General features: G+C 44.8%; 1 protein-coding gene across 2 annotated transcripts; it reads left to right on the top strand.

Annotated features, from left to right (window-relative positions):
* Nucleotides 1–811: 811 nt before the first annotated feature.
* LOC140740124 (uncharacterized) lies at nt 812–31,267 on the top strand. 2 transcript variants are annotated; one of them, XM_073069049.1, is made up of 2 exons: nt 812–1,038; nt 21,500–31,267. In XM_073069049.1, the coding sequence occupies exon 2, from the start codon at nt 21,568–21,570 to the stop codon at nt 23,428–23,430; it is 1,863 nt and encodes a 620-aa protein (XP_072925150.1). In that variant the 5' UTR covers nt 812–1,038; nt 21,500–21,567; the 3' UTR covers nt 23,431–31,267. The 2 variants fall into 2 exon arrangements, with proteins under 2 accessions (XP_072925150.1, XP_072925151.1); XM_073069050.1 differs by lacking the exon at nt 812–1,038 and adding an exon at nt 10,987–11,025.
* Nucleotides 31,268–60,948: the final 29,681 nt, after the last annotated feature.

Below are 60,948 nucleotides of genomic sequence, written 5' to 3'. Positions count from 1 at the left end.
ATTAAGCCATCCATCTTGCACCTACAGTGAACAGGCAGTGTCGTTGGTTTAGCTGCCGAGCAAGGGTAAATTGCTTGAAAAGGGCAACTCCGACCAATGAGTAGCTGATGTTTACCAAAGTCGTTTATGTCCAGATCAGTCTGGCTAAATTTTACATCAGAGAGAGTGAGAGAGGAGGATAATGCCCCCATGAGATGATTGGGGGGGGGGGGGCGTTACTTTCTTTCGCCCTAGCGAGCCAACGTGCCTATATCTCAGCTCTTTCATTTGAGGATTTCATACGAGGGCGGTTAATGCGTTCGCAGGAAATCCCTGTGGGAGGCAGCGTTGCGTTAACAAGAAGCCGTGTTACACAAGGGTGTTGTTTCTCTTTTTTCATTCAGCTTCATTCTCCAAGAAATGTGGGGCTAAAATATTCCTCCAGATTTATTCCAAAATGTGTGCGTGTGAGAGAGAGAGAGGTGATCTAATTAGCTCGGCATTTTCTATCTATACTTATATTTTCACTTCAGTTTTGAATTCATTGTCCGTGTGTTTATGTCTTACTAGTGTTCAGAACTCATTCCCCTCCCCCTTCTTCAGTCCCTAACTCCCTCTCTTTCCTCCTCCGGTCTTTTGGCTTCTTGCCCGGATTTTCTTTGTGTGTGTGTGTGTGTGTGTGTGTGTGTGTGTGTGTGTGTGTGTGTGTGTGTGTGTGTGTGTGTGTGTGTGTGTGTGTGTGTGTGTGTGTGAGAAAGAGAGAGGGAGAGAAGATAATCTTAAACGTGACTAGGCAGTTAAGAGGCTGTTATGTAACCATCGACCTACTAACACATATCCCCATAATCCCTGCCAATGAGGAAGGCTAAGGTACAATAACACTAGACAGAACATAGATGATAGCCACAAAGAGACACAAGCCGCTCCAGGATCTACACTGCCAAGAATCACAGGGAAACGAAAAGCTCCGCACAATATACTTAGAAATGTGTATATATAATACTTAGACACAAAAAGCCATTTACAACTTGGATGCTTTGAAGTAATTCTTATCTTAAGGTACAGTAACGAATCTCAGCGTTGTCTATAATCTCTCTCGCTCTATCTCTCTCTTCCCTCCCCACCTCTCTCATTCTTACTCTGTGTGTGTGTGTGTGTGTGTGTGTATGTGTGTTTTATATTGGCAGGCTTGGCAAATCTTCACCCGGTACTAGCAAATCTGTCTATTTCCGCGCGGAGCTGCCAGTGTGATGTGTATGTCTGTAACTCTACATGTTGATTTAATTAACTGCCCTTGCCCTTGAGTGAGTAACCGCGGTGTGTTGGTGTGGATGGGTGAAGGTGGGTGGCAGTGCTGGGTTTAGGGTATTTATAAGTCTAATAATTTACAAAATGCACACGGACAAATTTAAGGGAGCAGATATTCCCTAAAATATCATAATTAATTGTAATATAAATTCAATTTAGCAAATTTGCTTGAAAGATATTCAATTTTTGTAATCAAACACAATTAGAGTACTGGAAGAATAAGGGGTTTTATTGGTGCGCTTTGACGCGACAGGAAGATTGGGCTATCTTGTTCGTTCTATTATTAAACTTTGGTTGGCTATTAAGCAGATATAAATTTAACAAGCCGGCTGCGTGGGAGTAGCTTCTAAAAATGAATGCTGCCTCTTAGAGTGCTACTTTGATCCTATTAACCGTTCCCGAGTATTGATTTCTTACTGAATTGCATTGTATCATTTATCTCAATGTCAAGGAACCTGCCACTTCTGCGGAGATCCCTTGATCCTTGGTGGGGAGGTTGGAACTGGATGGCGGGGGTAGGGGATTTATATATGGATGATAATATGGCTGTTTGCAATGTATTTATTGGGAAGGGGTGTTTGGATAAGGATAAACCTATGATTGCCAAAATTAGTTATTCATTAACAGAGTCGAGTGGAGAGAGCGAAACTCATAAAATAAAAAAGAACAAAGATAGTACCTTTATTACTGGAAATCAGTTTCAACAAACCATTTGCTTCCTAGACTATCTTTTTTAGAACGCATTACAATTTCCTGTCGTCATTAGTGTTTGCAGTCGTTAACCTTCCTTATGTGGCTTTAGCGAGGAACATTAAATAAAAAAGTAACGATTAAACAGGCAGAAAACAAAAGCGTCGCGAGAGAAATTAATTGAACCAGTAATTAAATATAGCGGGGTAGGCAGGTAAAGCTGAATAAAGAGGCGATTCTAAACAATTAGAAATGGATTGATTTGAAGCACTGTCAAGAGCCAGGTTCAATGTGCACTACTCAGTGACCACTTTATTAGGTGTATCTGTACTGAGTGGGTATACGTTCGTGGTCTTCCGCTGCTGTAGCTCCTGTCCTCTTTAACGTTCCAGCCTGTTGTGCCTTCAGAGATGCTCTTCTGCACACCACTGTGGTTGTTTGGGGTACTGCGCCTTCCTGTCAGCCTGAACCAGTCTGGCCATTCTCCTCTGGCCTCTCTCATTAACGAGGCGTTTTCACCCTCAGACCTGCCGCTCACTGGATGGTTTTTTCCCACACCATTCCCTGTAAACTCTAGAGACTGCCGTGCATGAAAATCCCAGGAGATCAGCAGTTTCTGAGATACTCAAACCACCCCGTCTGACACCAACAAGCATTCCATGGCCACATTCTTCCCCCATCCTGATGTTTGGTCTGAACGACAACTGAACCTCTTGACCGTGTCTGCATGCTTTTATGCATTGAGTTGCTACCACGTGATTGGCCATTTAGATATTTGCATTAATGAGCAGGTGGTCAAGTGTACCTAATAAAGTGGTCTCTGAGTGTATAAAAGACTAATAAAACTTTGGAATAAGTTTCCATTATTTAAGAGGGTTAGAAGTTTTTTTAATATTGAAAAGAACAGAAGTGTTTGAACAGAGCCACTTTCATCCACAGGCATACAAAAGTGTTCCATTACTAATGATGCAAAGCTACTATATGTTATAAGCTCTTGTGTGACTGATTACCACTGGGCAGGAAGACACAATGTGTTTTGAGATTCAACTGAAAGCTCAGAAAGTTTGTTACCAATTCTGACAGCAAGTTCTGATCAACTCCAGCAGAACTGGAACTGGTTTATTATTGTCACAGGTACTGAGATACAGTGCAGAACTTGTACACCATGGATCATTTCAGCACTTTGAGAAGGGAATTGCAATGGCACAGTACAGGTACAGATGAAGTGCAGACAGGCAATAATGCAAGGACCGCGATGAGTTTCAGCAGCCTGTTATGCTGCTGCAATGACAGTCCTCCATCTCTAGTGGTGTTCAGGGCTTCCTTCATCATCAGTTTTCACTACTGTCATTCATTCTGGATCCAGATGGAGACTCAGGAATACTATCATACTCAGATGCAGCAGGATTCTTCATTGCTGTTTCCGTTCCATAGTAGTTCTGTTTTACCAGTCAGGATTGTAGCCCTGAGCTGAACTCCAGAAATTAGTGGAACGGTGGACCACTCTTAGTCTGGCCTCTGCCCTTTGACTGTCTTGGCATGGGTGACCCTACCAAGAGCCAAAGCATAAGGCCCTGACTCCAGTCAACATAGCTGGCTGGGTCATTGAGGCATGCAAGCCTCCAAGCCCTAGGGCAAGTTTGCAGTCCTCCTGAAGGATTACATTGTGAGGTCATGAGGTAACCTTCAACATGTAAGAGATTTGTTCAATAGTCCTTTAGAAGTTGTCCATGAGCTTGGTAGAGCATGTTTGGTAGGGTGCTCCCTGAGGGACAATTCGGCCAGAACAGCAGAAGACGGCGGAAAGAATCTGTGTTCGTCTAAGAGGCAGAATGGACATTATTTTAAAAGCTGCATCCAAAAGATGATACTGTCAACAATGTTCTCTCTGATGGTTAGAGGAATGGGGGGGGGGGGGGGGTGGGGAGGAGGGATCTCATTTAAACCTAGACAGAGTGGATGTAGACAGGATGCTTCTTATAGTGGTGGACTCTAGGTCCGGAGGGTACTGCCTCAGAAAAGAAGGACACCCCTTAAGAACAGGGATGAGGAGGAATTTCTTTAGCCAGGTGGTGGTGGATTTGTGGAATTCATTGCACAAGCCATTGTGGAGGTCAAGCCATTGGGTATAATTAAAGCGGAGGTTGATAGGTTTTTGATTAATAAGGATGTCAAAGGTTACGGGAGAAGGCAGGAGAATGAGGTTGGGAGGGATAATAAAACAGTCATGATGGAATGGCAGAGCAGACTCGATGGGCCAAATGGCCTAATTCTGCACCTTTTTTTATGGCCTTATGGCCTAATCAGTACTACTCTGGTGAACAAAGGGGGGGGTGATCAATTCTGCACAAGATATAAACATCATTTTAAAAGACACTTCGTGGATGGGAAAGGCTTGGAAGGATATGGACCAAGGACGGGCAAATGTGACTACCTTAGATGGTCATCTTGGTCGTTGCAGATTAGTTGGGCCAAGGGACCTATTTCTGTGCAGCTAATTGGACAAAAACTCAAGAGATTCTGCAGATTCTAGAAATCCAGAGTAAAACATACTAAATGTTGGAGGAACTCAGCAGGTCAAGCAGAATCTATGGAAGTGAATTAAGCATCAGTGTTTCAGATTGAGACCCTACATCAGGACTCATTCCAGGACCCTTCATCAGGACACTCAGCCCAAATCGTCGACTGTTGATTCCTTTCCATAGGTGCTGCCTGGCCAGTTGGGTGCCTCCAGCATTTTGTGTTTGTTACAGCTAATTGTACAATCCCCATTTGTTGGTAAGGCTGGCATCCAATGATGTAAGCCACACTTAGATCTAGAACTTCTGTTGACTCCTTGAATGGGGGCAAGGACCCAGCTAATCTCAATGGTGCCATTAGCTCTCATCTTGCAATGGATCAGGCCACAGAATCTTGCTCTAACTGGCCTTGGCATAGACTTAAAGACTCGACCATTTTTGGGAAATCCCAAGTTATGAGAAGAAGTATCCAAATCAGATTTCTGACGTTATACTAACCACGTTTAGCTCTTGTTTCGCAGACAGTGGTCTTGTTCCTCTTATTTTCAAGATGTGATCTATTTTGATCCTCTTACTCACTGAAAGTAATTACAACACCATATGTTCCCTGGATTCCCGAACCTCTAGAGCTATGCAAATTCCAATTTTACGTTCTGTGAATAGCACTGGCTAGAAATGCATCTACTATTGAGAGAAACTGCGTCAACTATTGAGAAAGAAATAGAATTAGTTTGGCCACCCTGTGGACTCCAGTCAGAGAGCTGCCAGGGAAGCTGGAACAGGCTAGGGTTCGGGGTCTGGTGGGGGGCGGGGACAAAGGGAATGGTGGTGGTGGAAGAAAAGCGCACCGGTAGATCTGCTGTCTCACAGCTTCAGAAACCCCAGTTCAATCTACACCTCTGCTGCCGTCTACACGGAGCTTCTGCATTCTCCCTGAGACCACACAGAGTTCCCCTGGCTGCTTCAGTTTGCCCCCACATTCTATTGCAGGTTAATCAGCCACTATAAGTGGACAGCAGCCTGGAGTTGAGTGGTAAGATCAGTGAGGAGTTGGTGGGAAGATCAGGAGAACAAAAGCAGGATTGGTATAAGTAGTTGACAACTGGTGCTGAGAGTGGGCTTAAGGACCAGTCTGAGTGATGTAAAACAAAAGGAATGGACTGTAGTGATAAACACAACAAATTCTGCAAATCCTGGTAATCTTGACTAACACACACAAAATGCTGGAGGGACTCAACAGGTCAGGCAGAAGCTTTAGAGAGAAATACAGTCCATGTTCTGGGCTGAGACATCTCATCAGGACTGGAAAGGAATGGGGAAGAAGCCAGAATAAGCTGGATGGTGATATGCGAAGAAGGGTGAGAGCAAAGGTGGCTTGGTGGGGGAGGAAATTAAGTAAGAAGCTGGGTGGTGATAGGTGGAAGAGGTAAAGGGCTGCAGAAGAAGGAATCTGATAGGAGAGGAAAGTAGACTGCAGGAGAAAGAGAAGAAGGAAGGGCACCAGAAGGAGGTTATGGTCAGGCGAGAAGTAAAGGAATAAGAGAGGAGCAAGAAAGGGATAAGAGGAGAGCTAGATGGGGGATGTGAAAGAGAGAGAAGGTGTACAATTTCTAACACAGTAACTTCTCCCAGCCCTTCCCTTTTTCCATTCCCCATTCTGGCACCCCCGTTACTCTTCCCTTCTCCTCAACTGCCCATTACCTCCCTCTTCCTTCAGGTTCTTCCTTGATCCTCTTCCATCAGGTGCGTTCCTTGTCAGTCCCTTACCTCTTCCACCTACCACCTTCCAGTTTCTCAATACATAAACCCTACCCCACCCACGCAGCCTCTTGAGCTGTCAGAAGGAGCTGCCCTTTCCTGGTGAGATTCACAGCTTGGCACTGGGGAAGATGATGAAATAGATCTGACAGTTGTGTAATCCATTAGAGGAACCTCAACTTCCTGAATTCCATAAAGCACCAATGGATGAAATGAAATTAATAAGGATCTATTATTTGCAGTGGGGGAGGTGGGTGGTGAACAATAAAGACAGTTACTCAGTTTACAATGTGCCCAGTGACACTCAGTATCAGCTCACAGTGTTCGATGTGGACAGTCACACAGAGCATTAGTTCACAGTGTACGATGAGGACATTACACTGTGTATCACTTTACAGTGTACAATGTGGACAGTCACACTGAGTATCAGTTCACAGTGTACGATGTGGACAGTCACACTGAGTATCAGTTCACAGTGTACGATGTGGACAGTCACACTGAGTATCAGTTCACAGTGTACGATGTGGACAGTCACACTGAGTATCAGCTCACAGTGTTCGATGTGGACAGTCACACTGAGTATCAGTTCACAGTGTACGATGTGAACAGTCACACTGAGTATCAGCTCACAGTGTTCGATGTGGACAGTCACACAGAGCATTAGTTCACAGTGTACGATGAGGACATTACACTGTGTATCACTTTACAGTGTACAATGTGGACAGTCACACTGAGTATCAGCTCACAGTGTTCGATGTGGACAGTCACACAGAGCATTAGTTCACAGTGTACGATGAGGACATTACACTGTGTATCACTTTACAGTGTACAATGTGGACAGTCACACTGAGTATCAGTTCACAGTGTACGATGTGGACAGTTACACTGAGTTCCAGTTCAGAGTGTACGATGTGGACAGTTAATGTGATTGTAAGTTCAGAGTGTACAATGTGGAATGTTACCCTGAGTATCGTTCACACTATTCGATGTGGACAGTTACACTAAGTTTAAGTTCACAGTGTACGATGTGGACAGTTACACTGAGTTCCAGTTCACAGTGTACGATGTGGACAGTTACACTAAGTTTAAGTTCACAGTGTACGATGTGGACAGTTACACTGAGTGTAAGTTCACAGTGTACGATGTGGACAGTTACACTAAGTTTAAGTTCACAGTGTACGATGTGGACAGTTACACTAAGTTTAAGTTCACAGTGTACGATGTGGACAGTTACACTAAGTTTAAGTTCACAGTGTACGATGTGGACAGTTACACTGAGTGTAAGTTCACAGTGTACGATGTGGACAGTTACACTGAGTGTAAGTTCACAGTGTACGATGTGAACAGTTACGGTGAGTGCCAGTTCACAGTGTACGATGTGGACAGGTATTCTGAGTATAAGTTAAGAGTGTACCATGTGAACTGTCACACTGAATATCAGTTCACAGTGTACGATGTGGACAGTCACACTGAATATCAGTTCACAGTGTACGATGTGGACAGTTACACTGAGTATCAGTTCACAGTGTACGATGTGGACAGTCACACTGAATATCAGTTCACAGTGTACGATGTGGACAGTCAGACTGAATATCAGTTCACAGTGTACGATGTGGACAGTCACACTGAATATCAGTTCACAGTGTACAATGTGGACAGTCACACTGAATATCAGTTCACAGTGTACGATGTGGACAGTCAGACTGAATATCAGTGCACTGTGTACGATGTGAACAGGTATTCTGAGTATAAGTTAAGAGTGTACCATGTGAACTGTCACACTGAATATCAGTTCACAGTGTACGATGTGGACAGTTGCTCTGATTATCAGTTTACAGTGTTCAATGTGGACAGTCAGACTGAATATCAGCTCACAGTGTTCGATGTGGACAGTCACACTGAGTATCAGTTCACAGTGTACGATGTGAACAGTCACACTGAGTATCAGCTCACAGTGTTCGATGTGGACAGTCACACAGAGCATTAGTTCACAGTGTACGATGAGGACATTACACTGTGTATCACTTTACAGTGTACAATGTGGACAGTCACACTGAGTATCAGCTCACAGTGTTCGATGTGGACAGTCACACAGAGCATTAGTTCACAGTGTACGATGAGGACATTACACTGTGTATCACTTTACAGTGTACAATGTGGACAGTCACACTGAGTATCAGTTCACAGTGTACGATGTGGACAGTTACACTGAGTTCCAGTTCAGAGTGTACGATGTGGACAGTTAATGTGATTGTAAGTTCAGAGTGTACAATGTGGAATGTTACCCTGAGTATCGTTCACACTATTCGATGTGGACAGTTACACTAAGTTTAAGTTCACAGTGTACGATGTGGACAGTTACACTGAGTTCCAGTTCACAGTGTACGATGTGGACAGTTACACTAAGTTTAAGTTCACAGTGTACGATGTGGACAGTTACACTAAGTTTAAGTTCACAGTGTACGATGTGGACAGTTACACTAAGTTTAAGTTCACAGTGTACGATGTGGACAGTTACACTAAGTTTAAGTTCACAGTGTACGATGTGGACAGTTACACTGAGTGTAAGTTCACAGTGTACGATGTGGACAGTTACACTGAGTGTAAGTTCACAGTGTACGATGTGAACAGTTACGGTGAGTGCCAGTTCACAGTGTACGATGTGGACAGGTATTCTGAGTATAAGTTAAGAGTGTACCATGTGAACTGTCACACTGAATATCAGTTCACAGTGTACGATGTGGACAGTCACACTGAATATCAGTTCACAGTGTACGATGTGGACAGTTACACTGAGTATCAGTTCACAGTGTACGATGTGGACAGTCACACTGAATATCAGTTCACAGTGTACGATGTGGACAGTCAGACTGAATATCAGTTCACAGTGTACGATGTGGACAGTCACACTGAATATCAGTTCACAGTGTACGATGTGGACAGTCACACTGAATATCAGTTCACAGTGTACGATGTGGACAGTCAGACTGAATATCAGTGCACTGTGTACGATGTGAACAGGTATTCTGAGTATAAGTTAAGAGTGTACCATGTGAACTGTCACACTGAATATCAGTTCACAGTGTACGATGTGGACAGTTGCTCTGAATATCAGTTCACAGTGTACGATGTGTACAGTTACACAGAGTGTAATTTCACAATAAACAATGTGGACAGTTACACTGAATATCAGTTCACAGTGTACGATGTGGACAGTCACACTGAATATCAGTTCACAGTGTACGATGTGGACAGTCAGACTGAATATCAGTGCACTGTGTACGATGTGAACAGGTATTCTGAGTATAAGTTAAGAGTGTACCATGTGAACTGTCACACTGAATATCAGTTCACAGTGTACGATGTGGACAGTTGCTCTGATTATCAGTTTACAGTGTTCAATGTGGACAGTCAGACTGAATATCAGTTCACAGTGTACGATGTGGACAGTCACACTGAATATCAGTTCACAGTGTACGATGTGTACAGTTACACAGAGTGTAATTTCACAATAAACAATGTGGACAGTTACACTGAATATCAGTTCACAGTGTACGATGTGGACAGTTACACAGAGTGTAATTTCACAATAAACAATGTGGACAGTTACACTGAATATCAGTTCACAGTGTACGATGTGGACAGTTACACAGAGTGTAATTTCACAATAAACAATGTGGACAGTTACACTGAATATCAGTTCACAGTGTACGATGTGGACAGTTACACAGAGTGTAATTTCACAATAAACAATGTGGACAGTTACACTGAATATCAGTTCACAGTGTACGATGTGGACAGTCACACTGAATATCAGTTCACAGTGTACGATGTGGACAGTTACACAGAGTATAATTTCACAATAATCAATGTGGACAGTCACACTGAATATCAGTTCACAGTGTAATTTCACAGTGTACGATCTTCTGCTGCGTAATGATGTTCACTGGCTGAGCACAGGCCGTGTGATGGAGAGGGTGTGTGACCTGCACAATGAGCTTGTGTCATTTTTATCCAGCCTGCACAGCCAAAAAGCCCAAGGACTTAAGAGGTTTTTAAGTGACAACAAGGTGATGCCACATGTTCTTCTTTTGTGTGACATCATGTCTCATCTAATTCAACTTAATCTGCAATTACAAGGCAACAGCCACACTGTTGAGGACGTGTACGAGGCGATTGAAGCTTTCCAGTCAAAGCTGAATCTTTTGGAGAGAGACATTCACGGATGAAAGTTGCACTTTCCACGTCTGCGGGAGCATTGCGAGAAGAACGAAAAGCGGGAGCATCCAGTGATGAAAGCTTTCGTGACGATCCTGGCAGAAAACTTCAGGGAACAATTTGAAAGCTCCCCTAAACTCTCAGGTGACATCCTCCTCTTCCTGAGACAGCCGTTCTCCGTTTTGGCTGACGGCCAGTGGACTGCAGAGGCCAAAAGGCTGGTGCCTTCCATAGATGAGGCAACTCTTCAGATGGAGGTCTTGGAAATGGGAACGTCTGATTTGCTCAAAGCAAGGACATTGGGGAGAGTGACTTTTGGATCAATGTGGCTCCCCAAGCTCAATTCAAAAACACGAGAGCTATTGCAATGCTCTTACTCACACTGTTCCCCTCCACGTACATATGTGAGTCATCATTTCCTTCAATGAACTCTATCAAGAACCAGAACAGAAACAGACTCTGCAATGCACATCTTAGCCAGTGCCTCAGGATTGCCACAACAGAATACGGAAGGATTGTCTCATCCCGTCGCTGTCACTTCTCTCACTGATTGGTGAGTGAATCAATTTATTTTTGTCCATTTGTCAATCTTATTGTGGTATAAGAATATTACAACAACAATAATACTGATAATTTCATTTATAGCTACACTTCATACTTCAAATGCTACATAGCTGAATTAAAAAGAACAAATAGATTAAATGAGAGAACAGAAACAGTGGAAAAGACAGTAATACTAAAACTCTGTGTGGAAGAGAAGTGGTGAAGGTGTGTGTGTGTGTGTGTGTGTGTGTGTGTGTGTGTGTGTGTGTGTGTGTGTGTGTGTGTGTGTGTGTGTGTGTGTGTGTGTGTGTGTGTGTGTGTGTGTGTGTGTGAGAGAGAGAGAGAGAGTGAGTGTGTGTGTGTGTGTGTGAGAGAGAGTGAGTGTGTGTGTGTGTGTGTGTAATACACAGATGAGTTCTCAATGTGACAGTTGTGATAGCTAGTCATAATTAAATAGTTGGTTTTAGACTTATTCTGTTTCAAGAGTGCAGCACTACTACTACTACTAATAATAATAATAATAATGGTAATAGCAGCAACAACAACATCTGCCCATAAAACAACTCACTGGGGCAATGAAAAAAAAAACCCTGGACGTTTTGGCCCTTGGCTTGGCATGCTTGACATAATTTGACCTTGTGGAAAACTAATTGGGGAACCCTGGTGTACGATATGGACAGTTACTCTGATTATAAGTAAACAGTGTATGATATGGATAGTCACACAGAGTATAAATTCATAGACAGTTACACTGAGTATAAGTTCACAGTGTACGATCTGGATATTTACAGTGAGCATAGGTTGACAGTGTATGATGTGGACAGTTACACTATGATTAAGTCCATAATGTACGATGTTTACAGTCACACAGAGTATCAGTTCAAAATGTACGATGTGCGGAGTTACATTAAGCATCAGTTTACAGTGTACAGTGTGGACATTTACTCTGAGCATAAGTTCATAGTGTACCATGTGGGCAGTTAACCTGAGATAAGTTTATAGTGTACGATCTGGATATTTACGGTGAGCATAAGTTCACAGTGTATGATGTGAACAGTTACACTGAGTCAAAGTTCACAGTATATGATATGGACATTTACTCTGAGTATAAGTTCACAGTGTATGATGTGGACAGTCACACTGAGTATCAGTTCACAACGTTAGCTGTGCACAGTTACACTAATTTTCAGTTCACAGTGTACGATGTGGACAGTTATCCAGAGTATCCGTTCACGTTGTACGATGTGGACAGTTATCCTGAGTATATGTGCACGTTGTACGATGTGAGCAGTTATCCTGAGTATATGTTCACGTTGTATGATGTGGTCTGTTACACAGAGTGTAAATTCACAGAATACAACATGGACAGTCACACTAGGTATCACTTCAGACTGTACAATGTGGATGGTTACACTAAGTTGACACTCTGCGATGTGAACAGTTAAGTATCAGTTCACATTGTAGGTTTAGACAGTTACACTGAGTATAATTTCACATTGTACGATGTGGATAGCTACACTGAGGCAACATCCACACTAGATCGGATAATTTTGAAAACACCGGTTTCGCATAAAAACGATAGGCTATGTGTTTTTAAAAATATTTCTATCCACATGGAAATGGAGATTTCGGTGAATCTCCTCCTCCTGCGCATGCGCAGGGCGCATCTACCGAAAATGAGCGACATGCTTGGTGTCGAATCTTGCCGTAAAAGACAGTACGCATTTGTCCAGTTACAGACTAGAAAAACTTAAACAACGGCTCTCGCGCAGGAAGATTTAAAAGTTAAAAAAAACAAATTGCCTAAAAAACAAGTACTGAAGCGTATGGAGGCAACCGACAGGGAGTTCACGGACTGTATGACCCGGCTGACGACAAACATTGAAAAACTGACGAACTCCGTTGTATTAATAAAGCACCTTGTTAAATGTATAAAACATGTCTGCATCAGTATTACCTTGTATTTCCATATAATGTTACATTAGGCTGTTACACATCTATTGTCAGAGAAGTACTTGCATAAATAGGTAAACCACCTTCATACAAGCAAGGACAGAAAACAGGGCAAAGTGAGTACAGTATACTTATTTATTCAGTAAGTTATGGGTCAAAGTATTTGGTGAGTACATTTCTAACTCTTCTGGCTTCAGTCTCGTTGCCGTCCGTTTTGAAATTGTTAGGTTGTGTTCAAGAAAACAATGAAATAGCGCGCTGCTGTCTGACAGCGTTTTCAGATTTCTCCGGTTACCTCATCCACACTGATCTGCCCAAGCAGCGTTTTCAAAAATACCCACCCTGGAAAGCGTTTCTGAAAAGCTCCGGTTTCGGGGGACGAAAATGCCGTTTTAATGTGGACGGAGGGTAAAAACGAAGAGAAAAAGCTTCGGTTATGGATTTATCCAACATAATGTGGACGTACTCTGAGTATAAGTTCACAGTGTTAGATGTGAACAGTTACACAGATTATCTGTTCACAGTATACGATGTGGACAGTTACACTGAGTATCAGTTCACAGTGTACGATGTGGATATGTACAGTGAGTGTAAGTTCACAATGTACGATGTGGCTATTTATAGTGAGCATAAGTTAACTGTGTACGATGTGGACAGTTACGCTGAGTATAAGTTCACAGTGTACAGTCTGGATATTTATAGTGAGCATAAGTTCACAGTGTACGATGTGGCTATTTATAGTGAGCATAAGTTCACTGTGTACGATGTGGCTATTTATAGTGAGCATAAGTTAACTGTGTACGATGTGGACAGTTATGCTGAGTATAAGTTCACAGTGTACGATGTGGACAGTTACTCTGAGTATCAGTTCACAGTGTACGATGTGGACAGTTACGCTGAGTATCAGTTCACAGTGTACGATGTGGACAGTTACTCTGAGTATCAGTTCACAGTGTACGATGTGGACAGTTACGCTGAGTATCAGTTCACAGTGTACGATGTGGACAGTTACGCTGAGTATAAGTTCACAGTGTACGATGTGGACAGTTACTCTGAGTATAAGTTCACAGTGTACGATGTGGACAGTCACACTGAGTATCAGTTCACAGTGTACGATGTGGCTATTTATAGTGAGCATAAGTTCACTGTGTAGAATGTGGACAGTTACTCTGAGTATAAGTTCACAGTGTACAGTCTGGATATTTACAGTGAGCATAGGTTCACTGTGTATGTTGTGGACAGTTACACTAAGTAAGAGTTCACATTCTGCATTGTGGACAGTTACCATGAGAATCAGTTCACAATGTACGATGTGGACAGTGAAACAGGGTATAAGTTCACATTGAACGATGTGGACAGTTACCCATGAGCAACACACACAAAATGCTGGTGGAATGCAGCAGGCCACGCAGCATCTATAGGAAGAAGCACTGTCAACATTTCGGGCCAAGACCCTTCATCAGGACTAACTGAAAGAAGAGATAGTAAGAGATTTGGAAGTGGGAGGGGGAAGGGGAAATGCGAAATGATAGGAGAAGACCGGAGGGGGTGGGATGAAGCTAAAAGCTGGAAAGGTGATTGGCAAAAGGGATACTGAGCTGGAGAAGGGAAAGGATCATGGGACGGGAGGCCTAGGGAGAAAGAAAGGGGGAGGGGAGCACCAGAGGGAGATGGAGAACAGGCAGAGTGATGGTGAGAGGCAAGAAAGAGAAAAAAAGAGAAAAAGGAATAAATAAATGAATGAATGAATGAATACATAAACAAACAAATAGATGAGATAGATAGATAGATAAATAAATAAACAAACAAACAAACAAATAAATAAATAAAGGATGGGGTAAGAAGGGGAGCAGGGGCATTAACGGAAGTTAGAGAAGTCAATGTTCATGCCATCAGGTTAGAGGCTACCCAGATGGAATATAAGGTGTTGTTCCTCCAACCTGAGTGTGGCTTCATTCTGACAATAGAGGAGGCCATGGATAGACATATCAGAATGGGAATGGGACGTGGAATTAAAATGTGTGACCACTGGGAGATCCTGCTTTCTCTGGGGGACAGAGCATAGGTGTTCAGCGAAACGGTCTCCCAGTCTGCGTCGGGTCTCACCAATATATAAAAGGCTGCACCGGGAGCACCAGAAGCAGTATATCACACCAGCGTAGGGAGCGATCCCTGCGGAAAGCAGAAAGGGGGGGAGGGGAAGATGTGTTTGGTAGCGGGATCTCGTTGGAGGTGGTGGAAGTTATGGAGAATTATATGTTGGACCCAGAGGCTGGTGGAGTGGTAGGTGAGGACAAGGGGAACCCTATCCCGTGTGGGGTGGCGGGCAGATGGGTTGAGGGCAGATGTGCCTGAAATGGGAGAGATGCGTTTGAGAGCAGAGTTGATGGTGGAGGAAGGGAAGCCCCTTTGTTTAAAAAAAGAAGACATCTCCTTCATCCTGGAATGAAAAGCCTCATCCTGAGAGCAGATGCGGCAGAGGTGGAGGAATTTCGAGAAGGGGTGGCATTTTTGCAAGAGACAGGATGAGAAGAGGAATAGTCCAGGTAGCTGTGAGAGTCTGTAGGCTTATAGTAGATATCAGTAGATAGGCCGTCTCCAGAGATGGAGACAGAAAGATCAAGAAAGGGGAAGGAGGTGTCGGAAATGAACCAGGTAAATTTGAGGGCAGGGTGAAAGTTGGAGGCAAAGTTAATGAAGTCAACGAGCTCAGCACGCGTGCAGGAGGCAGCGCCAATGCAGTTGTCGGTGTAGTAAAGTAAAAGAGGGGGACGGATACCTGTATAGGCTTGGAACATGGACTGTTCCACAAAGCCAACAAAAAGGCAGGCATAACTGGAACCCATACAGGTGCCCATGGCTACACCTTTGGTTTGGAGGAAGTGGGAGGAGCCAAAGGAGAAATTATTAAGATTAAGGACTAATTCCACTAGACGGAGGAGAATGGTGGTAGAGGGGAATTGGTTAGTTCTGGAATCCAAAAAGAAGCCATATTCACCATGAATGTCCATCCCCCACCAGGAAGGTCTCAAAGCTGTCCGTTTCTTTTTGGATTCCAGACGTAACCAGTCCTCACCTACACTCCACCAGCCTCCAGGTCCAACATATAATTCTCCGTAACTTCCACCACCTCCAATGGGATCCCACTACCAAGCACATCTTTCCCTCCCCCCCCCCCCCTTTCTGCTTTCCACAGGGATCACTCCCTACGTGACTCCCTTGTCCACTCGTCCCCCCCCCCATCCCTTCCCACCGATCTCCCTCCTGGCACTTATCTTTGTAAGCGGAACAAGTGCTACACCTGACCTTACACTTCCTCCCTCACCACCATTCAGGACCCCAGACAGTCCTTCCAGGTGACACTTCACCTGCAAGTCGGCTGGTGTGGTATACTGCGTCCGGTGCTCCCGGTGTGGCCTTTTATATATTGGTGAGACCCGACGCAGACTGGGAGACCGTTTCGCTGAACACCTATGCTCGGTCCGCCAGAGAAAGCAGAATCTCCCAGCAGCCACATATTTTAATCCCACGTCCCATTCCCATTCTGATATGTCTATCCATGGCCTCCTCTACTGTCAAGATAAAGCCACACTCAGGTTGGAGGAACAACACCTTATATACTGGCTGGGTAGCCTCCAACCTGATGGCATGAACATTGACTTCTCTAACTTCCGTTAATGCCCCTCCTCCCCTTCTTAGCCCACCTTCTATCTATCTATCTCACTATTTATTTATTTATTTATTTATTTATTTGTTTGTTTGTTTATTCCTTTTTTTCTCGTTTCACTCTCACTTTTTTCTCTCTCTGTCCCTTTCACAATAACTCCTTGCCTGCTCTTCACCTCCCTCTGGTACTCCCCTCCCCCTTTCTTTCTCCCTAGGTTTCCCATCCCATATTCCTTTCCCTTCTCCAGCTCTGTATCCCTTTCACCAATCACCTTTCCAGCTCTTAGCTTCATCCCAACCCCTCCGGTCTTCTCCTATCATTTCGCATTTCCCCTTCCCCCTCCCAATTTCAAATCTCTTACTATCTCTTCTTTCAGTTAGTCCTGACAAAGGGTCCCAGCCCGAAATGTCAACTGTATTTCTTCCTATAGATGCTGCCTGGCCTGCTGTGTTCCACCAGCATTTTGTGTGTGTTGCTTGAATTTCTAGCATCTGCAGATTTCCTCATGTTTGAGTTACACATGAGTATAAGTTCACAGTGTATGATGTGTACAGTTATGCTGACTATAAGTTCACAGTGTATGATGTGGACAGTCACACTGAGTATCAGTTCACAGTGTTCGATGTGGACAGTCACACTGAGTATCAGTTCACAGTGTATGATGTGTACAGTTATGCTGACTATAAGTTCACAGTGTATGATGTGGACAGTCACACTGAGTATCAGTTCACAGTGTTCGATGTGGACAGTCACACTGAGTATCAGTTCACAGTGTATGATGTGGAATTACACTGAGTATCAGTTCACAGTGTATGATGTGGACAGTCACACTGAGTATCAGTTCACAGTGTACAATGTGGACAGTCGCACTGAGTATCAGTTCACAGTGTATGATGTGGAATTACACTGAGTATCAGTTCACAGTGTACGATGTGGACAGTCGCACTGAGTATCAGTTCACAGTGTATGATGTGAACAGTCACACTGAGTATCAGTTCACAGTGTACGATGTGGAATTACACTGAGTATCAGTTCACAGTGTACGATGTGGACAGTCGCACTGAGTATCAGTTCACAGTGTACGATGTGGACAGTCGCACTGAGTATTAGTTCACAGTGTATGATGTGGAATTACACTGAGTATCAGTTCACAGTGTACGATGTGGACAGTCGCACTGAGTATCAGTTCACAGTGTACGATGTGAACAGTCGCACTGAGTATCAGTTCACAGTGTACGATGTGGACAGTCACACTGAGTATCAGTTCACAGTGTACGATGTGGACAGTCGCACTGAGTATTAGTTCACAGTGTATGATGTGGAATTACACTGAGTATCAGTTCACAGTGTACGATGTGGACAGTCGCACTGAGTATCAGTTCACAGTGTACGATGTGAACAGTCGCACTGAGTATCAGTTCACAGTGTACGATGTGGACAGTCACACTGAGTATCAGTTCACAGTGTACGATGTGGACAGTCACACTGAGTATCAGTTCACAGTGTACGATGTGGACAGTCGCACTGAGTATAAGTTCACAGTGTATGATGTGGAATTACACTGAGTATCAGTTCACAGTGTACGATGTGGACAGTCGCACTGAGTATCAGTTCACAGTGTACGATGTGGACAGTCACACTGAGTATCAGTTCACAGTGTACGATGTGGACAGTCGCACTGAGTATCAGTTCACAGTGTATGATGTGGAATTACACTGAGTATCAGTTCACAGTGTACGATGTGGACAGTCGCACTGAGTATCAGTTCACAGTGTACGATGTGAACAGTCGCACTGAGTATCAGTTCACAGTGTACGATGTGGACAGTCACACTGAGTATCAGTTCACAGTGTACGATGTGGACAGTCACACTGAGTATCAGTTCACAGTGTACGATGTGGACAGTCACACTGAGTATCAGTTCACAGTGTACGATGTGGAATTACACTGAGTATCAGTTCACAGTGTACGATGTGAACAGTCGCACTGAGTATCAGTTCACAGTGTACGATGTGGACAGTCGCACTGTGTATCAGTTCACAGTGTACAATGTGGACTTGCACTGAGTATCAGTTCACAGTGTACGATGTGGACAGTCGCACTGTGTATCAGTTCACAGTGTACGATGTGGAATTACGCTGAGTATCAGTTCACAGTGTACAATGTGGACTTGCACTGAGTATCAGTTCACAGTGTACGATGTGGACAGTCGCACTGTGTATCAGTTCACAGTGTACGATGTGGAATTACGCTGAGAATCAGTTCACAGTGTACAATGTGGACTTGCACTGAGTATCAGATCACAGTGTACGATGTGGACAGTCGCACTGTGTATCAGTTCACAGTGTACGATGTGGAATTACGCTGAGTATCAGTTCACAGTGTACAATGTGGACTTGCACTGAGTATCAGTTCACAGTGTACGATGTGGACAGTCGCACTGTGTATCAGTTCACAGTGTACGATGTGGAATTACGCTGAGAATCAGTTCACAGTGTACGATGTGGACAGTCGCACTGTGAATCAGTTCACAGTGAACAGTGGGGACAGTTGCACTCATAATGGTTAGCAGTGTCATTGATGTACAATGGAGAGAGTTACGCTGAGAATACATTAGCTCTGCATGATGCATAAAGTTAAACTCATAAAGAGTTAACGATACATGTACAATTGGGACAGTTACTCTTAGAATATTTTAACTTCATACTGATTTAAATTTCATTGCAAATCACCCAAATGGTGATGATATGAAATCATCTGTTTCTATGTTGCTGATGTGCAGTGAGGTTCGGACAAACAGACAGACACTAGGGTCTCCTCAGCGCTTACAGCCTCGTATTTGCTAGTTCATGCCTGGCCAGTCTGCACAGGAACGTGTCATTTTATGCTCTGAGTCAAGTACATAGAGCCTTTTGATTTTTTATCTTGCACCACTTCCTTGTGACAAGATATTCACCGGCAGAATCAGCTTGTGTAGTGTATCCGTGTCCTCTCCACCCCTTCAGTGACCCATGAACCCTTCCCAGAGCAATCGCTTCAGTGAGATAATTTGTCCATGGATGAGGTTGAGTGGTTTGTTCTCTCCCCTGGCCGTCTCACCTGTCAATATATCTCATTGTGTCGCTTCCTGTCTCAGAAAGTGTGAGGCTGAAATCTACCACCACAAAGAGGCCACTTTCTGGTTGGAGAAGCAACGCATCGTACACCATCTGGGTAGCCTTCATCCTGATGGCATGAACATCGATTTCTCCATCTAGGGTTCTACTTCAGGCTAATCTAGCATCTCATTGTTTACCTACATGAGGTGTTGCTCCTCCAACCTGGGAGTTAACTCATTGAGGCAGAAAAGGAGGCGATGGGAGTGGAGAAACACTGATATCCTTAAACACAGAACGCTCTGCATTCATGAGGTATAAATTGTGGGTCTGAAGGCCCAAGGAGTGTTATTTTCAGTTACAGATTCCAGTACACAGCCCCATCCAGTACTCCTCTACTGAAATACTTTGCCCACTGTTGTGACCCAACTTTCACTGGGCCCACTGTGTATACAGCTACTTTCCCGTGTTCATTAGCTGCTGTGGGATCGACATTCCCCACTTGGCAACCCGTACACAGGACACTTCTGGAATCTGTGCAATGGTCACCATCTGCCAATCCATTCTGGATATTTATACAGCTGTGGGAGGGACTCACTTTCTGTCAAGTGCAGCTCCAGTACTTTGAGTCAGCATCAGGGGGATGAATCAAGATTCAAGATTCGGCACAACATCATGAACCAAAGGGCCTGCACTGAACTGTACTGTTCCATGTTCTATGGCCGTGTATAGAACAAGTTTTTTGCATGTACATCAAAACATACAGGGAAATGCGTCCTTTGTGTTGACAACCAACACAATGAGGGTGTTCTGGGGCTAAACCATAAGTGCCATCACGCATTCTGCCACCAACACAACAAGCCCACAATGCTCAGCCGAACAAAACAGAACACAACAAGCAACAAAACAACAACAGCAAAAAAGAACAAGCCCTGTTCCTCCCTCCCACCCGCTCACGTTCATAGTCCTTTAAACTCAGGACAGACTTCCAGTCCCCAGGCTCCAGAGGAGTCGGAACTGCAGACACCGGGCTTCAACCTCCCCGATGGCTACATACAGATTCACCTGCTTGGATACGGCCAATGGGCCTCAACTTCCGTAACTCCGATCCCGATGAAGATTTCCATTTAGGTGTTAGCACACTGACCTTGCTGGAGTGCCACTCCTCCTTAATGCTGAGCCTTGTCAATCTTCTGGTGGTAGGTCAAACCCTACTGAAACCCAATGCACAGAGAAATGAGCGGTCACAGACGATAGAGCACTATGGCACTTCGGCCCACAATGCTGTGCCAATCTTATAGTCGGGGGATTGAGTTCATGAGCCGTGATGTAATGGTGCAGTTCTATAAAACCCTAGTTAGACCACACTTGGAGTACTACGTTGGGTTCTGGTCGCCTCATTACAGGAAGGTTGTGGAAGCTTTAGAGACGGTGCACAGGGGATTTACCAGGATGCTGCCTGGACTGGGGAACATGTCTTATGAAGATAGGTTGAGCGAGGCTGGTGCGAAGGAGGATGAAAGGTGGCTTGATGGAGGTGTACATGATGACACGAGGCATCGATTGAGTGGGTAACCAGAGATTTTTTTTTCAGGACAGTAATGGCTCATACAGGCTGGCATAATTGCAAAGTGATTGGGGGGATGGCAGAGGTGAGTTTTGACACAGAGAGTGGTAGGCGTGTGGAACATCCTGCGGGGGGGGGGGGAGGGTGGTGGTAGAAGTGGGTGCATTAGGGACATTTAAGAAACTGTGCTTTCTGTTCTCAGGACCATTGGAGGGGCATGGAATCATCTCCAAATGGGAGAAGACATTGGGCTCAAGCCAGATTCATAGCATGCCCAGGATGCCTCTGTCTTGCCTGAGTCAACCGCTGTCTCTGATGGAATCTGGCTACTACTCGGAGATGGAGAGTCTGGAGTCCGTGCCGGCCCACACCCCGGACACCCCTGGCACCTTCAGCCAAGAGCTGGTCCACAGAAGCAAGGCAGGCCGGGGCAGAGCCAGCGCCACCAGCCGCAGGAAGCGCGAGTTCATCTCCGACGAGAAGAAAGACGCCAGCTACTGGGAGAAGAGGCGCAAGAATAATGAGGCCGCCAAAAGGTCGCGGGAGAAGAGGAGGATCAGCGACATGGTGCTGGAGAACCGGGTGCTGGCACTGAACGAGGAGAACGTCCGCTTGAAGTCAGAGCTACTGTCTCTGCAGCTGAGGTTCGGCCTAATCACCACCGCCGCGTACGCGGAGAAGAGTCGTCAGCTGTCAGGCTCAGCAGGGAGCTCCTACTACACCGGCTACTCCACTGTGCTCCTCCAATCTGACTCCTCTGAGGCCGAGCACCCCAGCCAAGGGGAGGCGTTCACACCCCTCAGCAAGTACTCGCCCAGAGGCTCCCTCTCCGATACTTCCGATGGATCGTTGAGCACTGGGAACAGTCCGGGGCCCATGATTCAAGGGGACAACAGGCAAGATGAGAACTCAATGGACAAGGACTTGATGAGGGACATCAAGGAGGTCATGAATGCCCAGGTCCCCTTTGGAGAGTCGGCGTCTCTGCTAAGGAGCTACCACAATATGGAGTTTGTAAGTTACAAGGAGCAACTGAAGTACAGCTCTGCAGCCAGGGACATTATTCGGTACGGGAGTCAAGGCTGTGTGGAAACCGGAGACACTCATACTGCCCACCTGGATGACTTCCGCCTTCTGTCCGATGTGCCCCAGGCCCCCGGGAATGGCAGAACAGATTACCCGCAGGGAGGGGTCCACGCAGCACCCGCGCCTTCGATGCTGGTGGAAGGTCAGCGGCAGATGCCTCCGAACGGCGTGGCCCTGTGGTGCGCTCAGCGGCCGCTGTCCACGCGGGCCCGGGAGGAGCCGGACGATCTCCCGCTGGGGGGCTACACAGCTGAGCTGTGTCCAAGGTCTGGTCGCGAGCACCCAGTCATTGAGCGGCTGGTGCGTGCCAGTCCTCAGAGTTCCCTGAGCGTCAATGAAGCGGGTGATCGCACTGCAGTCCCCAATCTGGACGAGGTTCCACAATGTTCCCTCACCCGGAGCTTCCCCGCCGAGAAGCAGGAGACTTCAGAATGCTCCCTGCTGCTCTTTTCTGTCATTAAGACGCCCGAGGTTCTTGATCAAGGCCTGGTGGCACACTCTGGTGCCGCTGCGGACAAGGTATCAGATGGTGCCCTTTCCGAAGGTTCGGACAGTGACAGCCTAGACAGGGCAGACAGGTCCAGCCTCAGCGACACAGCTCACTCTGACTCCCCCCAGGTGCTCAGGAGAATGGCTCTTCCTCATAAGCTCCGCCTGAAAGCCAGAGCCATGGTTCAGGGTGGTGAACAAGATGGTGGGCAGGATCTCCCACGGCACCATAGTGATCAGGGGGCTCCACTGCTGAGGTGCAATGGCCTCCGTCACAATGGGTCCATCATGAGAGGTTACGCTCCAGTTCACAGGAAGGGAGATCTCTGGAGTGAATCCGGGCACCTAGTCATTAAGGCATCGCAGTGTGCAGCAGGAGTGCTAAGTCAGTTTGAGCAACCTACCCCCCAAGGGTCTCCTAATCTCCAGAGCAACCAAATCTCCACATCAAAGGGCCCTGACTATGGTGCTGTAGGTGTGGCCTGCTTTAGGAATGCCACACAGGAAGCTGAGTCGTCACCACTCCACCCGGGCTACAACTTAACCAGCCCCACTTAAGGACGAAACACGGAGGAACATGGCTATAGAGAAGTAAAATAAGGATGCTGGTTCACCTGAACGTCCAAGGCTACCAAATAGCAGCAATGTCTCCGTGTAGCAGATATCTTCTCACCTTCTTGCTGTGTACCAGGACAGAAAAACGTTAAAAATTGTCCATCCCTGGATGCAGGTCAGCATCAGAGTTGCTTGCTGGACCAGACTTGGTGTATTCATATACTTTACTGTTTCAGGGACTGATACACATCGATTGGACGATTGGTTATTTATTGTTTTTTATTTATTTAGCAATACAGCACAGAATAGGCCCTTCTGGCCCTTCATCCCACGCTGTCCAGCAACCCCAACAACCTCGATTAACCCTAACCCAATCACAGGGCAATTTACAATGATCAATTGGTATGTCTTTGGAGCGTGGGAAGAAACCAGAGCAACTAGGAAAGCTCACACATCCCATGGGGAAGGCATACAAACTCCTTACAGAGGATGCTGGGATTGAACCCCAAGCTGTAATAGCGTCACGCTAGCCGCTACGTAAGGATGGAATAAGAGCCATTACCTCTATTCATCAGGACTGAGGAGATAAATCTCATCAAGCAATAGACAGCCTGTGCTCCTGTGACTTTTAGCCAGATCTGTACAGGTCTAAACACAGAACCAGCAAGGCCGTGTGGCAGGGCCGCAGGTCCGTACCTTGCTGAGTGTAAACTGCCTGTACTCTAGTCATCATTCACTTCGAGGTGTCAGTGTGGTTTAGTCGGCTGAACTCATGCCCAGGCATTGAGAGACTGTAGAAAATCAGAAATTAATGAGGCGGATAGAAGGAATTTGTAAAATGAGCTTCATTGTGCTGTTTCTCATGATTGGTGTTCACACCTTAAAGTTCCTCGCAACCGTTTCAGACACAGTGGCATCTGTCCATGTGTACTCAACAGTTTCATTACGAGTCTCAATGGCTTGCTTCCCAATCACGGTCAAAGCCAGAACGAGAGCTGGTTCTCATTCTGCTTGTGGGCTACTGCCAGCAAACGCACAGTCTTTCTGCACTAACTCTTTCACCCTTCCTAAACACTTGTGTATTTCTGCCATAGACAGCTTATAATTTCCATCTCAATAGCCCAACTGATATACAGCAGAGGGTGTAGACAATAGGGACAATTCAGCCAGCCAGCATCCGTGGAGAGGGAGCTTGGACGGAAGTTTCAAGTCAGTGACGTATCCCGGGTTGGTCTGGTCCACAAGGCACAGATACTGAATCTGTGGTTACAGTCACAGATATTGGGTTGATAAGTCTGTAATATTGAAAGGCTGAGGAAAATATGTTTCCTATAGCGGGGGAGTCTAGGTTCGGTGGTCTCAGCCTCAGAATAGGATTTCCCTTTAGAACAGAAATAAGGATTCCTTTAGCCAGAGGGCGGTCAGTCTGAGGAATTCATTGCCACAGATGGCTTTGGAGTCCAAGTCATTGAGTATGTTTAAAGCGGAGGCTGATAGGTTCTTGATTAACAAAAGTGCAAAGGCTATAGGGAGAAGGCAGGAGAATGGGGTTGAGAGGGAGAATGAATCAGACAGGACTGAATGGTGGAGCAGACTCATGGGGAAAATGGCCTAATTCTACTCCTATGTCTTATGGTCTCATGGTTTTACAGTATATGAGTTGGAGGGTCCTCCCTATAATTTCTACGATAACATTAACAGAAAATGGTGGAAAAATAAATGGTGCTTGAACTGAAATGTCAACATTGCTACTCTTTCCGCAGGTGCTGCCTGACCTGTTGAGCGTTTCCAACGTTTTATTTCAGATTTACAGCAGCTGCACTGTTCTTGATTTTCAATGACTTTTTCTGAGTCCTAACATCTCTATCCCACTGAGGCTAGATTCCCCCACATGGGGTTGGTGTTGCCCTCACCACACAAACTTTACCGGGTATCTCCTTGGAGTGTGGGAGGGACCGGAGCACCCGGAGAAAACACGGAGAACCATCCAAACTCCTCACAGACAGTGGTGGAAATCGGAACCTGATTGCCGATCACTGACACTTCATTTCACGAAAATGCTTCATTTTATTTTTGCTGTTGCAAGAAGTAGTTTATCAATTGCTGGTCACATACACAGTAGACGCTATGCAAAGCCAAGATCCCAAAGTTGAAAAGGAAGAATTTGAAAGCACCATTTTGTCCATTTTACACGATTCATTGTCCAAGTCTACTTTAGAATCAGAATCAGGTTTAGTATCACTGGCATATGTCATGAAATTTTTTTGTTTCTGTTTTGCAGCAGCAGTACAATGCAATACATAATTTAAAATACCTGCAAATTACAATAAGAAATACACGCGCATTAAATTAAATAAGCAGTGCAAAAAGAGAGAGAAATATATAATGAGGTTGTGCGCATGGGTTCATTATCTGCTCAGAAATCTGCTAATGGTGGGGAAGAAACAGCACCTTAAACACTGGGTGCGTGACCTCAGTCTCCTGTACCACCTGCTTGATGGCACGAGGAGAAGTGGGTGAGTCCTAGCATCCTTGATGATAGATGACACCCTACTGAGGCATCGCCTTTGGAAGATGTCCCCGATGCCGGGGTGAGTTGTGCCCATGATAGAGCAGGCTGAGTTTGCAACTCACTGCAGATTTTTACAATCCTGTGCAGTAGCCCCTCTATTCCAGGTGGTGATGCAACCAGTTAGAATGCTCTCCACAGTACAAGTATAGAAATTTGGTGGAGTCTTTGGTCACAGAATAAACTTCTTCAAGCCCCCAATGAAATATAGTCACTGTCTTGTCTTTTTTTTCTAATTGCATCAATATGTTGGGCCCAGGATAGATCTTCAAAGATGTTGACAACCCAGAAACTTGAACCTGCTCACCCTTTCCCCTGTTGATCCCTCAATGAGACAAATTTGAAAGCATAATTTTGTCCATTTTGCAAAAGTTATTGTCCCAACCTACTTCAATTCACATAATTGGAATAGGTTCTCTAGTGACTTTGCTGTGCGGAAGCAAAAATTCATAAACGCGAGTGATTCTGCAGGTGCTGGAAATCAGGAGCAACACATGCAAAATGCTGGAGGAATTCAACAGGCCAGGCAGCATCTATGAAGAAGAATAGTTGACATTTCAGCCTGACACCCTTCTTCAGGACTATCAAAGGACCTCAGCCTGAACTGTTAGCAATAATCTCATTGTGTATCCAGTGACTGACACACTGTCTCCTGTATTGCAGACACACTGGTATCACAGTGGCACCAGTCTCCAGGCCTGGGTACACTGAGAAAGGCCGGTTACTCTCACTTTCAAAAGGACTTTACTTCCGTAAATTTATTTGTGTGTTACTGCACACTGAATTGTCCATGAGCCAGTAGAACTGTACAAAGGTTCAGAACATTGTTAATTTTTAATTTTTAATTTAATTTAAAATTTTAAAATTTTAAATTTAAAAATTCAATTTTTAAACATGCATTTCTTAAAATTTTTTGGCACATTGGCCTTCATAAGTCAGAATATTGTATGCAGGAGTTGGATGTTATGTTGAAATTGTGGAAGACTTTGATAAGGCCTAATCTGGTGCTTTGTGTGCAGTTTTGGTCATCTGCTGGCAGGAATGATATCAATAAAATAGAAAGTGTACAAAGGATGCCACTGGGACTTAAAGACCTGAGTTATAGGGAAAGTTTGAATTGATTAGAACTTTATTCCCTGGAGTATAGGCGAATGAGGGGAGATTTGATGGAGGTAGATAAAATTATGAGTGGTATCAATAGGGTAAAGCAAGCAGCTTTTTCCACTGAGGTTAGGTGAGACTAGGACTAGAGGTCATGGGATAAGGGTGAAAGGTGAAATGTTTAAGGGGGATCTTGTTCACTCAGAGGATGGTGCAAGTGTAGAAAGAGCTGCCAAAGGATGTGATGGATGTGGGTTCAATTTCAATATGTAAAGGATATTTGGGTAAGTATCTGGATGGGAGGGATATGGAGGGTTATGGTCCAGAAGCTGGTTGATGACACAGACTGGTTGACCCAAAAGGTCTGTTTCTGCACTGTAGAGCTCTATGAGTTTATGACTATTTTTGGATAAGTTTGAGGAAGATAACCTGGTGAAGTTTGATTCAAGACAGCTGAAACTTGGCTTAATCCAAGTATTATTAATGTCATTTTTAATGTCCACCCACTTCTGAAAGAGTGAAAATGACCCGTATAGAACCATTTATTGTTGCACAGTGGTCATAAATTTGCTTTAAAAATTAATAACCCTTAAGAAATATCTCTTAGTGGACACCTGTTATGAGAAAACTTCATTAAGAGTGTACCCCTGAACCAACTCAAGGAAATTAACTTGGTTTGGAGGGATTACCTAAACTCATAAGAGACCTGATAGAAACTTGAATGTATAATTTGCACTCGAGATTCCTGGAATTTACTTAGTAGTTTTGTGTGTATTGGAATGGCAGCAGAAATTCTTTCTTGCTGTGGTTGTCGGGAGCGTAGGCTTCACCTTGGGCTGGTCAGTAACCAAGGAACAACTTCAAGAGAATACAATTAACCTAACCCCATTGGTCTTGAGTTGGGGTAGTTTCCACCAGAAGGAATTAGGGCTGGACAATTGCAGAGGTTTCATCAGAACATTGAGGTCTGGGCTGTATCCAGTCAACGGTGGGGCCTGTCAATGGTCCTCTTTCCAACACCAAAGTCAATTTGGAGATTCAGCATGGTGGCAGGTCCTTCCGGCCCAAAAGACCTGCACTGCCCAATTGCACCCATATGACCAATTAACATGCTGACCCATGCATCTTTCGAATATGAGAAAGAACTGGAGCATCCGGAGGAAACCCACACAGTCACAGGGAGAACTTACAAACTCTTTCCCAACAGCAGTGGAATTGAACCCAGATCACTGGCACTGTGATACGACTACTCTACTGTGCCACCCACTTTAAACAGGGCTCGTCCAGGATGAAAGGATGTCAATCACCTTTAAATATCATTCATTCTGAATACCCAACTATCAACCGCATTGTGATATTTGTTCGCCCTTGCTGGGGCGGTGTTCCAGAACATGAATTCTGAAATGAGTACATAGAGATGAAACTGTTCTGTACCAAAAAAAATCATTACCTCTTTCATGGCCAAAGAAAACAATAATAAAAACTACTTTGCTCCTCTAATATTTGAATAACCTATTGTATCCAAACACATGACCAGCTGTTTGGTGTAGCGGTTTCCATTGATCAGATAACCAGGTCACTCTGGACTTTGGTCACCGCATGAGTTTTGGAGAGTACAAAAGGCTTCAGCTTACCGTTCTGGGAGATTGTCCCCCGCTGCTGCTCAACTTGACAGCTCCGGGGAACCCCTCACACCTCACTAAAGTGCAGCCAGTCTAGTTCTTCTTAGCAAGCCGGATGAGAAGTATTCATATAGAAAAGTACAGCACAGTATTCAGCTAGGACATTTTACCAACTTATCTAAACCTACTTCACAATCAATCTAACCCTTCCCTCCTACACAGCCCATTACCCTCATATTTCTTACATCCAAATGCTTATACAAGAGTCTTTTAAATGCTCCTACTGTACCACCCTCTGACCATGCATTTTGGGCAATTACTACTTACTGTGTGGAAAAAAAACTACCTCTGCTCACCTTAAAAGGATGTCCTCTGGTACAGGCCAAGGCTGCTGTAGAAAAAAAAAATGACTCTGGATGGACCTATGCCTCTTATCATCTTGTACACCTCTGTCAAATCACCTCTCATCCTCCGTCGCTCCAAAGAGAAAGGCCCTAGCTCACTCAGCCTTTCCTCATAAACCGTGCCCTCTAAACCAGGCAGAATCCTGGTAAATCTCCCCTGCACCCTCTCTAAAGCTTGCACATGCTTTCTGTAATGTGATAATCGGAAATGATCATGATACTCTAAAATCCACGGAAACGCTATAACTCGGAAGGAAGGCATTCAGCCAATTGGGCCTGCCCTAGCTTCAGATAGGGAAGTCCCCTGACCCAACCCCTGCTTTGCCCCACAGCCTCTTGATTTTTCCTTACCGTTCTTCCCGAAATCCCTGACTGATTCAGTCCCACAGAACAAATTATCATCATTCCCTATGCTTAAATATAAATTCCTTCACCCCTTCCTCTTATGCTCCAAATTATAAATCTGTGCTCCAGGCCCTTCAATCTCAATGTTCTTTTCCACTTTTCCCAAATCCGCCCTTGACCTTTGCCTTCCTCACATTCACCAGTCTAACCCCAGAGATGAATTTCCTCATCTCTGGAACCTTCCGAAGGAATCTATTCTGCACCCTCTCAGAATCAGGCTTAATGTCACAGGCATATGTGTCATGAAATGTGTTGTTTGCAACGCATAAACAATTAGTATAAAAAGAGAGCAAAAGTAGTGAGGTCATGTTGATAGTTTGGTTCATGGTCCATACAGAAATCTGATGGCAGTGGAGTAGAAGCTGTTCCTAAAATGAGTGTGTGTCTTCAGGTTCCTGTACCTCCTCTCTAATGGTAATGGATGATGAGGATCCTCAATGATGGATGCAGACTTTCTGAGGCATCACCTTTTGAAGATGTCCTCGATGCCAGGGGGTGGGGCTAGTGCCTATAATGAAGCTGACTGGGTTTGCAACCCTCTGCAGTTTTTTGATACTGTGCAGTGGCCCCTCTGTACCAGAAGATGATGCAACCAGTTAGAATGTTCTCCACAGTACACCTGTAGAAATTTGCTAGAGTTTTTAGTGACATACCAAATCTCCTCAAGCTTTGGTATATATGAAATATAGCCTCTGTCGTGCCTTCATTGTAATTGCATCAGTATGCTGAGCCTTGGATAGATCTTCAGAAATGCTGACAACCAGGAACTTGAAACTGCTCCCTCTTTCCACTGCTGACCCTCAATGAGGAATGGTATGTGTTCCCTCGACTTCCCCTTTCTGAAGTCCATAATCAGTTCCTTGGTCTTACCGACATTGAGAGAAAGGTTGTTGTTGCAACACCACTCAACCAGCCAATTCATCTCACTTCTGTACACTCAAGGGCTCTCGCAAAAATGCTTTAGTTAAGTGACCAGTGTTACAGGTATTTTGTACAGGTGCAAGCATTTGTATATGAATCTCAGGGTGCCATCTGGTCTTTTGGTGTACCCTGCCACGAATCCTGTCAGGTTCCTCTGTTCTCACACAAACTTCAGATGTGCTGTTGGGTCTTTTATCGTTCTGGCTGTCATATCTTATTAAAGAAAGGAGACATGAGCAAATTTGTACATTCACGTGGAGAGATACTGCAGTAGGAAGATTGTTAGCACAGCTATCTCTCCTCAGACTGGAAGACCTTCAACTAATTGCCTCATTTACACATGAGAGATTTTGACCTTGTATGCAAAAATGTTCTAGCCACAAAATCAGCATGGTATATTTGTTCATCTGTTTGACAATCTTCAATGTTTTATAAAGGTTCTCGCCTCACTGGGGTTTGACCACCCAGTCTGAGAGCACAGCGTGTACACTTTGTTTCAATCATTTACATGTTAGGTTGTTAATTTTGAATAGGTGTTTGCATTTGTAAACAGGCAAAATGTCCTGGTACTTCATATTGTTTTGTGTTAATTCCAAAGCCTCTACTTTCTGTCAAAGATTTGACCTTGAATGATTTTTTTACTGTTCCTTGTAAATTATGTAAAGAGCTGTCACGTTGTATAGCTTTTTACTTTCATTTGGTTTTCAAACGACACTGAATTAAATAAAAAAAACAAAGGAGTAACCATGTCTGAATGTTTGTTTAAAGGGGGGTGATGCTACAAATGAGAATTAGGATCAGAATCAGGTTTATTATCACTGGCAAATGTTGTGAAATTAATTGTTTTACATTGCAATACATAAAATGCACTATAAATTACAATAAGGAAATATATATGTGTATTTTTTATTGTAATTCATTGTATTTTATTGTAATTTATAGTATATATGCTATAAATTATATATACAGTATATATATCTCAGTTGTCATTTTATTAGGTAGACTTGCCTATTAATGCAAATATCTAATCAGCCAATCACGTGGCTTGGTTTTCGAAGCTATCTATGGCAATGAATTCCAAAGATTCTCCAGCTTCTGGCTAAAGAAATTCCTGCTTATCTCTGTTCTAAAAGGACATCCTTTTATTCTAAGACCGTGCCCTCTGCTCCTAGACTCTCCCGCTATAAGAAACATACTCTCCACATCCAACCTATCTAGGCCTTTCAATATTTGATACATTTCAGTGAGATACCCCTGTTATAGAACAGTGCAGCATTCAGCCATAATGTTATGCCAAACGAGCTAAAAAGCAAATCAAAAGCACCCATATATTAATCCCTCCTACCTACACTGTCCATATCCCTTCATCCTTCTTATGCCGATCCAAACATCTCTCAAAAGCCTCTAATGTATTTGCCTCTACTACCATACCAGGCAGCACATTCCAGGCATCCATGACACTGAAAAAAAATCTTTCCCCTCCCATTCCCCTTGAACCTATTCCATTTCACTTTCAATGTATGCCCTCTGGCATTAGATATTTCAACCCTGGGAAACAGATACTCTCCATCTGCTCCAGCTATGCCTCTCATAATCTTGTAAACCCCTGCCAGATCTCTCCTTACCCTTTGGTGCTCCAGAAAGACACAACACAGTTTTTCCAGCCTCTCACAACAGCACATGTCCTCTAAACCAGGCAGCATCCTACTAAACCTCTTCTGCACCCTCTCCGAAACCTCAACATCCTTCCTATAGTGGGCCAACCAGATGTGGCCTAACCAGAGTTTTATAAAGTTGCAACATTAACTGCCTGACTTTTGAACTCAATGTCTCGACTAATAAAAGCAAACGTTCCATATGCCTTCTTAAACACATTATCGACCTGTGTAGCCACTTTCAAGGAGCTATGAACTCCGATCCCAAGATCCCTCTGCTCAGTGTACGGTCTCCTCGCATTTTCCCTACTAAGAAGCAACACCTCACATTTATCTGGGTTAAACTCCATCTGCCATTTCTCAGCCCATATCTGCAATTGATCTATATCACACTGTATTCTTTGCCAGTCTTCTAGGCTATTCACAACTCCACCAATCTTGGTATCATCCGCAAATTTACTAACCTACTTATTTACACTTTCATCCAGGTTATTTATATACATCACAGACAGCAGAGGTCCCAGCAGAAGTCCACTAACTACAGACTCCCAGTTCAAGCAAGTCCCATCAACCACTACCCTCTGCCTTCCACGCGCAAGCCAGTTCTGAATCCACACTGCAGACCCCATTAATCTTAATCTTCTGGATTATCCTCCCATGAGAGACTTCATCAAATGCCTGCCCAAAATCCATGTAGACAACATCCACTGCCCTACCCTCATCAATTTCTCTCGTCACTTTATCAAAGAACTCAAATTGGTAAGGCACAACCTGCCATACACAAAGCTGTGCTGGCTCTCCCTAATTAGGCCATGGGTTTTCAAATATCCTATCCCTAAGAATTTTCTCCAGCAATTTCCCTACAACTGAAGTGAGACTCACAGGTCTATAGTTTCCAGGGTTTCCCTTTGTTTCCTTGTTAAATAGAGGTACAATGTTAGCCACTCACCAGTCCTCTGGGACCTCACCTGTGGCTAGACAGGACATGAAGATACTGGTCAAGGGCCCAGCAGTCTCTTTTCTTGCCTCCTTCAATAACCTGGGGTAACTCCCATCAGACCCTGTGGATTTATCCACCTTAATACTCATTGGGAGGCCCAACGATTCCTCCACCTTGACCTCTAAATGCCCTAACGTATTTGCACACTCGCCTCTGATCTCCTGGTCCTCCATATCCATTTCCCTGGTAAACACTGACGCAAAGTGCTCAAGTACCTCACTCACATTTTCTGCCTCCGAGTAAATATTCCCCACTTTACCCTTGACTTGTCTTCTTACCCTCTCCCAAGCTCATCAATTCCCCAATGGATTGTCACTATCACCTTCACCTGGGGCAAAACGGGGCAAGTTGCTCCTCTCCTTTGGGTTTGTCTAAATGACGAGACAGGGCATCTGGTTTTTGATTCTTTGACCTCAGTGAATCGGTCAGGACAATGTTAAAACAGTTGAAGAAATGAGACCACCTGGCCTGTCTGGAACTGAGTCTCTTGGCCTCCTGAATACAAGCCAGGTTCTTGTGGTCTGTCCAGACAATAAAAGGATTCTTGGCCCCCTGAAGCCAGTGACACCATTCCTCCAATGTCAACTTAACTGCTAATAGCTCTCAGTTCCCGACGTCATTGTTCCTCCCTGCCGGGGATAGTCGCTTGGAGAAGAATACACATGGGTGCATTTTACTGTCCGAAGGTGACCGCTGAGACAACACTGCACCCACTCCGATGTCCAAGGCATCCACCTCTACGATGAAGGGAAGGTCCGGGTTAGATGAAACCAGACGGGAGCTAATGTGAACTGTTGTTTAAGCTCTGCAAAAGCAGCCTACATTTCAGCATAGGGGAACGTGGACTCTTAGAGCGGTCAGCAGAGCTGACACCGAGCTGAAGGTTCTGATGAACTTAAGGTAATAGTTAGCAAGCCCCAGGAATACTTAGACTTGTTTGGCAATGGATGGTTACAGCCAGTCTCTGACTGCCTGAGGCTTCACAGGGTTCATCTTCAGATTGCCAATGGAGATGATGAAACCCAAAAATGAACTAGAAATCACGTTAAATTCAGACTTCTCCAACTTGAAATGAAGTCCATGGTCTAGAAGCCTTTTTTAAATGTGCCTGACATGAGCCACATGCTCCTCCATGAACTTTGAGAAGATTAGGATATCATCCAAGTAGATGAAGGCATACTTACGAAGAGTATCCTGGATCATGTCGTTTACAAAAGCCTGAAGAAATGCTGGAGTGTTTTCAAGGCCTAAGGGCATTACTAGGTTCTCATCGTGCCCTGTCGATGTATTAAATGCAGTCTTCTACTCAATCCTTCCTTTATACGGGCCAGATTGTACAAAGTCCATAGGTTTAGCTTAGTGAATATTCTTGCCCCTTGGAGAATATCCAGTGCAGGTCTGGAGTGGAAGGGTTAATGATTCTTGACTGTCATGCAGTTCAATCCTCTATAATCAATACATGGCTGCAGGCTCCCATCCTCCTTTTGTACGAAGAAACACCAAAGAACAATGAGTGATGAAGCCATGCTAAGAACCTGAGTCTCCATTGAACCTCTCCGGGGTCGGAAGATGGACTGGCTCCACAGAGTGACTGACAGCCTCACCCAAGCAACTCTGGCATCCTCCTTGCGATAGCCGATACACGATGGCCTGGAGGTCATGTATCTCCAGGCTCTCTCTAGAAATTCTCTCGCTGTAGCTGACCACAGCAGCTGAGAGACTCTGCTACCCCAGTGGGTCCATTTTGGCTCAGTCGTACTGTGACAAGAGACCTTGTGGAAGATAGTTTATAGACAATAGACAATAGACAATAGGTGCAGAAGTAGACCATTCGGCCCTTCAAGCCTGCACCACCATTTTGAGATCATGGCTGATCAACTACTATCAATACCCGGTTCCTGCCTTGTCCCCATATCCCTTGATTCCCCTATCCATAAGATACCTATCTAGCTCCTTCTTGAAAGCATCCAGAGAATTGGCCTCCACTGCCTTCCAAGGCAGTGCATTCCAGATCCCCACAACTCTCTGGGAAAAGAAGTTTTTCCTTAACTCTGTCCTAAATGACCTACCCCTTATTCTCAAACCATGCCCTCTGGTACTGGACTCTCCCAGCATCTGGAACATATTTCCTGCCTCTATCTTGTCCAATCCCTTAATAATCTTATATGTTTCAATCAGATCCCCTCTCAATCTCCTTAATTCCAGCGTGTACAAGCCCAGTCTCTCTAACCTCTCTGCGTAAGACAGTCCAGACATCCCAGGAATTAACCTCGTGAATCTACGCTGCACTTTCTCTACAGCCAGGATGTCCTTCCTTAACCCTGGAGACCAAAACTGTACACAATACTCCAGGTGTGGTCTCACCAGGGCTCTGTACAAATGTAAGAGGATTTCCTTGCTCTTGTACTCAATTCCCTTTGTAATAAAGGCCAACATTCCATTAGTCTTCTTCACTGCCTGCTGCACTTGCTCATTCACCTTCAGTAACTGATGAACAAGGACTCCTAGATCTCTTTGTATTTCTCCCTTACCCAACTCTACACCGTTCAGATAATAATCTGCCTTCCTGTTCTTACTCCCAAAGTGGATAACCTCACACTTATTCACATTAAACGTCATCTGCCAAGTATCTGCCCACTTACCCAGCCTATCCAAGTCACCCTGAATTCTCCTAACATCCTCATCACATGTCACACTGCCACCCAGCTTAGTATCATCAGCAAATTTGCTGATGTTATTTTCAATGCCTTCATCCAAATCGTTAACGTAAATGGTAAACAGCCCTGTGGCACCCCATTAGTCACCACCTGCCATTCTGAGAAACACCCATTCACCGCTACCCTTTGCTTTCTATCTGCCAACCAGTTTTCTATCCATGTCAATGTCTTCCCCCCGATGCCCTGAGCTTTGATTTTACCCACCAATCTCCTATGTGAGACCTTATCAAATGCCTTCTGAAAATCGAGGTACACTACATCCACTGGATCTCCCCCGTCTAACTTCTTGGTTACATCCTCGAAAAACTCCAACAGATTAGTCAAGCATGATTTACCCTTGGTAAATCCATGCTGGCTTGGCCCAATCCTATCACTGCTATCTAGATATGCCACTATTTCATCCTTAATAATGGACTCTAGCATCTTTCCCACCACCAATGTCAGGCTGACAGGTCGATAGTTCTCTGTTTTCTCCCTCCCTCCTTTCTTAAAAAGTGGGATAACATTAGCCATTCTCCAATCCTCAGGAACTGATCCTGAATCTAAGGAACATTGGAAAATGATTACCAATGCATCCGCAATTTCCAGGGCCACCTCCTTTAGTACCCTAGGATGCAGACCATCTGGACCTGGGGATTTGTCAGCCTTCAGTCCCATCAGTCTTCTCAACACCGTTTCCTTCCGAATGTCAATCTGTTTCATTTCCTCTGTTACCCTATGTCCTTGGCCCATCCATACATCTGGGAGATTGCTTGTGTCTTCCTTAGTGAAAACAGATCTAAAGTACTCATTAAATTCTTCTGCCATTTCTCTGTTTCCCATAACAATTTCACCCAATTCATTCTTCAAGGGCCCAACATTGTTCTTAACTATCTTCTTTCTCTTCACATACCTAAAAAAGCTTTTGCTATCTTCCTTTATATTCCTGGCTAGCTTGCGTTTGTACCTAATTTTCTCTCCCCATATTGTCTTTTTAGTTAAGTTCTGTTGTTCCTTAAAAACTTCCCAATCATCTGTCCTCCCACTCACCTTAGCTCTGTCATACCTCCTTTTGTTTAATGCTATGCAATCTCTGACTTCCTTTGTCAACCACTGTGGCCCCTTTCCCCCCCTTTGATTCCTTCCTTCTCTGGGGGATGAACTGATTTTGCACCTTGTGCATTATTCCCAAGAATACCTGCCATTGCTGTTCCACTGTCTTTTCTGCTAGGATATCCGTCCAGTCAACTTTGGCCAGCTCCTCCCTCATGGCTCCATAGTTTCCCCTGTTCAACTGCAACACTGACACCTCCGAGCTGCCCTTATCCTTCTCAAATTGCAGATAAAAACTTATTATATTATGATCACTACCTCCTAATGGCTCCTTTACTGCAAGATCGCTTATCAAATCCTGTTCATTACATAACACTAAATCCAGAATAGTCTTGTCCCTGGTCGGCTCTCGTACAATCTGTTCCAAGAATGCATCCCTTAGGCACTCTACAAACTCCCTATCCTGTGGTCCAGCACCAACCTGATTCTCCCAGTTCACCTGCATGTTGAAATCCCCCATAACTACTGCAACATTACCTTTGCCACATCCAATGTTAACTCCCTATTCAACTTGCACCCAATATCCATGCTACTGTTTGGGGGCCTGTAGACAACACCCATTTGGGTCCTTTTGCCCTTACTGTTCCTCAGTTCTATCCACACAGACTCTACTTCTCCCGACCCTATGTCCCCCCTTGCAAAGGACTGAATCTCATTCCTCACCAACAGGGCCACCCCCAAGTGCTGGAATGAGAACTGAGCAACAGCAAAACACTAGATGATACCTCTAGTTAGGCTTATGATTGAACGCCAATCCTCAGTTCAGCTGCTCTTTAAATGCTCAGTTCTTGGCACCCAAAGCATGATCGCCAATTAGCAGGATGGTCCTGAACTCTTAAAGGGGCCGCACTAGCTATCCATATTCCGCAGAGCTAGAGCGTCTTAATGCCGGGAGCTGGCGCAGTTGGGTACATGTCGTAACAACTTCAGCACAGAAGCCCATCTAAGCTAGCTCCATTTGTCTGCACTTCTAATTATCTCTAAAACTTTTGTATCCATGTACTTATCCAAGTAGCTCTTAATTGTACCTGCTTCAACCACTTCATCCGGAAGCTCATTCCAAATACACACTACCTCTCTGGGAGAGAAAGATCTCCCTTATAAATCATTCCTCTTTCGCTTTAAACCAATGCCCTGTAGTTTTAGACTCTGTGCATACAGTGAAATGCCTCATTTGTGTTAACAACCAACACACCCAAGGATGAGCTGGGAGCAGCCTGCAAGAGTCGCCACACATTCCGCTGCCAACCTAGCCTACCCACAGAGCTTGGCAGAGAACAGAACAAAGCAGAGACAACAGCAAAACGAGCCCCCTTACTCCCTCCCACCCACCCTCACACACACACACACGTAGTCCTCTAACCCCAGGACAGTTGTCTCCAGACTCCAGTGGACTCACAGATTCATAGACGTCGGACATCAGCTCCAGTGGAATCTCAGATTTGGGGCTCTGGACTTCTGGACCTCCGATTGACCTCTGGACTTGACCCAAGGACCCACTGATGATGATGAATGAGGTCCACAAACACTAGGCCTTGAACTCCATTCTCACTGATTTGACCCTAAGGGGTCACCAGCCCTCATACCTTCTGCCTGCATAGAATTCTGATCCTGGAACCCGCGGATGACTCACTGACCTGGTGATGGGGGAATGTGGGGGCGGTGTTCACCAGCCCTCGTCCTCTCTGATCTGAAGTTTCCTAAGCACCAGGGAAATTGTCTTAGCTTATCCCACCTTTCCCTATAGCCCAAGACATCCAACCCCTGCAAGGTCCATATACATCCTTTCTGCATCCTCTATCGTTTAGTAACATTCTTCCTTTAGCAGGGTGACCAGTACTACACACAGTACTTCAAATGTGGTCTTACCAAGGTCTTGTATAACTGTAACATGACATACCAAGAATAGGGAAAGGGAGTAACAGTATCATAAGGAAGATTATCAAGATCTTCTTGCAGAATAGTTGAGTAGAGTGAATATGAAGAGTAACTGAGGTGATATATTGTCAGCAGACAAAGGAGAGTACAAGGCACAACCTCCATAGTAATCACCCCAGGCACTGACATGGTCTACAAGGCTATTCTAGGGGTGTTAGTTTTATTATTATGAATAATGAATGGAGAAATTCTCATTTAGCTACTTAGTGGATAGAAATAAAGCATTTTTAAAAAATTTTTAGAGATACAGCTTGAAACAGACCCTTCTGGCCCACAAGATATGTCGCCCAGCAACCCAGCTATTTAACACTAGACTAGTCACAAGAAAATTTACAATGATGAGTTAGCCTACTAACCGGTTCGTCTTTGGATTGTGGGAGGAAACTGGAACACCCGAAGGAAACCCACATAGTCACGGGCACAGGGAGCAGGTACAAATTCCTTACAGATGGTTCAAGAATTGAACTCCGAGCATTGACGCCTCCGAGTTGTGACAGCATCGTGCTAACTGTTATATTACTATGGCACCAAAGGGGGTCACTTCTTTAACCAGAGGGTGGTGAATCTGAGAAATTCATTGCCTCAGACAGCTGAGGGGGCCAAGTCATTGGGTACCGAGGTTGATAGGTTCTGGATTAGTTATGGGGAGAAGGCAGGCCAGTGGAATGCATAGGTTCTCTCCAGCTACTCCAGTTTACTCCCACAGTCAAAAGATGCACTGGCTAGTAGGTTAATTGGTCATTGTATGTTAACCCCTGATTAGGTTAGAGTTAAACTGGGGGTTACTAGACAGCGCTGTATCCTTAAATAAATAAATCAGCCATGATGGAATGGCAGAGCAGACTCAATTGGCCAAATGGCCTAATTCTGCTCCTATGTCCTATGATTTTGATCGTTAACTCCATGTGAGGTAACATCAGCAAAGAACCCAGTGAACTGGGACGTGTGGTATGCATTAATTACATGCAGGAAATCTCATTCCCCTTTATCATGTCATCTGAGGAGTTCTTGCTATGTCAAGTATTTTCATTAAGTAAACACACCTCTTTCCATTTTATCAAAGGAATTTACCCATCCATATCCAGCTGATTTGAAACCTGTTCAGAATTTGATTAAACATTCCAACTGCAGTTACGAGCAGTGTCAGATACTTTGTCCTTATATCAGTGCTGCTCTGATTTCTCACTCTCTATCTCAGTTTTCCTCTCTCAGGCTCTGACCCAGTTTAGTGACCTGCTTTTCTGGAGCATAAGCGTCCTAATTTAATCAGCATGTTTGACTCCCTTTCTAACCACTTGTTCGGTTTGAAAACAGCTGAGCTAATTTAATAGGCATGATTCAGGATCGAAACCACACCCATGTGAGCCGTGAGGTTAATTTGAAGCTCTCGCCCTCCTTGTTAAAATTTCCCTCTGTAATCTCCTCCGGCTCTGTAGCACGTAACACATGCCAGAAACACTCAGCAGATCCACCAGTCCCAATCGAAGAGAAACAGAATTCATGTTCCAGCTCAAACCTACTGAGCTTTCTCCCCACATTGTTTTTTCATTTCAGAGTTATGCAGTTTTCTTGATTATCAACCCTTCCTGTTACCTCCGTTCCACCTGCTGTTCGTCCCTGAATATAAATGTTTCCACCTTTAGTAGAACAGCCTTTCAATTGCCAGGGACCCATATGACCTTACAGTTTGCACAGCATGGCCTGTCTTATGGTCTAATGATAGAGCAGGTATGAGGGACCGAATGGCCTACCAGTACTTCTTAAATTCTGACAGGAAAGGCTGGCTGCATAAAATGATCAAATTCAGTGTTAAGTCCCCAGCTCTGAAGACGTCGCTGGCCCCATCACTAAACTGTTCCCGCTGATCTGGATTCACTTTCAAGAACCTTTTCTCTCATGTTCTTGATATTTACTACTCACTTATGTATTATTATTTTTTTTCTCATTTTTTTTATTTGCACAGTTCATTGGGTTTTTTTCCACATTGTTTATTATATATCCTGCTGGGCGTGGCCTTTCAGTGATTCTATTGTGTTCCTTGTATTTACTGTGATTTGTCCACAAGAAAATGAATCTCAGGGTTGTATATGGTGACATATATGTACTTTGATAATAAATTCATTTTGAACATTGAAGTTGAGGTGCTATAATAAGACATAAAGACTATAAGACATGCCTGCACTTCCATTCCATCATGACTGATTTACAATCTCTCTCAACCCCATTTTCCTGCCTTCTCCCCATAACCTTTGATGCCCTTAATAATCAACAACCTATCAATCTCCACTTTAAGTATATCCATTGACTTGACCTCTACAGATGTCTGTGGCAATAAATTCCACAGACGCTGTCTCTGGGGAAACTAAGAGGGCACTGTGTAAATCACAGACATGTCTGGCTGAAATCCTCATTACATCAGTTCATTCCTCCAACGCATTGGCACAATCCCCAACTCATTGTCAATGCACTCAGCTAAAGTTCCAAAGATATGAACACTGAATTCTCTGACTTCCAGGAACCTCTCCCCCTCTGTCCCTTTCCCTCTCCTCATGATCTACCCACTTCTTCTTACCCTCAGCACAGACCCTCCCCATCACCATGTTTTGTTCCTCTCCCCCCACTCATTATATCTTTTTGTCAGCAGTGTGGCATTCAGTGTAGTGTCTTTCAGTGCATCCTCTGTCCGTAAGGAGTTTGTACGTTCTCCCCATAACCATGTGTGTTTCCTCCAGGTGTTCCGCTCTCCTCCCACATTCCAAAGGCGAGCAGGTGAGGGATGGTAAGTTATCAGCATGCTGTGTTGATGCTGGAAGGGTGGCAGCACTTGTGGGCTGCCCCCAGCACATCTTTGGGCGGTGTTGGTTGCTCATGCAGATGATTCATTTCACTGTAAGTCTCAATGTTTCGATGTGACAAATAAAACTAATCATTAGAGGTAAAGATAGATCATTATCCCCATCACCCACACATTCCTCCCATTGTGTCTGCACCCCTACTATTCCCATCTGCTCTCCCCACTTCCTTCACTCAATTCCTCTCCAATCAGATTCCATTATAATCAACCCTTTGACACCTCCACCTATTACCTCCCAGTCTCTGTCTCCTCCACCTTTCATCTGCCGGCCCTCGTCCCACACCTTCTTTCCATCACCTCATACTAGCTATCTTCTTTTTATATATAAAAAATGCTGTAGTCCAATTCACTTCAAGGTTCACACAGAGATGTGCTTCTGCATACCATTTTTGTAATAACCATATAACAATCACAGCACGGAAACAGGCCATTCCGGCCCTCCTAGTCCGTGCCGAACTCTTAATCTCACCTAGTCCCACCTACCCGCACTCAGCCCATAACCCTCCACTCCTTTCTTGTCCATATACCTATCCAATTTTACCTTAAATGACACAACTGAACTGGCCTCTACTACTTCTACAGGAAGCTCATTCCACACAGCTATCACTCTCTGAGTAAAGAAATACCCCCTCGTGTTTCCCTTAAACTTTTGCCCCCTAACTCTCAAATCATGTCCTCTCGTTTGAATCTCCCCTACTCTCAATGGAAACAGCCTATTCACATCAACTCTATCTATCCCTCTCAACATTTTAAATACCTCGATCAAATCCCCCCTCAACCTTCTACGCTCCAATGAATAGAGACCTAACTTGTTCAACCTTTCTCTGTAACTTAAGTGCTGAAACCCAGGTAACATCCTAGTAAATCGTCTCTGCACTCTCTCTAATTTATTGATATCTTTCCTATAATTCAGTGACCAGAACTGTACACAATATTCCAAATTTGGCCTTACCAATGCCTTGTACAATTTTAACATTACATCCCAACTTCTGTACTCAATGCTCTGATTTATAAAGGCCAGCATTCCAAAAGCCTTCTTCACCACCCAATCTACATGAGACTCCACCTTCAGGGAACTATGCACTGTTATTCCTAGATCTCTCTGTTCCACTGCATTCCTCAATCCCCTACCATTTACCCTGTATGTTCTATTTGGATTATTCCTGCCAAAATGTAGAACCTCACACTTCTCAGCATTAAACTCCATCTGCCAATGTTCAGCCCATTCTTCTAACCGGCATAAATCTCCCTGCAAGCTTTGAAAACCCACCTCATTATCCACACCTCCTACCTTAGTATCATCAGCATACTTACTAATCCAATTTACCACCCCTTCATCCAGATCATTTATGTATATTACAAACAACATTGGGCCCAAAACAGATCCCTGAGGCACCCCGCTAGTCACCGGCCTCCATCCCGATAAACAATTATCCATCACTACTCTCTGGCATCTCCCATCTAGCCACTGTTGAATCCATTTTATTACTCCAGCATTAATACCTAACGACTGAACCTTCTTAACTAACCTTCCATGTGGAACTTTGTCAAAGACCTTGCTGAAGTCCATATAGACTACATCCACTGCCTTACCCTCGTCAACATTCCTCGTAACTACTTCAAAAAATTCAATAAGGTTTGTCAAACATGACCTTCCACGCACAAATCCATGCTGGCTACTCCTAATCAGATCCTGTCTATTCAGATAATTATAAATACTATCTCTAAGAATACTTTCCATTAATTTACCCACCACTGATGTCAAACTGACAGGTCTATAATTGCCAGGCTTACTTCTAGAACCCTTTTTAAACAATGGAACCACATGAGCAATACGCCAATCCTCCGGCACAATCCCCGTTTCTAATGACATCTGAAAGATCTCCGTCAGAGCTCCTGCTATCTCTACACAAACTTCCCTCAAGGTCCTGGGGAATATCCGGTCAGGATCCGGAGATTTATCCACTTTTAAATTTCTTAAAAGCGCCAGTACTTCCACCTCTTTAATTGTCATAGGTTCCATAACTTCCTTACTTGTTTCCCACACCTTACACCATTCAATATCCTTCTCCTTAGTGAATACCGAAGAGAAGAAATCGTTCAAAATCTCTCCCATCTCCCTCGGCTCCACACATAGCTGACCACCCTGATTCTCTAAGGGACCAATTTTATCCCTCACTATCCTCTTGCTTTTAATATAACTGTAGAAGCCTTTCGGATTTACTTCCACCTTATTTGCCAAACCAAACTCGTAACTTCTTTTAGCTTTTCTAATCTCTTTCTTAAGTTTCCTTTTACATTCTTTATATTCCTCGAGCAATTCCTTTACTCCATGCTGCCTATATCTATTGTAGACATCCCTCTTTTTTCGAACCAAGTTTCTAATATCCCTTGAAAACCATGGCGCTTTCAAACCTTTAACCTTTCCTTTCAACCGAACAGGAACATAAAGATTCTGTACCCTCATAATTTCACCCTTAAATGACCTCCATTTCTCTATTACATCCTTCCCATAAAACAACTTGACCCAATCCACTCTCTCTAAATCCCTGCGCATCTCCTCAAAGTTAGCCTTTCTCCGATCAAAAATCTCAACTCTAGGTCCAGTCCTGTCCTTCTCCATAATTATATTGAAGCTAATGCTATTGTGATCACTGGACCCGAAGTGCTCCCCAACACATACATCTGTCAGCTGACCTATCGCATTCCCTAACAGGAGATCCAACACTGCCCCATCTCTAGTCGGTACTTCTATGTATTGTTGCAAAAAACTATCCTGCACACATTTCACAAACTCTAAACCATCCAGCCCTTTTACAGAATGAGCTTCCCAATCTATGTGTGGAAAATTAAAATCTCCCACAATCACCACCTTGTGTTTGCTACAAATATCTGCTATCTCCTTACACATTTGCTCTTCCAACTCACGCTCCCCATTAGGTGGCCTATAATACACTCCTATCAGTGTTACTACACCTTTCCCATTCCTCAATTCCACCCAAATAATCTCCCTAGAGGAGCTCTGTAATCTATCCTTCCCAAGCACCGCCATAAGATTTTCTCGGACAAGCAATGCAACACCTCCTCCTCTGGCCCCTCCTACTCTATCACACCTGAAGCAACTAAATCCAGGAATATTTAGTTGCCAATCACACCCTTCCTGCAACCATGTTTCACTAATAGCTACAACATCATAATTCCAGGTATCAATCCACACTTTAAGCTCATCCACCTTTCTTACAATGCTCCTAGCATTAAAATAGATACATTTAAGATACTCTCCACCTCCTCCTCTCTTTTTATCCCTAGCAATGCATTCAATTTATTATCCTTTTCTTTCTTCTCCCCTACAACTTCGGGCTGAGCGCATCCCTTCTCCATCACCTGCCTTTCCTCCCTCACACACTGTCTACTTACTTGCTCTACTGGTGAACTAACCTCCTCTCCCATAGTTTCCTCAAATTGATTTCCGCCCCCCCATCTCACTAGTTTAAAGTCTGCCCTGTAGCCCTAGCAAACCTCCCCGCTAGGATATTGGTCCCCCCAGGATTCAAGTGTAACCCGTCCTTCTTGAACAGGTCACGCCTGCCCCAGAAGAGGTCCCAATGATCCAGAAACTTGAATCCCTGCCCCCTGCTCCAATCCCTTAACCACGCATTCATCCTCCACCTAATTCCATTCCTACTCTCACTGTCGCGTGGCACAGGCAGTAATCCCGAGATTACTACCTTTGCGGTCCTTCTTCTTAACTGCCTTCCTAACTCCCTATACTCTCGTTTCAGGACCTCTTCCCCTTTCCTACCTATGTCATTGGTACCTACATGTACCACGACCACAACCACGCGTAATGTGGTTGTTACGCGTGATTAATTGAGTTACTGTTGCCTTCCTGTCAGCTTGAACCAGCCTGGCCATTCTCATCTGGCTTCTGTCATTAGCAAGGCGTTTTCACCACGGAACTGCCGCTCACTGGATGTTTTTTGCTTTTTGCACCATTTTCTGTAAACTCTAGAGACTGTGTGTGAAAATCCCAGGAGATCATCAGCCTCTGAGAAACTCAAACCACCCCGTCTAGCATCAACTATCAATCCACTGTCAAAGTCACTTAGATCACATTTCCTCCCCATTCTGATGTTTGGTCTGAACAACAACTGAGCCTTTTGACCATGTCTGCATGCTTTTATGCATTGAGTCTCTGCCACATGATGGGCTGATTGGAGATTTTCATTAACAGCAGATGTACAGGTGTATCCGATAACGTCACTGAGTGTACATGGGTTTGAACTCTATGTCTTACAACATGGAACTCAAATTCAAGGTCATGATTTTGGATAAGTGAAAGGGCCAATCAACTGACCTAGTTCAATAAGTCTGATTCTGGATGATCTAATGAAACAGGAGATTTTAGATGTCAATCACCTAATGCATTTATGACCTTTCCATGTTGTATCATGGCTTTGGAACGGGAGTATGTCCTCTGTGAACTCTTCACTCAGCCATATAGACATAGCCCGCGTGATATCATGTGCACAAACAGATGTTGGCCTCACCCCTTCCCTTGCCTGCTGATTGGCATTCAGACAATGCGCCTGCTCCTTCCGTCAGCTGCAATCTAGATGTAGCTGGACTGCTCCAGAGCTAACGTAGCACAACCTGTCCTTCCATCCCCCCAGGTTCTTGTTCCAATTTATTCTTGTTTCAAAACAAGCTTTACAGCTAAACAAAAAAATAAGGTCACTCATATCAGGCTGGCTGGCACACTGCCAAGTGCGGTGTGAACTCGGATTGTAATTAAAGCCAGTTTAGCTACTCAGGAGGGACTGATTCATTTGTCCTCTTGAAAGCACTTTTCCACTACGTTTAAGTTCTTCTGTCTCCTCTCTTGTCCAATGCCACTGCTAATTGATACTGCACATTTCAGCCCACAGCATTTTAATTCTCTTTCTCTCTCTCTCTCTGCCCCCTTCCCTGTCTCTCTCTCTCTCTCTCTCTCTCTCTCTCTCTCTCTATCTCCCCCTCTTCCCTGTCTCACTCTCTTGCTCTCTAGCACTCATTTCCTTATCTATCTTTCCGACTCTACATCGTTATGTCTGTGTCTCTCTCTGTCTCTGTCTCTCTCCCCTTTCAGTATCTTTGTTAGATGCTGTCTTCTCTCAGATCATTCAATAACTTTGTCTTGACCCCCCTTTTCTCTCTCTCCCCCTTTTACATCCTTTCTCTCCCTTCTCCCTTGTATTCGTCTCTCTTGCCCTCGTTCTCTCCCTTCCCAATCCTTTCTCTCCTATCCTCTTTACCCCCACACATCTCATTCCCTCTTTCTGTCTCTCTCATTTTTGCATCCCTGCATTGCTCTTTCGCTCAGATCTTTACTAGTCGCTATGTTCTCTCAGATATTTGATTATACTTAATCTCCCTCTTACTTTCTTTATCAGTTTATTATCTACATTAGTTTCTAACTCTTTCAGCCCTTTGCCTTCTATTGTCCTTCTGTTTAACTCTCCCCAAGCTCTCTGGTCTTAGATTTGTATTACAGAGGAGATTTGTTTCACAGATGAAATTCCAAATAAAACCAAAATAACTTAATCTCCTTTTAACCTTACAACCTTCACTAAGATGACCCATGTCAAAGCCAGAAATAGCCCAGGTTTTATTTTCCATTTTATTATGATGATTATAAATAGAGGCCTAGCTGGCTTGTTCTACAAAAAGAAACTACTTCCCTTCCCTGAGGGAATTACAGTAACATACATATCACATCAAAGAACAACAAGATTCTGGAATTTTCCAGCGAAGATCTGTTACCAGTGTTGTTTTTACGCACTGCACTCTGGAATGTAGTGCATTCTCTAAAGAGAAATCAGTTGGTTGCCTGTCAGTTTCGACAATGATGATTACGTTTGTGCAGCTCATCTGATGTGTGTTTCGAAGTGACTGTAGAGGCCAGTTCTTGAACGGCAGAGACATTCACACAAGGGGCAAGGGGATTGTCCTGATTCCATAGGTACAGCTGTTCCTGCTTTTCTCTTCGCAATTCCTGCTGACTGGTCAGTCAGCTGGTCACATGTACGTGATGCGTGAAGCAACCTGTGGTTCCAGAAGTTGAGACTGTGGATGTTGCAATCTGCAGCAAAAAAAATGGCTGGAGGAACTTGAGTCAGGCAGCATCTGAGGAGACAAAAATGACATGTTGACATTTCGGGATGAGACCCTGCATCAGGCCTCAGCGTTCACCGATTTGGGAGATGTTGGTTTCCAGTCCGGATCGCAATCCCAAAGAGAAGGACTGAAAATGAGGTGTAATTCCTCCTGTAGCTGAGTCATAAAAACTAATCACAAAATGGAGGAAAGGTTTATGACCCTAAAGCACCTGCCCCATATACACCCCTGAGGTACTGTTTCAGCACTCACCATTCACAGAGAGAGAGAGAGAGAGAGAGAGAGAGAGAGAGAGAGAGAGAGAGAGAGAGAGAGAGAGAGGGAGAGAGAGAGAGAGAGAGAGGAGAGAGAGAGAAAGAGGGGAGAGAGTAGGGAGAGAGAGAAAGAGGTAAGGAGAGAGGGGGAAAAGCAAAGAGAAAGGGAGAGAGAGATTTGAAATCAGGCCATCCAGGGTTATAAACAAGTTCTGTTTTTAAAGGTTGATTTATCTCTTTTACTGCTTTGTCCATTTTCTCATGCAATCATGAAGTCATAGCCTCATACAAAAATGGAAGGCCATTCAGCCCAAGCAACATCCATATCAATCCCATTTTATTGCACTGACTCATCACGTCCATAAGACCAGAAGACATAGGAGCAGTATTAAGCCATTTGGCCCATCGAGTCTGCTCCGCCACTCAGTCAAGGCTGATCCTTTTTATTCCCTCCTCAGCCTCACTCCCTACCCTTCTCCCCATAAGCTTTGACGCTGTGTCCAATCAGGAACCGATCAAGCTGTATGATTCAGGTGCTGAGAGCAGAGTCCTGTTTCCACGGTCTTCCTCCCGCCTCCGTTTCATGTTGCAAAATAAACAAAAGTTACTTGCTATGGTAACACCTCAACAATTTTGTCATGAATGGTATCAAAAGGACATAAGTCTGATAAGAGAGAGCAATTAATAAAACGGGAAAGAGAAACTAGATCTGCTGTTCATAGGATAGTATGTTTATGTGTTGGTTTGATTTTTGAATTTCATATTGTCAGAGGACTTTGATTGTATGTGGGCATGTCCGTAAGTCGGCTTCATAACCTGTGCATGGCCTGTACTTTGCGTGTTTCTGGTCTCCCCAACAGGGCATTGCGCCTCTCGGGAGCACTTTACAGGTGGATCTGAAGGACAGGAGGGTATGTGCAAAGGCCACTCAAAAAAGAAGTGAGGAACATTGAGGAAGGCAATGGTTGTCTGAAGAGTGATGGCATGAGGACAAAAGGGAGGAACAAGTCAAGGAGGGATGGAGACAGTGGAATTGGAGTTGCTTTTACAATTTGAATGATAAGACTATAAGACCATAGGGCATATGAGCAGAATTAAACCATTTGACCCATTGAGTCTGCTCTGCCATTTGACCATGGTTGATTTATTATCCCTCTCATCTCTATTCTCTCTGTAACTTTAGATGCCCTTACTAATCAAGAACCGATCAACCTCTGCTTTAAGTGTATCCAATAACTTGGTCTCCACAGCCATCTATAGCAAAGAATTCCACAGACTCATCGCCCTCTGGCTAAAGAAATTCCTTCTTATCTCTGTCCTAAAGGGATGTTCTTGTATTCTGAGGCTGTACCTCTGGTCCTAGGTTTCTCCACTATAGGGAACATACTCTCCATGTGCATACTCTCTAAGCTTTCAATATTTGATAGGTTTTGATGAATCCCCCCCCCCCCATTCTTCTAAATTCCAGCAAGTACGTGCCTAGAGCCATCAAATGCTCCTCATATGTTAACCCTTTCATTCCCGGGATCAAGGCCAAGTACGTCCTTTCTTAGATAGTGGGCCCAAAACTGCTCACACTACTCCAAGTGCAGTCTGACCAATGCCTTATAAACCCTTGGCATTACATCACTATATCATCCAGGATTAGACGTTGAAAGTGCTGAAAGATGGGATTAACGTGAATGGGTGTCTGCTGGTTAATATAGACTGAATTTGTGCTTTATGATTCTATGACTTTATGACTTGAGGCAGTAAAAAGTGTGAAGTGAAGGAGGGAATGAATAAAGGATTTGTATAAATTATTTATCCATCGGTGGGAAGCCCGCCATTTATTGTTCATCACGGATAGTTCAGAGCGTTGGTGGTGACCAGAGTCACAATATAGATTGAGTGGTGGAGTTACACAATTGTAAAGCACGGAAAGAGACACCTTCAGCCCAACTCATCCGTGCTGACCAAGTTATCAATCCGAACAAGTCCCATTTGTCTATGTTTGGCCTCTATCCGTCTAGTCCTTTCCAATCTACTTACCTGTTCAAATGTCTGGAGCAGCAAGGTGGCGCATTGGTTAGATTCAAGCTATTTACAGTGCCAGAATTCGCCAGTCAGGGTTCAATTCGCACTGCTGATTGTCCTCCCTGTGACCACGTGGTGTACCGGATGCTCCGGTTCCCACCACGCATAGGTTCACGTTTGAGAACTGGGAGCATGCTAGGCTGGTGCCAGAAGCATGCTGCTCCCAGCACAATCCTCACTGGCTTGATTTGACACAAACAGTGCATTTCACCATATGTTTCAATATTTTGATGTACACATGACAAATAAAGCTAATCTTTCTTCTCTTGAAGTTTGTAATCTTATCCACCTCTACAGCTTGTGCTATGTACCCACATTCCCCCAATGGAAAAAGTTGCCACTCAGGTCTATTTTAACTATTTCCCTTCTCACCTTAAATCTAGTCTACAACAACACACACAAAATGCTGGTGGAACACAGCAGGCCAGGCAGCATCGATAGGGAGAAGCGCTGTCGACGTTTCGGGCCGAGACCTTTCATCAGGACTAACCGAAAGGAAAGATAGTAAGAGATTTGAAAGTAGTGGGGGGAGGGGGAAATGCGAAATGATAGGAGAAGACCGGAGGGGGTGGGATGAAGCTAAGAGCTGGAAAGGTGATTGGCGAAAGTGATACCGAGCTGGAGAAGGGAAAGGATCATGGGACGGGAGGCCTCAGGAGAAAGAAAGGAGGGGGGGAGCACCAGAGGGAGATGGAGAACAGGCAAACAACTAAATATGTCAGGGATGGGGTAAGAAGGGGAGGAGGGGCATTAACGGAAGTTAGTGAAGTCAATGTTCATGCCATCAGGTTGGAGGCTACCCAGCCGGTATATAAGGCGTTGTTCCTCCAACCTGAGTTTGGATTCATTTTGACAATAGAGGAGGCCATGGGTAGACATATCAAAATGGGAATGGGACGTGGAATTAAAATGTGTGGCCACTAGGAGATCCTGCTTTTTCTGGTGGACCGAGCTTAGGTGTTCAGCGAAACGGTCTCCCAGTCTGCGTCGGGTCTCACCAATATATAAAAGGCCACACCGGGAGCACCGGACGCAATATACCACACCAGCCGACTCACAGGTGAAGTGTCGCCTCACCTGGAAGGACTGTCTGGGGCCCTGAATGGTGGTGAGGGAGGAAGTGTAAGGGCAGGTGTAGCACTTGTTCCGTTTACAAGGATAAGTGCCAGGAGGGAGATTGGTGGGAAGGGATGGGGGGGACGAGTGGACAAGGGAGTCACGTAGGGAGCGATCCGTGCGGAAAGCAGAAAGGGGGGGAGGGAAAATGTGTTTGGTAGTGGGATCCTGTTGGAGATGGCGGAAGTTACGGAGAATTATACGTTGGACCTGGAGGCTGGTGGGGTGGTAGGTAAGGACAGGGTGAACCCTATCCCGAGTGGGGTGGCGGGTGGATGGGGTGAGGGCAGATGACAGGAGTTCAGTTAAATCTAGTCTATCTATCTTTAGACTCCTCTTCTCTGAGAAAAAGACTGTCCATCCAAAATATCAACACCAATCATGATTTTATAAAGGTCCAGAAGGTCACTCCTCAACCTTCTACACTCCAGACCTACCAAACCTCTCTTTATAATTTAAGCTTGCATGTCCCTGTAATTTCCTCGTGAATTTTTTTTGCACCTTTTCCAGCATGAAGCTATCCTAAAGCTGGGCAACCAGAATGTGCACAATGCTCTCATATAAGGAAGGAAGTTTCTACCCCTAAGGGCATTGTTAAACCAGATTTTTGACCAGTTGTATCATGGCCTGGCACAGAAATATCTATGCCCAGGAGCAGAAAAAGAAAGTAGCGGATGCAGCCCAGTCCACCACCGGCAAAGCCTTCCCTCCTATTGAGTACATTTACAAGGAGTGCTGCCACAAGGAAGTGGCATCCATTATCAAAGAAGCATCCAGGCCATGCTGTCTTCTCACTACTACCATTGCAAAGAGATACAGGAGCCTTGGGTCCCACACCACTAGGTTATTGCCCTACAACCACCACAGGCTCCTAAACCAACATGGATAGCTTCACTCATTTCAACTCAGAACTGATTGAACAATTGAACTTACTCAAGGACTCTACAACTTGTGTTCTCGGTATTATATATTATTTTTATTTTTACAATTTGTCTTCTTGTGCACATTAGTCATCAGTCTTTGTTTATATATTGATTTTATAAATTCAAAAGTATATCTTTATTTTCATGTAAATGCCTGCAAAAAGCACTCTAAGTATTGTACATGGTAACATATATTGATAATAAATCTACATTGACTTTGACATTTGTCTGTTAGTTTAATGTCATTATTGTCAGTGCCAGTCTATGAATTGAGACACCTCTACTGGTTGGGGTTGGCCATAGATGTTGCGTCCCAGCTGTCTATGTGACATGGAGAGCAAGCTGATGCCCATGTAGCATTCCTCTCCACGCAGTAGATGAATCCAAAGGAAGTGCAGAGACCGATACAGTTTGGCACAAATGGCATCGCAGAAGTTGCCAGTCAGCATTGAACTCAATGTAGGCCTGCCTTAAGGATTCAAGCTCCGGATCTTTCATCGGGGTTTACTCCCAAAGCCTTCCCCATGAGTGAGTATAACCACGAGGCAATGGAGGTTTGAGATGGGTGTTGTCCTTCTCCTAGGTGAGCTGCCAACCATGGCTGATGAGCCTGAAGCAACTGGTTTTAAGGTGCCAGTGGAGATTTTCAAAAATAAAGCAGTGCATTTCATGTTTAAGAAAAGCCATAGGAACTCATTTACTGAACTCCAAAAACTGAATAAAAAGCGTTAAAAGTCCTTTACATAATTACTTCATCATGTCAGATCAGCCTCTTAAAGTGAACCCCTTCCCAATGTCAGTGGGAATGAATTCTGTACGTTTCCACTAATTACATTACCCTACACAGCCCCCCACCAGGATTCACGAAAACCGGCATCGTGAGCCTGTATGGAGCCAGGGCAAGCCACACGGCTTGGGTCCGATGTTCCATGGGTGGAGGAACAGCAGAGACCTCTGACTCATCCAGACATGTGTTAACATGTTCATGGCCATGTCGTGACGGCAGGGGCGTGGCAGCAGAATTCTCCAAATCTTGGTGGGCCGGTTTAAGGCAATCTGTTGAAATACATTCAGGTTTACCCCTCTTGTCTATGATAAAAGTCTTTTCTCTCCATTCCAAAACCCAGAACAGGCCATCCTAAGGGGGGCTAAGGAGATGTTGGGGTGCACCATGGCGTACAAAAACTAACGAGGTGGAATGTAGGTCAACAGGAAACCAAGAGTGCTGTACACCATGAAGGAAGGTAGAAATAGGTGCAAAGGAGTTGAATTTACTGAGGACGGTGGGATGCTGTTGAGAGGCCGGCCAGGCAGTCACGGTGTCAGGAATAAAATCACCTGGCGCTCTAACAGTTGCCTGTATACCAACTCAGCTGCAGACCACAGTAAATTCTCTTTTAGAACTGTTCTAAGCCCCAACAGGACACACGGAGAGCAATCATGCCAACATATCCATCAGAGAAGCTCTCAGAGCAGCCTTAAGGTGTGGTAAAGCCGCTCGCATAGGCCATTTGACTGTGGGTGATACACCATGGTGTGATGTAGCCTAACGCTGAGACCCTGGGCCATCACAGCCCAGAGGTCTGATATGAATTAGGGACTGCGGTCAGAGAAAATATCAGACGTGGTGCCAACCAAAGCAACCCAGGTGGTGATGAACACCCAAACCACGCCAGCGGCCATTGTCGATGCTGAACGGAAGGCCCCTGGACACCTGATGGTACGGTCCACCATGGTAAGGAGGTGTGTGAAACTGCGGGAGGGGGGGAAGAGGACCAACAAGGTCCACATTGACATGGTCAAACTGTAGCTCAGGGACCTCAAAAGGTGCCAATGTGGTTAGATTTTTTCCCCACTGGCCCTCCACACAGGCTGCAATCCAATAACGCAGTCCTTTCTAAGGCCATGCCACACAAAATTTAGTGCAACCAGTTTCTGTGAGACCCTTCGGCCCAGATGTGAGAGGCCACGTATGGAGTCAAAAACAGTCTGCCTCCATTTTGAGGGCACTATGGGGCGAAGGCAACCGTTTGAGACATTGCACAGGAGAGAAAACCCAGCTTCCCCGAAATTAATGTCAGTCCTTGACTGCTGTTCAGCGAGGCTGGACCTTGGCTGGCTGCCATGCCAGCATAATCAACCCCTATGAGTATGGCCTCAATGGCTGGCCGTGAGAGGCAATCAGCCACGGCATTATTTTTCTCTGTTGATATGTTTTACATCAGTTGTGAACTTAATATGCAGTCCAGGTGGCATTGCTGCTGTACAGACCTAGGGTTTGATATTTTGGCCATCGTGTGTACGAGGGGTTTGTGGTCAATGAACGCTGTGAAATGGCGGCCCTCTAGAAGAAAGTGAAAATGGCGGACAGCCAGACAGAGACCGAGAAGGTCATGGTCCAACGTTCTGTACTTCCTTTCAGGGGGTAGGGCCTGCAGACCGAAGACATGCCTCCAACCAACTGCACAGCACCCACAGCATAGTCTGAAGCGTCAGTAGTAACGGCTACAGGTGCGTTGGGGAATGAGTGTGCCAGTAGGGTGGTGTTAGAAAGAGTTTGTTTGGTATCATCATATGCTCTGGTCATGTCCGCTGACCAGTCAAGCACTTGATTCACAAAATGCTGGTGGAACACAGCAGGCCAGGCAGCATCTACAGGGAGAAGCGCTGTCGATGTTTCGGGCCGAGACCCTTCGTCCTAAATTTCGGCCCAAAACATCGACAGCGCTTCTCCCTGTAGATGCTGCCTGGCCTGCTGTGTTCCATCAGCATTTTGTGTGCGTTGCTTGAATTTCCAGCATCTGCAGATTTCCTCTTGCAAGCACTTGATTCAGGGATTTCCCTTTAAATACACCATGCAGGGGGAGCACAAGTTCAGTAGCTTGCAGAATGAAGCAGTGATAGAAATTCCCTATACCTAAAACCTCCTGTAGTTTTTTAGTGTGGGGCAGTGGGAAATCCATAATAGGGGCTATTTTTGATGGGAGGGGTTTCACACCTTCTGCGGAGATGCGATGGTCAAGAAAGTCAGTGATTGACAACCCAAACTGACATTTAGCAAGGTTAATAATCAACCTGTTTTGGCTTAAGTGCCTGAGAAGTGTGCGGAGATGAGATATGTATTTGGATTTGGATGCACTGGTGACAAGTATGTCAGCCGGGTAAACAAAAAGAAAATCGATGTCTTTTAACACAGAGTCCATCGGCATTGAAAAGTCTGTGCTGCATCTTTCAGCCCAAACAGCATACGCAGAAACTCAAAGAGGCCAAGCAGGTTTATCACAGTCATTTTGGAAATGTCTTCCAAGGACACAAGCACCTGGTGGTAGACCCTAACTACATCGACTTTGGAAAAATTAACTTTCTGGCTAAATGTGCTGTGAGGTCCTGGATGCATGGGACCTGGTAAAGATCGGGGTGGTGGCCTCATTAAGGTGTCAGTAATCATCACAAAGGCTGCAACCATTATCGGACTTAGGGCTATTCGACCAGCGTACAATCCCAACTCAGCAAACTCAGCCTTTGAGGTCGGCAGCTTTTCTTGGTTCAGTCTATGCACGCGGGCATGGGACGGCAGGCCAGTTGTGGGAGGGTGGTGCTCAACCCCATGTTTTGTGACTGTGCTGGAGAATGTGGGCTTGGTGAGGTTTGGAAACTCCCCCCGCAGTTGAGTAAACTCACATGTGGTGGTGCATGCGCTTGACAGAGTCGTTGTGGGGAACTTACTGGGGCAGCAGGGTAACGACACAAATTCCTTGACATCCACAAGCTGGCAGCTCTTAAGGCTCATTACTAGTCCTTGGGTACACAGGAAATCTGCACCAAGCAGAGGTCTAGCCATCTTAGCCAGGACAAAGTCCCGTGTATAACATCACCCACTGAAGCAGAGCGTCACCCGTCATGCCCTGTAGGTCTCAATCCTGCTGCCGATGGTGGCCTCCGGTGGGTATCATCGCTCTTTGCCTTCTCATCAATAGGCCATGCGAACAGCTTGAGCACCCGTGTCACACGGGAAGTGTCGACCTGAGAGGGCGTCCATAATGAACAGTAGACCACCCCGGTAGCCAGAACCCATGGTGTTCTCAGACCTCTGATATTCCGATGCACTGGCACGGTCGAGCTGCATGGCAGTCAGCACTTCCTAGCATTCATACCAAAGCGAGCGTGGTAAAAACACAGGCCCAGCGCCATCTGTTTCACAGCTGCAGGTGTCCTTATGTTGGGGTCCTTGCTGACCGGGCTTATTGAGCTAAAGGAAGAGAACTGATGAGTGTTCCCTAGCTGAGTGTAGACTGTCAGCCATTTTAGCAAGTTCCCTATAGCCCTTCATCGTTGTACTAGTGAGGGCTAAGTGGACTTGATCAGGCACTTGCTGCATGAAGAGATCTTTAGCAATAAAACAAGGATGGTGATTTCCCAGGAGAGACAACATGTAGTCCATTAGCTCCGGTGGCTTAGTGTCACCAAGGCCAGGCAAGGAGAGCAAATGTTTGGTTCACTCAAACTCCGGCAGTCCTAAAGCCTGTTTTTAGCGATCGGTATTTGTCGTGATCAGGCAGATGTTCTAGTAGATTCACCACTCGCACAGCTGTGGAGTTACTGAGTGATGCTACCACATAGAAATGTTTGGTGTTGTTGGCAGAGATTCCTCACAGTGTGCATTAGGCTTCAGCTTGTACAAACCAAGCAACAATATTTTGCTCTCAAATCTCTGGCAGTTTCAAAACGACTGTGTTGACCAACATGGTCAATAACTCTGGAACCATCCTAGAGCATGGAGTCACCAATGTAGGTTTTCACAAATAAAATGGTGGAGTCATTCTATGTTTAAAATAAACAGTGACAATTCATTTATTGAATATCAAAATCTGAACGTAAGTGCGGTAAAAGTCCCTTTTTGTAATTACGTCATCACATCAGATCCACCTCTTAAAGTGAACCCCAACCCAATACTGGTGGTTGTGAATTCTGTACGTTTCCACCAATTACGTTACCCCACACCAGTAACCCGCCTTCGTCCCTTCTTCTGTCAGTAGAAATGATTCTGCCAGGCTTTGTAGCTAAGTTACATGGTGAAGGCCAAGAGATGGACTGATTGTCAGAGGCTATTTGAGATGTATGCAATTGGGAGCATTTTCTAGGTAGTGGGAGCTTATGCCCACTACCAGCCATAGCTATAACAACTTTAAGGAACCTAATCTAGTTACAGATTAATTTAAAAGTCCAGCTGCCATATCAATTGTCCTGTTTCAGTTTTGACAGCTGCACTGCTAAGAAATAGGTGAAAGTGGAGTTTATGAATGCTCAGTGATGAAATAGAGGCTGCTTAAACCAAGACCGAATAGCCCGCTAAGTAGGTATTGCCTCTGAGACTGACATCCCGTCCAGTCTCCGTATCTCCCTTTACCCAGAGCCAGCCGGAGCCAAGTTCTGCCAAGATAGTTGGTAGAGATGCCACCTCATCAAAACCAGTGTGTGATTCAAAGTGGAGCTGCATTTCCAGGAACTCCAGATCCAATGACATAAATTGGTGAGTGTGCTTCTGAAGGAGCAGAGCAAATCATATAACTACTGGCCTGACAACCTTCTGGAGAAAGTAGGTCAGCTCTCCCAGTCAGCCAACGCTCCAGCAGACAATCTTTATGTTTCCATGGTAACAATAGCTGCCTCTCGCTGCTCTTGTTTGGAGCTCAACCTCAGCCTTTGAACGGCGTAATCACATTTGCACAGTAGGCCCAGAAAATTTGGAAGGGTTGACATTGAACAGAGCCAAAGCAAGCACACTCAGTCCTTGAAAGTCATCATGGCGGGACGAGGGGAATGCTCGTTGGTTAGAAATATTCACAGACCTGCTGCTCCAAGAATCATCCCTTTGAGTGTCGTTCCTCATCCCTGCCTTTCATCTATGCCAAACATACACTCAGTGACCACTTTATGAGGTACACCGATACACCTACTCATTAGTGCAAATATCTAATCCGCCAATGACATGGCAGCAACTCAATCCATAAAGGCATGCAATCACGGTCAAGAGGTTCAGTTGTTGTTCAGACCAAACATCAGAATGGGGAAGAAATGTAATCTAAGTGACTTTGACCAAGGAATGATTGTTGTGCCAAATGGGATGGCCTTGAATATCTCAGAACTGCTGATCTCCTGGGATTTTCATGCACAACGGTTTCCAGACTTTACTGAGAATGATGTAAAACACGAAAGAGGCTGATTCGCAGGTGAAAATGTTTTTCTGATGAGCAAGGTCAGAGGAGAATGGGCGGTCTAGTTCAACTGAAGAAAAGGCGACAGTAACTCATAACCACGTGTTACAACAGTGGTGCGCAGAAGAGCATCTCTGAACCTGGAAGTGGATGGGCTGCAGCCGCTGAAGACCGCGAGCACACACTCAGTGGCCTGCTTTATTAAGTACAGGAAAATTAGAATTCCAATTTCAATGGCAATTCGGAGCAGCCCAGAACTACCCAGCCCACTGCAGCGCCTGTCGATCACAGTGGATCGTAATGTTTTTCCACATGCCGCTTCTCCAAGTTCTCAATGAAAACAGGGTGAAGAAATATGACACCCCACTCCAAGCCACTATATTGTTGAAACCATTTCTGCAAACAACCATGCCTGGCACATTATTGATAAGGCTTTCCATGACATCTACTATTCATTACAGCCTGACTGCTCACTCAGTGCTTTTTCCTGAGCACTCTGTTAATTATTCAGTCGATATATTGTGCGGGCGCTCAGTCCCTTCATTCAGAATCCGCAGCTCATTCAGACATCGGCTTCATTCTCTATTGTTACCCTGTGACACCATCCAGGTTTCCACTCAATAATGCAAATGGCATGAGCCTCCTCCTGTCACACACTCCTGTCAGGCGTTTTCAGGGACAGGAATGATAGCTTTCAGTAAAAATTCCATCAGGTGACCTGGCGCTAACCATCTGTGACAGCGGGAACGTGGGCTGGAGGAGAAGGAGGCGACACAAAGTAGAGCTGTACTGCGTCCATAAGCCTCTCGTGGCCAAAAAGCCAGGCTGCACGGTGGCACATTCATTTTACAGAGACAATGATCAGTAATCTGGGTTTGATCCCCGCGCTGTCTGTGAGGAGCTTATATGTTTTCCCTGCAACTGTGTGGATTGTCTCTGTGTGCGCTGGTTTCCTCCCACATTCCGTGGGTTAGTGTTAATAAGTTGTGGGCATGCTATGTTGGCGCTGGGAGCGTGGTGGCTCTGACAGGCTGCCTCCAGCACGTCCTCAGGTGTGTTGGCTTCACCGTGTGTTTTGCTGCATGCGTGGTAAATAAACTTGAATCTTGCATTAATGTACATGTGATAAATAAAGCTAATCTTATGTGACTTGAGGGAAGGATGACATTTCGATAATTGGATCGAAACTGAAGATCCTTAAAAATCATTCAAAGAACCCTGTTTGCTGAGGAAATAGAGAAGCTTAACTTGATCTGACAACTCAAGTCAGCAAGGGGCGTCAAGAACAATGAACAGTGAGAACCTTGGTGGATGAAGGAAGAGCGTTCCTTCGGGCAAATGAAGCAGCAAGACAAATCAGGTCACGGTCTTGTTTACCCTATAACTAACCTGAACTGACCCTTCCCTCAGATCCAGTTACTTTTCTCTGTGGATCCAAAGCCTCCCAACTGAGGATCCATGTCCAAGTATCAGTCATGTGCATGAGGTTCAATAGCTTTGGATATAGCAGTTCAGATGTTATGTTGTATTCATGAAGGGTATAGGTGAAGATGCATTTGGAATATTGTGTTCCGATTTGGTCACCCTGCTGCTGGAAAGAGTTCAGAGAAGTTGCTGTTGTTGGCAGAATCTCAGATGATAAGGAGGTCAGCAGGTTGAGTGGCAACAGTAACCTTGCACTCAGTGTCAGTAAGACAAAGGAACTGACTGTGACCTTCAGGAAGGGGAAGTCAGGATCCTCAACAAAAGGCCCCCAGTGGAAAAGGTGAGCAGCTTTGATATCCTGGGTGTCAACATCTCTGTAGATCTATCCTAGATCCAACATATTGATGCAATTATGAAGAGGACTATATTTCACTAGGAGCTTTGGTATGCCACCAAAGACTCCAGCAGATTTCTACAAATGTACCATAAAGAGCATTCTGACTGAGTGCATCACCACCTGGATCCCATGCACAGGATCACAAAAGGCTGCAGAGGATTATAGACTCAGACAGCTCCATGATAGACTCAACCCTCCCCATCGAGGACATCTTCAAGAGCTGGTGCTTCAAGAAAGCAGCATTCATCCTGAAGGATCCTTTCCATCTGGGACCTGCCATCTCCTCATTACTACCGTCGTAGAGGAATTACAGGAGCCTGAAGACACACACTCAGTGTTTTAGGAACAGCTTGCATACTCTTTATACAGATCGAATCATTACACAGTGCACTGAGAAAGAATTAGGTAAAACAGTACCACTGCAGAACGAAGTGTAAGAGCTATCAATACAGTGCAGTCAGGTAAGCAATAAAGTGAAAAATCATGACTTAGTAGATAATGAGACCAAGAGTCCATTTTATTGTACAAAAAGTCTATTGAAGGATCTGATAACGGAGGGATTAGAAGCTGCCCTTGAACCTAGTGGTACGTGCATTCAGGCTTTTGTATCTTCTGCCTGCTCGGAGGGGGAGAAGAGAGAACGTCCGTGATGGGTGAGGTCTTTGATTATCCTGCTGCTTG

This window comes from Hemitrygon akajei, chromosome 16 (assembly GCF_048418815.1).
Source record: "Hemitrygon akajei chromosome 16, sHemAka1.3, whole genome shotgun sequence".
NCBI lineage: Eukaryota > Metazoa > Chordata > Chondrichthyes > Myliobatiformes > Dasyatidae > Hemitrygon > Hemitrygon akajei.
The sequence above is the reverse complement of the archived record's forward strand: the minus strand, read 5'-3'. Positions and strand labels throughout refer to the sequence as shown.

Excerpts from the sequence above, each read along its gene's own strand:
- LOC140740124 (XM_073069049.1), top strand. The coding sequence starts at position 21,568 with ATGCCCAGGATGCCTCTGTCTTGCCTGAGTCAACCGCTGTCTCTGATG.